The sequence below is a fragment of the Ambystoma mexicanum genome, chromosome 11 (genome assembly GCF_040938575.1).
Source record: "Ambystoma mexicanum isolate Mex_15411 chromosome 11, UKY_AmexF1_1, whole genome shotgun sequence".
In the NCBI taxonomy this organism is placed as follows: domain Eukaryota; kingdom Metazoa; phylum Chordata; class Amphibia; order Caudata; family Ambystomatidae; genus Ambystoma; species Ambystoma mexicanum.
The window spans coordinates 477,482,522-477,554,610 of NC_090934.1; positions in this window are offsets into that span (position 1 = coordinate 477,482,522).

Sequence of the window (72,089 nt, forward strand, 5' to 3'; positions counted from 1 at the left end):
CCCAGTAGGCCGACGCGGTCAACGAGCCATTCAAGATGACGTGCAGTCTCCTCATGAAAAGGCTGCAGGTCACCTCGCATGGCCCGTTGACCCAACGCCACACCAGTCAGGACAGGCTCAACCCGGACCCGGATAGCTACGTCCGCAGGCAGAGGAAGGCCAGTTGTCGTGAGCTCATCCCCTGCCTGAAAACGGGTCTGGACGTAGGCATCCCTCCTGGTGCAAGATGATGCAGTGACAGGATCAGGGACAGGATTGCACACAGGCACCTCTGTGGCGGCCTGTGCTGCCTCCTGTCCCTGGTCCTGCACTGCACCACTAGCACCAGTGGAATCCCCACCTCCAGACCCCGTCTCTGTTGCTTGCACGGCCTCCTCCTCCACCAAACCCCCCCACCAACCTGGATGACTCCGTGCCATCTTCCCCCGTTGGGTCCTGTGGGGTCCCAGCTGCCCCTTGTGCTGCCGAGGAGTCCAACTCCAACCTCCGTCTCTTGGACCTCCCCAGGCAGCTGTGGCCTGGGACGCGGCACCGGACTCCTCACTCCCCGACAAGATCACAACCTGGGAGGGGAGCCGGGCCTTGCGTCTCCGGCTGGCGGTGCGATCCCCGCCGCTGTGCTCCACAGCACCTTCTCCGCCCTCTTCATCAGTTGACGCTGCAGACAGGGAGAAATAAAACACAGGCATCAGGGCACTGTACAATGGACACATACACACATGACAGTTGTACATGAGTGGCATTGGCAAACCTCAGACATGCCATCACAATCCCCAACACAAATGTCATTTCAACTTGCACACATGAGCCATACCACAGCCATATTGCAACTGCCAGCACCATCCATACACATACAACAGCATGAACAGGGAAAGGTGAGCCAGACATCACATGCAACACAGGGAGTGCACTACACATGTACACACACCACCACACTTGCATGCATGTGGACACCTCTGCCAACTGTCGCAGTGTTCAGATGGGCATCCATGTCACATCTGCCAATCAGGCTTCCACATCCCGCTGTCACATGCATCCATGTTGCATCACTGTTGCACCCTTGTCAAATACACACACATGCACATGTACACAGTGCTGATACATGCAGCTGAAAACAACATACATTCGTGACATCACGAACATGCCTACTTACATACACATTCATCCAAACATGTGTGCCCACACAACTGCATTTGGCATGCAAGCCTACACACACAAGCACCATCCATGTCTCACACATGACAGCCCTCGCATGTGTTAGCCTCACGGCCCTGTACACCCCCACCCATACTCGGCCCCATACAAACAGATGTGCAACCTGCACACTACTGAAACATCACCACACGCACAGCTTACAATCAGGATGCATGTACACTTACCGCTCGACTCCAGACGGGTCTGCCTCTCAAGGACCTGGACGTGGAGCGCTGGGGATATGCGTTCCAGGACCCTCATCTGATCTTCCGACAAGTGGCCCCCGGCGCCCCATACCATCCGCTGCCTTCAAGAGGTGCCGGGCCTTGTTGAGGGTCCTGGACCTGAAGTCCTCCCAGCGCTTCTTGACAATTTGGAAGTCGCGGACTGCCACCCCCTCCGCGTTGAAGGCAGTCACGATGTCCGTCCAGATCCGAGTCCGTCCTTCCTTGTCGGTGCGGGAACTTCCGAAGAGGGCATCATACTGCCCCAGGACTTGCTCCACCAGGACACCAACTTCCCTGGCACTGAAGCTGGTGCCCCAGTGCCTCTCTGGCCGGGGGTTGTCAGTGGTGCCAGATGTTGCAGTGCCTGACATGACAACCCCAGAGACAGGAGTGGGTGGGCACTGGGTCCTGGGGCTGGGCTGTGGAGCGATGGAATCCCAGTCGGGAGTCTTCGGTTCCAGCAGGGGTGGTCACAGCAACAGCACCCCTGGCTGATGTGCAGGCAGCAAATGGCAGGGCACGTGGGCAGCAGGCAGTCAGGCAGCAGCAGGTGGCAGGTGGGAGTGTGCTCGGAGCTCTGGGGGGCAGTAATTCGGTCTTCTGGGCAGGAGCGTGGTCTTCTGTGTGCTTACGCGTGGCCAGCTTGATACAGAGTGATTTGGCACGTGAAAATTCTGCACGTCAGCGTGTAACTCGAGGAAAGGCCCTTAGCGCGTAAGCGCGTTTGCACGCATACGCAATTTCATTGGACAGAAGGCCCTTCAAGCGCAAGCGCCTCTGTGAGGTGACGCGCGCAGGCGTGCATGGGCGTTTCAGCACGTGTGAAAAACTGCACATCAGCGTGTAATCAGAGGAAAGGGCCCATGCGCGTAAGTGACGTGACGCGCGCGGGCGTTTCCCTCAGCACGGGTTAAAGGTGAGCGGGGCCAGCAGTTCGCTGTACGTGCCTTTCGTGGAGACCGACGTGTGTTGCTGCTTCCTGTTGTTTCGCGCGCCATCACAACTTCACAGCTATCAAGGACGTATCTCTTCTTTTGGCGGGGGTATTGGCTACGCGTGTTTTTCTGCATCGCGCTAGTCAAACGGTGAGTCGCACACGCTATTTTTCCCACTGCGGGTGCCCCTGTGTATCGCACCCATTTCCGATGTCATAGAAGCCTGCGTGTCCCACGCGTATGCGTTATTTGTGTTACTGGGTGCCACCGTGTACTGCGGGAGGTTGAATCCACGCACGTAGGCTGCAGGGTTGCGTGCACAGTTTTACTGCAGTTTTGGGGTGCCTGAGCGTTGCGTGACCCGTCACTACATCACCGGGGTCACATACAGCCTTGCAGGTGCAGGGGGGCTATTAACATCTTGCTTCCCACCCCCTTCACCCCAATTGCCCAGGTCAATTGTGGTGTACACCTCCCATTGGCACTACTCCATCTGTGCCGGCACTACTACATCTGTGCCATGGTTGGGAGCCACCAAAGGTGAGGGGCGCCTCAGCTGGGCGTACTCTTCATGGCGGGCGTGGTCGGGGACGTGGCCATGGTGACCAGGGAGTAGGGGGACTCCAGGGTGTCCATGGCGGCCACAGAGGGGGAGGAGGTAGGGGTGCGCCACTTGAGCACAATGTTGTGCCATGTGTTGGTGCAGTCATGCCACCACCCCCTGTGGTTCCGGGGGATGCAGCTTCTGCATCTGGCATTGGTGCCCGTGTGACCCGGCAGTCCGTTCCATCAACTGCCACGGGCCCAAGGGTAGTGGTAGCTGCAGGTGCAGCTGTGGACACCGCCACCCAGGCTTAGGGTCTGCCAGCGCAGGCTGTGTTGGCACTTGAGGAGCCCTTGGTAGATTTCCAACAGGCCAGGAGGGAAACCATAGGGGCAGGCCGGGCTGCTCAGACCAAGACACGTGTCCCTGGGGCAGTTATGTCATCTTCTGCCCCGAAAAGCCGGGTGTTGGCAAGTGCAGGGGCAGATGCACCCAACAACACTCCGGTTGTGAGTCTGCGAACCAGGACCGTTGCGGTCAATGACCCTGCCACAGCTGATGTTGCTGCGCAGGGTCCATTAGAGGGCACCCAGCTGCCACTGACACAAGTCAGGCCCTTGGTCGTCCCTCCACCTGCCACTCCCTTGGTTCAATCCACCGAACCCACTGGCCATACTGGTCAGGGCGGCATTAGCCAGCCAGGGTCTGCGCCACAGTCCAAGAGGAGGAAGGTTGCACCTGCAGCACAGGCTGGGACCCCACACACAGCCACGACCTCCTGCACGTCGAGGAAGAAGCCTTTCGGCAAGCAGGAACTGGACTTCCTCGTGGGCTACGTGCGGGGCCACAGCCGTGACATGCTAGTGGGTGCCAATAGTCAGACTACGGCAGCCCAACGTGACACCCACTGGAAGCATGTTGCGGAACATGTCAGTTCATTCGGCCATGAGGTGCGCACGGGGCAAGAGTGCAAAAAGCGTTGGAATGACATCAAACGCAGCACTAAGGCTAAGCGTGCCTCTAATTACAACTTGACTCTGGTGACTGGCGGTGGGCCTGCATCAGAGGAGGAAGAGCTCACTCCGCATGAGGCACTCGTTGCGGAGTTCATACCACCTGAATTGGTCGAAGGAGTGGGAGAGATGCTGGACTTTGATGCCCAGTCCAGTGAGTGTTGATGCGTGTTTGTTGAGGACGTGTGTGTTTCACTTGTGGAATGTGTTGTGCATGATTGCCACTACATGTGACGTGTACATGGTTCTGATGTGTCAGTAATGCAATGCTTCCATGATGCATGTCTCCTCTGCCTGCATGCGGGGACTCCATGTAGGCATGCTCTCTTGCCCCTCCTCCGCCACTCTGCACCCCAGTTCCACCTTTGCACTGGTCTGCTTCAATCTTGCCAATGTGTACTTTCCTGTTCATGCGTCCTGTGTAGATGCTAACTTCCAGCGTAGAATCTGCCAGACATATGCCGTGTGGTACAGCCTTAGTACTTGATGCAGGGTATCTCACTTGTACTGTGCATAGGTCAGATGTCCCGCAGGGACATGAGTGCCCATTCATGCTCCATGTGCATTGCACGCATGCCCCTATGTGTCCTTGACTGGATGATCACTGTAATACAAGTCCTGGGTGACATACATTGCATGACATCTCATCAGCCCTCCCATGTCAACTGTGGCTCAGTACTGCGTTGCACACATGTTTAGGGTCTGACAATCTGTGTGGCTCACAGGCCTCAGCCTGTTCAATGGCCAATGACTCTGTCCAACTGTTGTTGTGTCTTCTTCACACGTGGGCGGCCTCCAGAGTTTTCATCATGTGTCCTGCTTACTGTCCCATCATCATTTGCAATGTTGTCACTTGAATCACATTAAGCTGTTGATGCCAGTCAACACTGCCTGTCAATACACAGTTGTATGGTCAGCCTTTTGATACCATGCTAGGCATCCCTGCTTTTGTACTGGGGTGGAGGGGTGCTTGGCTTCTAGATATAGTACACATTGAATGCACAATGCACGTGATGCCTGAATTTGACCTTGCACTGCCTTCACATTTCCTGGCACACACCATGGAGTCCTTGTACATGTAGGTAGTGAGTGGTGTACACATTTTCTGCACTGCATAGACCCACTTCCATGGAAACTGCCACCTTTCAACAGGTCTGATCACAGAAGCAATTCAAAGTTGACCCAGCATGCATGCCAGGTTATATGTTGTGTGTCACATGTCTGCCTGATGTGTTTGTTGTCGGTGTGTGTGTGTGTTGTGTGCTTCTGACATGTGTAGTGACCTTTTTTCTCTCTATTTTTCAGGTGATGACGCAATGGAGGCGGAGGATGGTGTTGTCATGCCAGACACAGGGTTGTTACCACTACATCAACCCCGCACAAGTGGGGGTCGTGGGGTGGTAGGCCACGAAAACCACCAAGTGCTACAGTCCATCTTGTCTCTGGCTGCCTATGAGTCCAGCCTTGATGACGACTCTGACGTCTATGTTGAGTTGGATGAGCATCAAGTCCATGTGTCAGGGGTGAGTGATTCTGATGTGGACACTCCTCTGTCTGCGACACCTGCACTGAGGGATCAGACAGTCTTCGTTCCTCCGCCTGTGGTGGATCGGGACGCAGGGTCACCCTCCACACCAGTCACTGATGTGCCTGGGACATCACGTCGACGGGGGCATGTAGTCGTGCAGCCGCGGGCGGTGCCAACACAGCGAGGACCCCCGGTCCTTGGGTCCCGCAGGGGTCAAGCCCGGCAACGCGGTCGCCGCGCGCAACCGCAGTATACTGAGTGGGAGCAAGACATGACTGCCCATTCAGAACGGCAAGGGGCAGCAATGGAGAACATCGCTGAGAGCATGGAGCGTGTGGCCCGATCTGTGCGCGCCCCTGCTAGGCAGGTGCTTCTCCAGCAGCAGGCGGCACGGTCCACGGCCCGCTCGCTCAGGCTGGGCATGGCGGCCTCAGACAGGGCACGCCAGGCTGAAATGTCGTCTCTGCGTCAAGCAATTGCTGCTCACCCAGAGGCGCACATGGATGCCCTGAGGGAGGAGTATGCTTCCCTCAAAACCACTCTGGATGTCCTTATGATGTCCCAGAGGCAGCGGGCAGAGGAGAGGTTTGCACAGTTTGAGCGTACCATCTCGGCTGAGCTACAGGCTTGCCGGGAGGTGCAGCGGTTGTCCAGCCAGGCTTTGCAGGAGGAACTCCGTGTTACACGTGCTACCTTGCAAGAGGAAGCTCGTGTATCACGTGAGGTTCTGCATGCAGACCTATGTCACATCGCCACACAGAACCAGGCTCACCCGTCGGGCAGACTTGCTGCCGACGAGGGGCAAGCTGCAGCTATGCGTGGCCAGGCTACTGTGCCACGTCCTCCTTTCCAGGATGAGCCAGACTCGGACGACCATCTATCTCCCACATAGGTCGGGCTGTGCAGGCGTTGAGCCCATGGAGTTTTTTTTTTGGCTCAGCATCATCGCATGTGGGTGTTGAGCAGCACCCTGTACCTCCCCCCTCCTGGGGTCCTCCCCTCCCCCTGGGTCGTATGTGGCCATTTTTTATTTTTCTTTTAGTTTAGTTAGTTAAGTTTCTGTTTGATAATTAGTTTAATTAGGTAATGTAGGTTTTTCATAGTTAGTGTAATTAGTTAATATAGTTTAAAATTGCTTGTCTATTGTGCTTTCATGTGACGGTGCGGTGCTTTGTGGCTTTTGAAGGCATCCACTGTCTGTTCCAGCTGGGCCCTTCAGGCTTGTCTTGTGTATGTGTTTGCTGCTTGGGGTCCTTGACTCACATATGCCACTCCTGCCTCCCTTATCCATGGGCTCACAAGGATGGTTCGGTGTGAAAACCTATTACACAAGGGATTTGGACTGTCATATCTGTGGCATGTCTGGTGCTGTGTGACTTGTGTTGACACCCCTAGTGGGGATGATTGCGGTGTTATTGTTCACTGTTCAGCTTTTGCTAGATGGGGTGTTTCATGATTAATGTGTACATTCATTGCTATGCATTGTGTAGTATGTTTCTTATCTTTACTGTACACGTGCTTGTTGCAATTCATGCCGTAGATAGTGTGTTCCACACTTTTGATGTGAAAGACGGACTGATGGTGTGATTTCTGATGTAAGTCTCTGACATGGTCCAGTAATGAGATGCCTGAAGAGACACACACAGATGACTTTCAAGCATTAATCATGTGTTTCATGCCCTTTCTGCAGGGGGATGAGCCTCCAGAGCATTTTTGCAAGCAGACTTGGCCCATTGGACGTCTGAATTCTGGACACGTTTGTTGGTTCCCAGATGCACATGTGTGCACAAGCAGAGGCACAGGGATTGCAGACCTACATCCTAGAACTGCTGACGTGTTACAAGGAACTCCAGGCAAGGTGAGCAGCACAGGGGGGCCACAACACAGCAAAGCTTGCACCAGGCGAGTTGCACATTCAGGCTTAGTCACAGCACTGAGGGTGAGCTTGGACGAATATTGGTGTTGAAGCACACAATGCAGCTCAGATGTGTTGGTGGACTGATGGCTGTTGATTGTAAGGTTGTCTGGGACACATGCAGGGGCAGTGGCACATACCCTCCGGTACACCAAGGTCCATTGAGGCACTTGTATCAACCATGTAGCCTTCCAAGACATGGAAAGGGGCAGCTCACAGGGACATACAGCAAGGGACATACTCGGGTGCAGTGCATTTCATTTCCATGTACATTTTGATACATGCACTGCCAACTTTGTTTCGGTCATGGTGGAACACGACTTGTTCTGAAGTCATGCCTTGCTATATGGGTCTGTCTGCTTACCCAGGGAACATTGCATGTTGTGTGAATTGTGACACATTGGTGTTCCATTTGCCACGCACCCACCGGCGGCTGACTTACTGCATTGACTGTGTATGACCCATCACAGGGGTAATGTTATATAGGGGTATGAAGCATCTACACCAGATTGTCTGTTTGCAGAGTAGTTTGTTGCTATGGGGCATGTTTGGTGGTGTGTTTTTGTGTAATGGGCACGTACAGATTATTGACTGTGGCTCTCTTTGCAGCATTGTAGTGCTCCTGTAACCGGACCTGAGAGTGCGCAGGCAGGAGGCCAGCACTCAAAACCAGAGCTAAGTGTCTTGTTGTTTTTCTTTCAAACTGCTCTGCATAGGCTTGCAGGGGGGTGCACTAATGCATGGATGAATGTGTAATTCAATTTGGTATTTTTTTTTATTCCCCTAATCACCCGGAGTCCTATCCAATTTTAAACCCTGTACCCTCTACCCAGTGTTCCTGCTTCCCGTACCTATCCAAGCAACGTTCCCTAACCCTCTTTCCCCGCTGGGGTTGCGGATGCCTGTGTAAGCCCCAAACTTGCAGGCGCCAAAACCCTAGAGGGGGTGGTTGGTTAGTGCCACTCCTAAGCCTGGACTACAGAAGGCCATGACAATGATGTCCAAGTTTGTTCGGATTGTGTATGTGTTCATGCAGGTAGTACATTTTCGTGCATTCCCTACTTTCATGTGTGATTCCTCCTCCCCTCTCCTGCCACTCATTCCAGTTATCCAGTGTGCCAACACCTGTCCCAACTGCATATCCATGACCCTCCTTCCCCACCAGGGTCTCAGAGGCCTGTGTGAGTTTGACCTTGCAGGCACCCGGGACACGGTGGGGGTGGTTGTTTCGTGACACTCCCGCGCCTGTACACGGGACCTGTGACAGTACACATCCGTTCATGGTGCATCATTCTATGTTATGTACCACACATGGTTCACATCCTGTTGTGACATTGTTTTACTGTGCTACCTTGGTTGTTACATCATTGTGGTAGTACTTGGCCTTTGTGAGGTACTGCTACGTCAAGTCATCTACTGGAGGGTGTTCTGGTTCGTTTTTCTTGCTTGTATTTTGTGATTGTGCAAATGAGAGTGGACTCTGAGGGTGCAGGCACCTTTTCTACACACAAGGTGGGAGATGGTGACGAACGGGAAGGGTGATCCTGTGGCCAGGTGAAATTGAAGGTTGAAGGCTCCATGACCCAGGTGCAGTTGTTCAGTGGGTCATGGTCATTTGTGAGGGAGGGGGGGTTGTTGTTGATAGTTGCCTTGCCCTGTAGTGTGATAGGAACCCTGACATTGTAATGGTGGTATCCTATGTACATGTTGTGTTCTGCTGATCAATGCCTGTTCATGTGTTGTGTTTACCTTACAGGTGTGAGGGGATAGTTGTGGTTTGACATGCTGGGGTGTACACATGGTGAATGTTCACATGTGATGTGTTGAGGACACTGATCGTCACTTGATTGCACATGCATATGTTGAGTGCATGCCCTTACTGACCCACACACTTGCACTATGATGCACTACATGTACAACCACCCTTGCATATCCACGTGTACACTGTTTGCCTTCTGCTGCCCAATGTGTCTCTGCAACACATGTTCTGTGACCAATTATGGATCCTGTACATGCCTAATTTGCTTTTTGATGTGGTCTGTCGCTTAGATGTGATGCTCAGGGTGTGCATCACACACAATGGCTGTTCACTGTGCTGTTCGCTGAGCAGTGTGTTGCAGGAGTTGGACACAGCACACAGAAGCTGCAGTGTTGATTTTACAATGCACAATGTGCATGTAGACAGGCATTCATGTTATGTTACGTCTACAACTCTTGTAATGCATTTGGAAATGACTTATTTTGGGTGGGAGGTTGTTGGTCAGTCATTTCATCTGATTCCATGTCAGGCATCATTGTCTGATGCCACTGTACATTTTTGACATGGCAATGTGTACCTTATTGGTACTGTGTTGGTGTATGGGTATTGCTTGCCATGTCATGTTGTGGTTTGGGAGGGTTTGAGTGACATAACAGTGATGGTCATGGCCTGTTTTGCAGGTGTGTGTGATTCACACCTTGCATGTCAGGGTCATCCGCTTCTCAAGGCAACTAGCTGGGGGTAGATCTCTCTCCGCGGCAGGGGCCTCCCTCTGGAACAGCCTTCCTGCCTCACTGGAACTTGAGGAGAACCATCTCCGGTTACGGAAGCACCTCAAGACCTTCCTCTTTGCTTCTGCTTTCTCTCTGCCTCTCCCTTGCAAAATTCTTCACTGGAACTGCACTGGATCTGCAACTGGGCCACTCTCACTGACCTCGGTCCCTGGCCCAGACACTCTCCACTTGCACTGCCTCCCTGGCAACCCCTGCACTGCGGGACTGTCTCTCTATCCCTACAGCCCCCCCTTCCCAGCACTTGTCTGCACTTACCTTTGCAGTTGCCACCAGCTGGCATACTTATTTGTTTTTTAGTCTACTTACCCTGTACTGCACTCCCCCCCTCCCCTTCCCCTTGCACTTTTCCCTTCCCCCGACCCCTGCACTTGCACAATCTAAATGACACCTGGCCTAGTAGTATCGTTGTCTGTCTTCCCTTGTTCCCCCCTCCCTGCCTCATCGCACCTTGAAATACTTGTGTATAGGCACGTTACAAATGACATATCATGTCATGTCATATGTGTGCCTTTTGGTCACACAGGATAGCTTGTATTTAAGTAGCTAGGGATGCAGACAATGTGGCACTTCCATGGCAACTATCTCAGGGTGGTAGGGTTGTGACAGTTGACTGTCTCTTTGTCATCATCGATTGTCACCTGGTATCTGCCAGGCCTGTGTGCACTCCACAGGGGTGGGAGTTTAGGTGAAAAATGTGGCCACAAGCTGGGTCCGGGCTTCCTCGCCACGTGCCCTGTCCCCTCCCATGGGCAGCGCCTGTGCCTGTGGTTGGGGATGTGGGGGCACCACCATGTCCACCGGTACACCCTGCCGTGTTGCAACATTGTGCAGGACACATGCTGCCACAATGATCCTTCACACTACTGGGGGTGCATAGAGTAGCTGCCCGCCAGAGCCGTCAAGGGAGCGGAAACGTGACTTGAGCACTCCGAATGTGCGCTCCACTATGGCCCTGGTTGCAATATGGGCGGCGTTGTATCTTACCTGGGGTGGTGTGCAACGTTCCCCGTAAGGTGCGCGCCTGTGCGGCCGCGCACCTTTGATTTGGGAGCCGCGCATATTGCATATTTTACCGCGCACGTGCTCATTTAGCTGCAAATCATTTTCTTTTTTTCAATTTTTTTTTTTTTGTTTTATAAAACAAATTTCTTTTTTGGGGACCCTGGGCTGGTAATGTGCCAAACTAGGAGGATGGCCCTTGCCGAACTAGGAGGATGGCCCTGTCAGCACAGCAGCACTCAGCACTCGGCATGAGTCTGCTTCGGTATGTAGGGCTTCAGGAAGGGGCCTGCTGGGTGGAGGAGGTGGAGTTTGCCAGGGCCTAGGAGGTGGAGTTTGCCTGGGCCCCGCATGGACTGGGCTGCTTCACCATGCTTGGAGGAGGTGGGGTTTGCAGCATGAGGAGGTGGAGTTTGCCCGGGCTCACTGGAACATTCCAGAATTGACTGTTCGCGAAGGCACGTGAAACCACCTCACTGTCAGAGACAGTTGAGCAGCACTCCATTCGGGACGGGCACCATTAAAAATCCTGTTGCCTCTGCTGTGCCAAGTATTTTAAAAGGTGAGTGTGCCACAGACAGTGTTGATGAAGGACGCCTGTGGAGGGAGGCTGCCTTCACAGCGCGCGGTGCGCACTGTGTGAGGCTTTTAAGCACTCTAATAATGCCCACACAAAACCGGCACCCTACATCTGTGTGCCACACAGTGTTGGTGAAGGACGCCTGTGGAGGGAGGGAGGCTGCCTTCACTAGAAGCGCGCGGTGCGCACGGTGAGGCTTTTAAGCACTCTAATGCCCATTGTCCACTACAATTATCTTATCTCCAGGGGTCAGCTTGCCCGGCTTGGAGCGCAGAGCTGTGCACGCTGCCCGCCCAGTCTGTCAGTATTGCTGGACTCAATATTAGTCGCGGCCGGCCCCGCGGCCTACGAGCTACGACAAACTAAAACCGGCGTCCTTCATCAACACTGTGTGCCATTTTGCTGCCGAATTCAAAGGTGAGCGAGAGCTACCTTGGGTTCTTAAATTTTAATAGCCACGTTTGTTTTCTTTGACTGTTTGTATGCGCTCGGTGCGCAATGGTTTCTCCCCATGATTCCTGCTCCAGCATACTCCTGCCTCCCTCCCAGCTCCTGACCCGATTGGCTCATGCATCTAGTGCTGCTTTCCCAGCGAGGCACTAGGCCTGCTGGTGGAAGAATTTCTCCATTTGCTGGCAAATTCAAAGATGAGCGAGAGCTACCTTGGGCTCTTAAATTGTAATAGCCATGTTTGTTGGCTTTGATTGTTTGTATGCACTCGGTGCGCAACGGTTTTCTCCCCATGATTCCTGCTCCAGCATACTCCCGCCTCCCTACCAGCCCCTGACCCGTTTGGCTCATGCATCTAGTGCTGCTTTCCCAGCGAGGCACTAGGCCTGCTGGTGGAAGAATTTCTCCATTTGCTGGCAAATTCAAAGGTGAGCGATAGCTACCTTGGGCTCTTAAATTGTAATAGCCATGTTTGTTGGCTTTGATTGTTTGTATGCGCTCGGTGCGCAACGGTTTTCTCCCCATGATTCCTGCTCCAGCATACTCCCGCCCCCCTACCAGCCCCTGACCCGATTGGCTCATGCGTCTAGTGCTGCTTTCCCAGCGAGGCACTAGGCCTGCTCGTGGAAGAATTTCTCCATTTACTGGCAAATTCAAAGGTGAGCGAGAGCTACCTTGGCCTCTTACATTGTAATAGCCACGTTTGTTGCCTTTCATTGTTGGTATGCGCTCGGTGTGCAATGGTTTCTCCCCATGCTTCCTGCTCCAGTATATCCCGTCTCCCTCCCAGCCCCTGACCCGATTGGCTCATGCATCTAGTGCTGCTTTCCCAGCGAGGCACTAGGCCTGCTGGTGGAAGAATTTCTCCATTTACTGGCGAATTCAAAGGTGAGCGAGAGCTACCTTGGCCTCTTACATTGTAATAGCCACGTTTGTTGGCTTTGGTTGTTTGTATGTGCTCGGTGCGCAATGGTTTCTCCCCATGATTCCTGCTCCAGCATACTCCCGCCTCCCTACCAGCCCCTGACCCGATTGGCTCATGCATCTAGTGCTGCTTTCCCAGCGAGGCACTAGGCCTGCTGGTGGAAGAATTTCTCCATTTACTGGCGAATTCAAAGGTGAGCGAGAGCTACCTTGGCATTGTAATAGCCATGTTTGTTGGCTTTGATTTAACTTTAACGAACAGCAATTGTATGTATGCCATTCACATATCCCTTCATTTAAATGAAAATGTTTAGATTTGTATTTTTTCTTGTATTAACATGTCATCAGCTTACAATATATGGCAAAACTGGTGGTGCTCTCTGTCCTGTTGTGTGATGACATTTGTTTTCTGTGTTATTTATATAATAGTTTAATTTATTTTCTTTATTAATTGTAAAACAATTTATTTTGTTATGTGCTACCTGGCTGCTAGTGCACTGTACCAGTCCCAGAGTCCCCCATTAATCCGATCCCCCAGTTCCTTCATCTTTATATGTATTGATCATGTTGAATAAAATAGTAAACATAATATAAACCCTTCCTCGTTAGAGTGTTGCCTCTTGCTGGACCTCTGATTTGGTTGCAGACAGTCCTCTTATGATGCTGTACTGGTAGTCTTAGGCACCCTTTTCTTTGAAGACTTTCTGAGACTTTCGGGTTAACTATTTCCAGGACAATCATCTGAGATTACATTATTCAGTGCTTTTTATTTAACTGTCAGAGTCCAATGTCCATTCATACCCCCCTTCTATTAAGTCGTCTTTGTCATTAATCATGTTCATGTACTGTTTATTTCATTAAACCAATAGAAAGCATTTCTTTATATATATTCCATACATTTAGTACATTTGTGAGGCAGAATCTGTGTTCCACTACAAGAACCCCTCTGTTCTTGTACCAACCCATCATAAAACGAAATATCTTGCTAATCTTAAGAGATGTAAAAGGACACAATTTCAGATGAGCTGAAGTCTTGGGAGGAGAATAGAGCACCCAAATGTCCCTTGAAGTAGAGCTTTTTGTGCCATAAATTCGCATTCCTCGCTTGCACACTGTGGAATCTGATCACTAAGCCTTGCTCACTGGTGGGGCGCTGCGCCGCCGCGGCCGCCGCGCTGCCGCTGACCACCCCTGCTCTGGCAGCGCATCACTCAGTTGCGCACATGACTGAAAAACAGCCCGCACACAACTATTCTTTGGCGCACACAGCCCAAAAAAATTAGAGGGAACATTGGTGGTGTGGTGGGGTTCCGGATTGGCGTCATCATGTGGTTGCTCAGAGGGCAGGCACTGTCCCCTGGGGAGGTGTAAATGGTTGTGATTATTGGGGTTTGTGTATTTGTGTGTGTGTGTGACATGCATGCATGTGCAAGGGCATTTGTACTCACCTAGGAGCCATGTGTCGCCATGCTGGCCAGCTTCCAGGGCCCGGCTCAGGGCGGACATTCTGTATATGAAACTGTCATGGGTGGAGCCAGGGTAGTGTGCATGGACAGAGGTGATGATTCCCTTTGCATCGCATACCACCTGTACATTGATGGAATGCCAGTGCTTGCGGTTTCGGTAGATGTGCTCAGTGGCCCTAGGTGGACGTAGGGCCACGTGGGTGCAATCTATGGCACCGAGCACTTTGGGGAAGTGTGCTACCCTGAAAAAATCCAGGACAACGGCCTGCCTTTCTGCGGGTGTTCTGGGCATGTATATGTGCCTGCGGACTGAGGGGCGCGCTGTCATGATTGCCAGTACCTGGTGTAGGCAGCGTGACTGCGTGGCCTGTGAGACCCCCCCACTATGGCAGTAGTCCGCTGAAATGACCCAGTGGTCAAAAAATGCAGGACGTTGAGCACCTTCTCCAAGGGGCTCAATGCTTGGGAGCAAAGGGTGGGGGATGGTAGGTCATCTTCCCACTCCCTGACCAGGTCTAGGATGATATGGGGTGGAAATCTATACCTGCCGTAGACCTGGTCGTCAGGCATCCCAAAAAGGCTTGTCCGTGGTGCGAAAATGCATGCCCAGGCTATTCTCCTCCTCCTGCGGTGTCCCACGATCAGTGCTGCGACAAATGGGGCATTCATCGTAGCTGTATATACGTGTTTGTTGTTCGCGCGCCCTTTTATACTGTGCGCGGGGACGCTTACGCCTGCCTTCGTGTGGCGGACGCGTTGACGCCTTGGTGGGGTCTTTTGCCGTGCGCGGGTTTCCCGTATTCTAATCCATGAATACGGGTTGTTTGCGTGCGTGTGGGCGTTCCGTGCAGTTCCCTGCAGTACTTCCCCAGTTACACCTTCTTTTTCACGCGTTATTCCCCATTCCGCGTGTTACGCCCACTGTTCTGCACACTTTGGTTGTGTGCGCCGCGCTATGTGCGCTTTTGTTGTGCGCGTAGCGCACGCCGTGTGTGCCCGCGTGCGCCATGGCAGGATTTGGCGCACGGACAGCAGGAAACACGTGCAGCGTCTTTCTTGAATCGCACGCGTGCGCGTGCGCTGGGTTTCTCACGCTTGTGCCACCTTGCGCCTGCTTGCGCTGGGATTTTCGCCGCACGTTTGCTCCATGAATCGACCCCCATGTGTCAGTATGAAGATAAAGAAGACTTAACTATACTACAATCAAAACTAAACAATGAGCAACGTAGCATTTTTCAAGAAGTAACAAAGCAAATTGCACATGGTGTAAAACATGAAAATAAAGAATGTTCCTGCCATAATTATAAACCTATACTACTGTACGTCAGTGGTGAAGCTGGTTCTGGCAAAACATTCCTAATCAAAATCATTAGTATAGTAAGTTCCTTTAACAATTGACAAACAACAAACTGTCAGCTGTTGTCACTGCCCCCACAAGTTTAGCTGCCTACAACATAGGTGGTGTTACATTACACCGATTACTACTATTACCAGTAGAACACCAGAACAAATTAGACTATTACAAACTTTCTGCAGAAGCTGCAATGGAACTACGCAGAGTATTGAAACAAATGAAAATGCTACTAATAGATGAAGTGAGCATGGTCTCCAACCTGATGTTAGCTTTGATTCACCTCAGGTTACAAGACGTACTCAAAACAGACTATGAAGAGCTCTTTGTAGGAAAACACATTATTGTTTTTGGAGATCTGCTTCAATTAACACCAGTAAAAGGTGAGCCTATTTTTAAAACATTAGGACACAAACTCTGCCGTAAAACTGTTGGCAGCATTGGAAATGTCAACCTTTGGCAACATTTCCAATACAGAGAATTAACAGAAAACATGCGGCAATCTGCAGATCTCACTTATGCCAACATTTTAAAAAGTATCAGAGTTGGTATACTTTCTAAAGAAGCAGAAGCAATATTGAAAACCCGGCACATTAATGCACTTTATGGCGATAATGCATGTGCTACAGATGTTATGGAACAATTAGCCCACAAAAATGTCAATTGTATGGCCTTAATGCCAACTCTTGCAAGCTGTTTCAAATTCAATGAAATCATGCTAAGTAAAGAAATGCAACCAATCATGTAAATTAGCTCCACAGACAAACTAGATGTACATGGTATGACACTACCCATGTGTGACCAAGCCACAACAAGACTAAATAGTTCAGAAAAATCAATCTCAAACACAGCAGGCTTAGAAAAGATATTAAAATTATCCTTAAATTGCAGAGTAATGCTTAAATGTAACCTTGACGTGGACCAAGGACTAGTTAATGGAGCACTGGGTACAGTTGTTGGCTTTCAAACATACCCACGCGACTACAAAATTCAGTTTGTCAATATACTCTTTGACAAACTTTCAGAAGTAAAAAGGATATGACGCTCAACAGCTAGATTCCTTCTCTTCAAAGATATGTATGTACGCAGAGAACAATTTTCTCTAACTCTTGCATACGCAGTCACGATTCATAAATCACAAGGTCTTACCCTAGACAAAGCAATGATAGATATTGGTAACACAGTCTTTAAAGAAGGCATGAGCTACGTAGCACTATCACGCTTACGTACACTTGACAGTCCATTTCTAATCAACTTTGATGCAAGTCAAATAAACGCTGATATTCCTTGCATTTTAGAATACAATAGACTTCGCTCACTATACACCCCCCACCTAAACACTTATTCTGTTCCACAAAAAGTAAAACGTTATAAAAGAAAAATAAATCAAACAGAAATGCAACAGGATGTCACTGCAAATCCTCCAAAGAGAGTAAAAGAAACTAATACTTCATCAAGTACCACAAGCAAAAAAGAATCAATTAGGGAAAGTAAACCAGGTACTTCTTTAAAGAAAGAAGACACATTCCAAAAAAACAGTTAGATACAGAACTACCTGGACCATTTAAATTCTCAAATATAGTTGGTGTAAATTGCTACGCAAATGTAGCAATGAATATTCTATTTCAATTGCCACCAATTGTTGACAACATTTACTTACACAGTACAGACCCATTGTGTTTGCAAATGTTAGAACTTCACAGAAATGCAGTAAACAATCCTGACAACACGTATAGTGTTTATGGAATAAGACAACAATTGGACTACTGTGCTGGAATGGTGAAATTCAATATAAACTCACAGGAAGATCCACAAGAATTTCTAATGTACTTACTACAAGTACTGGAAAACAAAAACATACCTATAAATGAAATCTTTCAGATTTCATACACATGGAAACATACATACACTCTCTGCAACAATGTGACACAAGAAGAAATCCCCAATGAACGGTTCATATATATATATATATCAATACCCAATTGTGAATCCATTCCATTTCAGCGATTTGTACAAAATGCAAACCACGGTAGATTATGCTCTACCTGCAATTCAGATAATCGCTCCACGTTAGTAATACAAACACATAGTAAATACATAATACTAATGCTTCTACGTTACAATGCAGATGGTACCAAAAACAACTGCAAGCTGACTGGATTCACACGTGGTCAAATATCACTTGGTAAGAAAACCTTCACAACAATAGGTATAATCTACCACGCAGGAGCCACAACCAATTCAGGGCACTACACTGCATATATAAAAAAGAAATGTGGATGGTTTGAATGTAATGATTGTACCATTACTCTAAAGCAGAGATTACCAGCAAATCTTACAAACGCTTATTTGATGTTCTTAAAACCAAAACTTGATAACTAAACTGTATTTAAACCCTAAGTAAACTTGTGTTAAAAAATATAAACTGTTAGAATACTCCAAAAGCTATCTAACTGCTCAAAGATTGTACAACAACTAATCAGATACATGATTACCACTAAATTAGACCAAAAAATACACAGTTAGAATACACCAATTGGTATCTAACTGTCCCAAAATTTAACAATATCCAAATAGATAAATGAATACCACTAAAATATATCAAAAAATAGACAGTTAGAATACACCAATTGGTATCTAACTGCTCCAAAATGTTATAATATCCAAACAAATAAATAATATGAAACTGCTCCAAAAATATGCAACAAGCCAAAGTATAAAGCATTAGCCAGAAACAACAAGTGAACACTGAAAACAAACAAACAAATAAAATGTAGCATAACAGAAAAAGGTCTTTTTTTTAATCCAACATGGATTTTTTTTCTCCCACAGACCAATGATTTTAGCAAAAAATACAGAAACTGAGCAAATTGCATAGTACTCTGATTTGTAATCTACTAAATATGAGGGTCCAAAAAAAAAAATATGTTGATTATACAATGTAATAAGTCATTACAAAATAATAATACTAACATGCTATTTTCTTTTATCACAGAAATTAACAAGAAATACATGTACTCCGGTTACTAGACCAAACAGTAAGTATACAATAATAAGGAGAACCATTCGCAGCATATCACATCTATAGTATCTAATACCTTTGTTCCTTATACATTTGTTTTTCACCCAAAGTTATAAGCAAATATGAATGTGATATGCTGCGGTGGTTGTGGCCAAGGCATAGAGTCCGCAGCATATCACATCCATAGAGTGAAACATTTCAACTATGGGCTATGGAAACTTTTAATGTCCGCGTACATTATGAGTGTTCTTAGAACACTTTCAACTTGCCAGCGAACAATACGGACAGCGTTTTCAGGACACCCCCTACGAACATTTCAGAACAACGCGATAGTTCTTAGAACACTTTCAACTTGACCACGAACAATACGGACAGTGTCCTCAGAATACCCCCATTTCGTTTATTTGCAAACATTTCAGGACACAGCGAGTGTTCTAAGAACACATTCAACTTGCCATCGAACAATACGAACAGCATCTTCAGGACACCCCCTACGAACATTTCAGAACAACGCGAGAGTTCTTAGAACACATTCAACTTGACAGAGAACAATACGCACAGCGTCCTCAGGACACCCCCATTTTGTTTATTTGTGAACATTTCAGGACACCGCGAGTGTTCTTAGAACGCATTCAACTTGCCAGCTAACATTACGGACTACGCCTTCAGGACACCCCCTACGAACATTCCAGGACACCGCAAGTGTTCTTAGAAGCGTCTTCAGAACACCACCATCTTGTTTATTTGCGAACATTTCAGGACACCGCGAGTGTTCTTAGAACACATTCAACTTGACAAAGAACAATACGGACAGCGTCCTCAGGACACCCCCATTTTATTTATTTGCGAAAATTTCAAGACACCGCAAGTGTTCTTAGAAGCGTCTTCAGAACACCACCACCTTGTTTATTTGCGAACATTTCAGGACACCGCGAGTGTTCTTAGAACACATTCAACTTGCCAGCCACAACCCCCCATTCATATTTGCGAACATTTCAGGACACAGAGAGTGTTCGACAATGTCTTCAGAACACCCCCTTTTTGTGTATTTGCGAACATTTTAGGACACCGCGAGTGTTCTTAGAACACATTCAACTTGACAACGAACAATACGGACAGCGTCCTCAGGACACCCCCATTTTGTTTATTTGCGAACATTTCAGGACACCGGGAGTGTTCTTAGAACAGTTTCAGCTTGCTTGCAAACAAAACGGACACATATTGAGTCCTCAGACACCCCCCATTCAGTTTATTTAGAACATTTCAGAACACCCATGATGTCCGCAGACAAATCCAACACAAAAAGAACGTCGAACACATAAAAAAACACAACTTTCATCCTATCTCATACACTCCCACCCTCCCCAAACACTCCTACACACCAACACACTCTACTAAATACAAATTTTGAACAAAGTTTCACCACGCTGTCCGCAAATCCAAGATGGTGGGCGCTACCGAAAATCTGACGCGCTTCACGCTCCACGCCGTCCAATCAGTGAACACGTCGCATGTCCGCGGACATCACGCAAACCGATTGGCCAATCAGGACACTGTCCGCGGAGCGAACAGGGAAGTGTGTCCGCGAAGCGAACACAGATATCACTAATTTTTTTTGCCAACTTTTTGGTCATTTTTAAAAAAACTACTGGACGGATTTTCACCAAATTTGCAAAAGCACGCTTTTGGGACCAAGCCGCTGCTCCTGGTTAAAATTTGGTGAAAATCCGTCCAGCGGTTTGGGCTGTAGACGCGAGCAAAAAACTTTTCCCATTCAGTCTATGGGAAAAAAAAGTTTTGGGACCCCCCCTATAACTTTGCCCCCATGGAGGAATCCTCACCAAACTTTGCAAACAAATTCAGAGTGACCCAAACACTTATTTTGCAAAGTTTGGTGAAGGTTCGTCCAGGGAGAGCGAAGTTATAAGCCGCCCAAAAAGTGCTCTTCCTATGGAAACAGCAACTTAACCATAACTACATGGCCACTACCGTTGTAGTGCTTCTTCTTTGGTTATTGGTCATACGACAATAACTTCTTCACCTGTTTGAAAATATTTAAAATATTTTGGAACAATTGAAGATATAATACACTTTAAAAATAATTTTGTTGGTTGTATAAACAATTTATAGTAGATAGACAATCTATATGTGTTTGGTGACTAATATGTCTTCCTTAAAATATTATTGTTATAGTCTCATTTTACATATACACAAAGAATGGACTTACAAAATGCTGCATGTGGTGTATTTGTTGTTTATTTTTTTTCTTCAACAACTTCTCTTGTTTTTATTTCTTCTGTAGAATGATTGTGCTCCATCCATTGCATGTAGTTTTCTGCTTTAGTGTGGTAGATAGAAATACAGCTTGTCACTTCAAATATTGGAATTAGGAATAGATAAACAGTACATTAGAAATAGCAACCATTCAAAGATTGAACACACTTTCTATCTCATTCCATGGCAGAAATCTTTCTCACTTGCAAAATTCCAGTCCGTATTCTGAGCAAATAAACACACTATTACTACTCCACTCTAATGGAACACAATCCTAACAACAATAAACCCACAGCCAGGGGGGGCATTCCTGCGTCACATAGTGCCCCAGATTGTCACTTCAAAAGTGGAATTAGAAATAGAAAAACAGTACATGAAAACAGATAATAAAAATATTTATATTAACTTTCTGATTCATTGTTCATTGTCTGTCGTGGGTAGCTACCAATACCATGTCAAGTACGTCAGATGCTGTTCATTCTGAGAATGTATTTTTTTGAGTAATGTTTATATAGGCCAATAAAACTGTAGATTATATTATATCATTCGGTTTATAGTCATAATGTCGAAAAAAAATGTCGACAAACAAAAATGTCGAAATTTTTTTTTCGAAAACAATAATGTCGACATCCTATACCTGTAATGGAAAAAGTCATTTTTTAGAAAAAAAAATGTCAACAAAAAAATGTCACTTAGAACTATCAACACCTCACCCAACACCCCCCTGCCACCCCCCCCCCACACCCCCCACCACCACCCTCCCACCTCTCATACTCAACACATTCTAATTATATATTTATTTATTTATTTATTTTTTCAATAAATAAATAACCAAAAAGAGTATCATTTACTATTGGGGGGGTCCCCCCAACTCACCCTCACCCAACACCCCCCTGCCACCCCCCCCACACCCCCCCCAACCACCCTCTCACCCCTCATACTCAACACATTCTAATTATATATTTATTTATTTATTTATTTTTTCAATAAATAAATAACCAAAAAGAGTATCATTTACTATTGGGGGGGGTCCCCCCCAACCCCCCCTCACCCAACACCCCCCTGCCACCTCCCACACCCCTCCCAACCACCCTCTCACCCCTCATACTCAACACATTCTAATTATATATTTATTTATTTATTTATTTTTTCAATAAATAAATAACCAAAAAGAGTATCATTTACTATTGGGGGGTCCCCCCCAACCCCCTCTCACCAAAGACCCCCTGCCACCCCCCCACACCCCCCACCCCTCATACCCAACACATCTTAGTTATATATATTCATTTATTTATTCATACAATAAATACAAAATTTCGAAAAAATATCGAAAAAATGTCGACATTTTTGTTTGTCGACATTATTTTTTTCGACATTTATTTTTCGAAATTTTGACTGTCGACATTATGACTGCCCACCATATCATTCTATTAAGTCTTTTTCTAAATAGTACATATTTATTACATAAGAGTGATGTGTAGTTTTAGGAGATTGTGCTATTTTTAGGGTACATTTATTCTTGGATTAAATATGTCAAACATGCAGCCCATTTTGGAAAGAGAGGATTTTTATTGTTCACAACACTTAGACATTGGCACACGGAAAAACGTGAACATCTGCAGTTGACACTATTGTCAAAGTTTACGGTTCATTAACTATTGTTGACATCGCACTGGGGGAATCACCTACTCGACGTGCAGCCAATTTCCATACACATTACACATAAGATCCAAGCATTTTATTGTTTGTAGTGCTCATGCAATTTCCAATACTCATCATCCACATCATCTCAGGAAACTTGCACCAGATAATTTATCATAATTAATGTTCCCAAGCTTTAAAGCAGAACATTAGAAGGGCCACTCTACACATGTATGAAAAAACTACAAAGCTCCTTTAAGAAACATATTTTTTGCAACACATACTTATGTCTGTTGTTATCAGCAGTGCATGCTGGGGATGGAAATCATCATTCAATTACCTACGGCATAAAGATCCACCATGACCCCAGCCAAACCAAACAACCAATATTAATCACTGAACCTACTCTGCATCCAAGTTCAGTGTCCACTATACCATAATACTGTAACCAATGGCCAGTGCTCATGGCTTGCAGCCATGGCAAGTCTCAAAATCCATGGAGCTTAGGCATCAGCTGTGCCGCATTCCCCAATAAGCAAATCAGAGTACACATTTGTGTTTGCCGAAGGCCAGGCCCACTACCCAGACACCAAATGTATATCAATAGTTTTTTTACTTACCTTCGCACACTTTAGAATAATAAAACACACATGGCCACTTTAACCCCATTGGTCGACCCTCATGATCATGGCCATTATCCAGATTGTCCGGGTCAGGTCCTATGCCATGAACCGGACAATCCGGCCACTGCTCATGTCCACAGGCTATACCTCAGTCACCACAGATACATCACTATTATTTGTACCTACATTATGACACAAAATAATCATGCTTTCAGGTCCTTGCCAATGCTCCTTACACGACTTTGCTGGAAATCCGCCCATGTTTTATTTTTTCAAAACTATCAAAATGTACTTACATACATCATATGACCTAGCCCCCACTTCACATAATCCATTCAGACTTTGCACACACATTCAAGGTCGGGTCTATAATTTTTCTGAAAACATTTGTCCACATTTGTCAAACAACACAAAGTTATAGGGCATCTAAAAGTGTTAACACCCCCCTCTCATTTTTCCTGCTCTTCACAAAATCCCACCAAACTTTGCAATCATATATATATATATTTAGATATAAAATCTTTTTGCAAACTTTAGTGCAGATTCGTCAAATGGCACCACATTTATAAGCCTTTACAATATTTTGGGACCCCCCTCAAATGTTGTTCCCTCTTGACAGAACAGCACCACACTTTGCTAAACTATTCAACATCAGGTCTAGAATGGAATTCCTGAATTCCATGCAGTTTGATTGTGTGGTGCCAAAATTGTAAGCCATCCAAAAACTGCTTTTCACCAACCCTGTAATACACAAATAAGCATAGATGCCCCCGAACATCTAAGATGTTTGTGGACATCACAGAACTGTCTGGGACTGTGTGCCCAGTAAACTGCCATTGACAGCTGCCAGTATTTCTGTAGCAAATAACAGTACAGCAACAAGAACATTAAATCAAAAACAGTGTTTCCTATTTAAAACTGTTGCACATGTAAACTTCAAATAAACCATCCCAACATTTTACAACATCTAATTTTTGTACTAAAATACCATTTCCTAACACATACTGTGTTTTACATAATAGGAGTTTGCATAGCAATAAGCCCAAAGCCAAGTTGGTATTCCTGTGTCTGATACTGATCCAAAGTCTGTATTAAAGCCCTCATAGTAGTCAGTGCCTTTAACTATGGGCACACTAAATATCACACCACACCAGCAAAATAAAAATCTTTTTAAAACAAACACATTTTTATATCACCCCAGAAATTACCTTAAGACACACCACAGGTGATTGAAAGCATTGTAGATAAAATCACATTTCTAGTGCTCTCTGATAAATCTTTTATTTTGAAAACAGCAAGCATACTTCATGATTTTATATCATGTGCCTCACTAAAATTCAATTTCTTTGCTAATAAACAATTTTCCATAGTTATTCCCACCCATTTTCTAAATATACAGCAGCAGCAGTTCATTGTTTACAAATACAGTAAAAAACGAAGAAAACCACAGAGCCCCATTATGAACATATCATCAAATCATACTTTCAACACAACAATCACCAACAACTGATTAATGCCAATCATAGTTTATCACAGGTAACATGAACTGCACAGTGTGAGTTCTACAGTGAAAATGAGAAAAGTAGACAAAATGGGGAGTTTCATGCTCAAATTCACAACCACAAAAACAGGACTATATTATGAGAAAACTAATAAAATGCCAGACATGTTCACTGCAACCTATCACAATGAAGTACACATTAACAACTTTAACACTAGCCAATTAGAAACAGCAAAACGCATACAAACCCTGCTCAGCATCAAACGTAGCCATTTTTCTGCAAGACCCAAATCAAACTCGTTTGGCCTTAAAACATTCAAATCAAATAAGTGAACAATCAAGTACATGAAACAACACACACAAATAAACATCTGTACTGTATCATCCACATAAAAGTATGATTATTGCACAGAAAATGTATATTTATAGACGCAGCTTTAAATATACCTGTGGCTCCAGCTGCAACAAATGAAATGCAAAATAGTATCAACGCGCCTATGCACCTGCTTTTCATAGACGCGGCTATACAAGAGCCCCTTTTAGACGTCTGCTTAAGCCGTAGCTATCCGCAAAAACTTTGAATTCAAAATTGCATTTTCATTGCACCAAAATCCCAAAACTGTCCCCAACATGCCTACCAGCCCCCCCCCCCCGGCCCCCCTTCGGCTCCTCATAGTCCTCATCCTCTCCCCTTGTCTCTTATAATCCCCCAGAACACTCAATCCATATAAGATGCCACCCCACCCAAAATTTCAGATAGCCGTGGCTACCACACGTCCACAAACACACAACGTGTCACCTGCTCAAATATAGCCACGGCTGCAATGGGGGAGTTGTCTACCCGCGACTAGAAATGCTGCTCGCTGGGAGGCTGTTAGAGAGCCGCGACTACTCACAATAGCACCATCCACCAATTAGAAAGTACAGCACAAACACTTCATACATACCCTGCTTATACACACTACTAGAAATTCAAACTAGGAATACTTTTCCTGCAAACAGAGAAATACTGTAGATATCATCTGGTTTGAAAACCGTGTGGCTGATTGGAGACAGTTGGCTGTTGGTTCCAGGTTTTTCCAAAATTGTTAAGTCTGAGAAGTACAGAGCACCCAGACGTCATACTAATGAAGATTGCCCATGCTAGCTGCACTGGTCAGTTTTGATTCTATTAAAGACAAGGAGGCGAGCATAATGCTTTACTCTTTAATTTGCCACCAACATAGCAATTCAAACTTTTAATAAACTTTTCCCAAAACACATTTTTCTTTGCTTTCAATAAAGAAATGTTTAGTTTTTAAAAGTTTGCCTTTCTATCTAGAGGCTCTCCCCAGATCTCCTACCAGTCCCATGAGCCTCTTGGTAAACAGTAGGCCTTCCTCCACCAATCCGGTGACTGCCCCTCCTATAAGGACTCCAGAGCACGAGGTTCCTTCCTCTTTCTTTTTCTGCAGAAAGCCTCAAGTCAGTATAACCTTTCAACATTTAATTCCTCCTCGAGTGGTCGCGGCTTGCTATCCATAAGGTCCAACTGGACAGCTGGTTTCACTTTTGCTTTAGCTCGCGGTGTCTTCATACGGGTTTCTGTTCATCTCCTACGAGAAACACAAAATAATGTGAGGGAGGGAATGCGATGCACTGGCAATTTGAACAGCTTCAAATACTTTCCACAATGCAAGTCATTTATCTTTCGCATTCATCTGGGTGGGATATAATGCTTGCCTCCTTGTCTTTAATAGAATCAAGACTGACCAGTGCAGCTAGCATGGGCAATCTTCATTCTATGACAAGACGGAGATGAGCATTATGCTTGTTCAAAGCTCTGCACCGCCCTACTCGCCATCTCTGAAACTGGCTTAAAATAGAAGGTTTTAAAAGTAGATTCTGAGGACCAATCTGCTGTTTTCATGATGTCTTGTAAGGACACACCTACAGAGAAAGCTCTAGACGCCATAACGCCCCTGACAGAATGTGCTCCAAAAAGGGTTAAATCTATGCCTGCCCATTGCATAACTTCTCTCACCCATCTAGCAATCGTTGCAGTAGCTATAGCATGATTGGGCTTCCTACGCGCAACTAGCAATTGAGTGACACCTTACGGCCTGACAAGCGCTGTTGCAATCTCGTAGTCTTTAATGTATTGCGCCACGTGTAGTTTTTTGTTTTCGGGGAAATAGGGATAGGAAATCACCCTGTAATCGGATTTGGTTCTTTGCACAATAATAAACGCAATTCCTTCCAGATAAAAGATGTTTCTGTCTATCTCTAATGCTTTTACATCTGAAACTCTCCGGCATGCTGTCAGACAGAGCAGCATCACCAATTTTCCTGAAAGCTGAGATCTGGATAGCTGACCATTTTTCGGGCCATCTCGTAAATAATTGTAGAACGTCCCGGACGTCCCATAGGGAAGAGTATTTGGGTTCTGGCGGCCTCTTTAGCCTAATCCCTCTCAGTAGCCTGTGTACTGCTGGGTGCTCTCCTACTGGAGCCCCTTCCACCTTGTCATGTCCCGCCGATAGTGCGGATCTATAAACTCCTAAGGTCCTGTAAGCACAGCCTTCAAGGAATTTGTTTGCTAGGAAGTTAAGGACGTGTACTACAGGTGCTGAAATGGGATCCAACTGCAAGTTTGAGCACCATCTCGCCCAGGCATCCCATGCTGAACTATAGCTCCTGAAGGTGGAAGGTGCCCAGGAATCCCTGATACAGTCTGCAGCGATCTGTGAAATTCCTGGCAGTTCCCATCTCTTCCTGAAATTCTGCAGGCTATGAGATGCAGCGAGCCCGTCTCCATCAGAGGGTGACACTGGCCGGATGGGCTGAGGAGGAGGTCTGGGCGATGAGGGATCTTCCTCGGAAAATCCAAGGAAAGTTCCATCACTACTGGAAACCAGGGCTGAGACCTCCAAATGGGGACCACTAGTACTAGCTCTGCTTGGTCCCTGCGAACCTTCGCTAGAAGTCTCGTGATCATTATGAAAGGTGGAAAAACGTAGTGAACTGCTCCTGTCCACGACTGTAGGAATGCATATGTTCCCGCTGCACCCGGGTCTATCCTCCAGCTGAAGTACTTGGCTGTCTGTGCATTCAGTCTGGATGCAAATAGATCTGTGTGTAGGGGACCCCATACTTGGTCTAACCTGCGATAAATTTGGGGAAGCAGTTTCCAATCACTGGAATCTGTTAGGTATCGCGAGTTCCAGTCTGCTACGTTGTTCTGAGCTCCTGGAAGATGTTCCGCCGCTACTGCTATCTGATGCTGAAGGCAATAGTGCCAGAAATCTTTTGCTAGCTCTGCAAGCATTTTCGATCTGATGCCAGCCAGTTTGTTTATGTATCGTACTGCGGAGATGTTGTCCATCTTCAGCAGCATGGAGCACTTTACTTTGTCCTTGGTGAAAGTTTGAATCGCAAACAAACCTGCTAGCAGTTCGAGGCAGTTTATGTGCAGCTGTAACTCGGTCTCTGACCATTTCCCTCCGGTCTCTATTTGACCGCACCTCGCTCCCCATCCTGCTCTGCTTGCACTCTATTATGAGCTCTGGTACGTCGCCGAAGATGGCTCGACCGTTCCAGGCTTCCATGTTTCGAAGCCACCAGTGGAGCCCTGAGATTGCTTCGCTGTCTAAGGTTATCAGTTGATGGTAGCCCAGCCTTCCTTGCAAGTGTCTGGTCTTGAGCCTCTGAAGGGCTCTGTAATGTAGGGGCCTGGGAAAATGGCCTGAATGGAGGCTGCAAGAAGTCCTACTATTCTGGCTAGGTAGTGAAGTGAGATGGTCTTCTTCGCTAGGGCTGTCTTGATTTCCTTCTTTATTGCTCTCCCTTTCTGGTTTGGGAGTTCCAGAGTTGCTTTTACCGTGTCTATGTGAACCCCAGGAACTCTACCCTTTGAACTGGCTGTAATTGAGATTTGTCGAGGTTCACCAGAAAACCCAGAGAAGATAGCAAGGTGAAAACCCAACGAACATCGTTGACTAGGGAGAATTTGTCCTGGTTTAGGATCAGAATATTGTCTAGATAAATTATGATCCGAATACCTCTTTCTCTTATGGCAGCTTCCACTGGCCTCATCAGTTTGGTGAAGGCCCACGGGGCTGAGGCGAGACCGAAAGGCAGGCATTTGAAGCGCCACACCTCTCTGTTCCAGCGGAAACGTAGGTACTTGCGGTGGGATTCTGCTTTAGGCACTGTAAAATATGCATCTTTCAGATCTAGACGTGCTAGCCAATCTCTTTCGCGCAACAGGTCTCTGAGAAGATGGATTCCCTCCATCTTGAAGTGATTGTATTTTAGCCATTTGTTTAAGTTCTTTAGGTTGATAACTGGACGGACTTTTTCTTTTCTGTGTACGAGGAACATATTGCTTATAAACCCCGGGGAAGACTGCTTCTCGCACTCTATCGCATTTTTCTGAAGAAGCGCTGCTTCTTGCACTGATAGATGTATCGCTTGCGGTTCTTGGCATTGAAAGGGGTCGCCTAAAAAATCTATGCGCAAGCCTGCTACAGCGTTTAAAACCCAAGCATCGCTGGATAATGCGTGCCAAGCGTTCAGAAACTGTAGGGTCCTGCACCCCACTTGCACGTTCGAAGTACTCACCGCCAGTGGCCCTTGCGTGTCTGTAGGCTCCCCTTTGCCTGCGACCTCTCGGAAACCTCGTCCTGGAGGGGAAGAAGGAGTCCTGTTGTCTTCCTTCCCAATATTGCGCTATGTGTCCTTGGGGCCTTTGGCGTCCGGTCCCAGCAAAAACTTACCCGGGAAAGATTCTCTTAATGGAGCTCTGAGCCTTCTTGAGGGCTGAGTAAGTCCCCACGAATTCCCCACGAATTCCCCCACGAATTGGGCCATTTCCTTCGCAAAGGCTTCACCAAAAAGCAGACCTTTTGCTCCCTGTCCCGCTTCATACAACGCTAAGTCGCTTAGTTTAGAATCAATTTTCAGGAGCACTCCCCTTCTCCTCTCGGAAGGAAGGGCGCAATTGGCGTTACCCAGGAAACACATAGCTCTTTGCGCCCAGTTTGCTAGGACCAGAGTATCGATGGGCGTTCCAGTGTCCTTGGCCTTCTCAGCCAGATCCATAATTTTTGCTAATGGACCTGCTAAATCCAGGACCTTGTCCTGACATCCTCTCCACGCTCTATCCACACCCTTTCTGATATCTTTAGAAACTTTCGTTACAAAGGTAACCATCTTCGGGTCTAGATCGGGGGGGGGGACTGATAACTTGTCAGGGAGGTCTGGGTGGGGACATTGTGATCTCATGCAAGATCTTGCTTCTTTATCGAGTGGTTGCGTATATGCTGCGCCATGTAGAGCGCTACTTTCGGGGAGGGTATCCACTCAGTGGATTTAGGGTGTCTAATAGCCTCTGGGTCGAACATATCGTTCGTGTCCTCATCTCGATCAAGGATTACCTCTTCTGCTGCGGAGTGCCCTGGAGGGTCATCTTCCTCCTCTCCCTCATCGTCGGGCGAGTAGCCCTCGTCTATGTCCCCTAAATTATTCACCCCTCGAGCAGGGGGTCTGGGCTGGCATTCTGAGGATTTTGCCAGGAAGGCCTTTTTTAACCTTGCGACGGGGTCATCTGTCTTGTGGGGGTCCTGGTCGACCCTCCTTTCTTTGCTCGGGGGGGTCAAAGAGTCTTTGCTCTTCCGAGCCTTACACCCCTGTTCAACCCCACTATCAGGCTGTCCAGTCGACGTGCCTTCGCCTGGGCTAAGTGCCCTCTTTTTTCTAGGGGATTTCTGCTCTTTTTGTAATATCCATGCCTCCAGCATGTCCAATCTCTGAGCAATCGTTTGCACTCCTTCTGAAACTGCTAGTGATAGGTATTCTCCCAATACTTTTTTAAAGCTGAGTGACAGCTCTGTTTCTTGGTGAGAGGGTTCCTCCTCCCATTCTTCTTCGGTGTATTCAGGAGTAGTAGATTCATCCCCTTCATGATGGGCCATAATGTCGGTATGTCAGCAAAGCTAACGTTCTTCGTAGTCGACTGAAAGATTTGGCCCACTGAATGAGGCAGCTGAGGAGCTGCAGGCCTTCCGGAGACACGTAACTGAAGTTTTTTTAAATTTTTTTTTTACTTGCAGCAGTATTTACACGTGCTCCGTGACAGGAATTCCAAAGTTATACATTCCTTTTTTTTTTTGGTGAATGTCTAAGCCTTTTCACGCAGGGCACTAGTAAGCAGCTCTCTCCACACTCGCGTTCCGAAAACCAATGCCAGAAGGGCCTGGGGAGAGACGGGAAGGCTCGAGACCTCCCGCTCCCCCAGGGTCCTAACACACGCCTTCCATGCGACGACCTGAGGAGCGGGCCGGATGCCTTTCACAGGCGAGAGCGCCTGCGGCTCTGGCTCCGCCTCCTCAGCTTCCCGAGCTTTGGGAAAGCTTATCTGTTGCCCGGCTCTTCCGAGCCGCTTTAGTACTAGTTGGAGCGGGCGCGGGGGTGCCGCTCGACCAATATGTTCACAAGTTGTAAAAATATAGAAAAGGAGTATACATATTATTATTATTATTATTATTATTTTGGCTTATAAATATATATGCTGCACAGCTAATGTTTAATTAGATAATATCTCTTACACATCTAAGGGAAAACGAACTCTAAAGAGACACGTTATATCTGAGAATATAAATCAATTATCTCGAATGCTGGCAGCAAAAAGAAAGAGGAAAGAACCTTGTGCTGGGAGTCCTTATAGGAGGGGTAGTCACTGGATTGGTGGAGGAAGGACTACTGTTTACCAAGAGGCTCATGGGACTGGTATGAGATCTGTGGAGAGCCTCTAGATAGAAAGACTAACTTTTAAAAACTAAACATTTCTTTATTGAAAGCAAAGAAACATGTGTTTTGGGAAAGGTTTATTAAAATTTTTAATTGCTATGTTGGTGGCAAATTAAAGAGTAAAGCATAATGCTCGCCTCTGTCTTGTCATAGAATTCATTGTGGAGTCGATGATCTGAGAAATGTACGAGGGGTGACCCTTACTTTGATGAAACAAGACATGGGAAAACTAATGGAACCATTTCCTCACACCATCTATATCTTTTCCAATCTCAATCAGAGGCAAAAATGGAGACTGACCACCAGATTTAATGGTAAAATTAAGAAATCCCAGAGAAATGTTAATAAATCAGTTTAAGCATTCATGAGATACCACAAACAATTATGGATTGTGAACAACAACGTACAGTTCTACATGGCCAATTTCTATAAGCATGTTGGAGTACACCTAACTGATGAAGGAAATGCAGTGTTCCTTCATAACATCAAAACAGTACTCCTGATGTGCTAAAGTTCTGCACTCAGTGTACCCCAAAACAGTCTTTTTAAGGACTACTCATCATACATAATTACACAAATACAATAAATAATAACAAAACATATTTTTACTATACCCTGTTAAAAGGGAGACTGACTTCAAGTTGTATACTACAATTCAGCTTAAATGATGAATACAGAACAACACTACTCATGTACTAATGTAAAGTAAATGAAAAATAAGAATCATGAAAAAATACATAGCAGTAAACTAGATAGGCAAACATTGAACACCCACACAACATAATACCATAAGTTAGAATACACAGTCTAAAATAAATTGTGTGTCCCATCTAAACTAGACTACAATTGCTCATTTTCATATTAATGTTGTTAAACTATTTTCTTCTATTTTTCTCCAAAGCCTCACATGTTGAAAAGTCTGAAAACACACCTCCAAAATAAAAAAGACTCTTTAATACCAGGTCACTTTGGCCATGGCCAGTGATTTTTCACCCCCAACACCATTATACCTAGACAAACTACTTTAAAAAAATATATAAAACACTGACACCCCAAACTATATTGCCGCGGATACCGAACTATGCATACCCTCTGCTATCTGTATTCCTTTGTAGCCCCGGATACAGCCATGAATATCGGCAAAACGGCCGAAAAAAGATCTTTCCTGCCCCCACCCCCTGCACTTTACCATGTGCCCCCCTCATCTGTGCCAGCTCCCCCCACTGCCCAGATGGCCTCCTCACCTCCCCTGCCCTCTCCCTTTCACCCCAGAGCACACGCTGCTTCTGTGACGTTTTCAGATGTCAACTACTCAAGGCTATAGCCGAGGCTACAGAAAGCTTTGTTTTGCAAACCCGGTCCCTGGAACCCCTCCAACTGCCAAATTTCACTGACTGTTTCCTCGCCATCCCCCAACTCTTCCCTGATGGCATTTGTATTTTTTTACCCACAAATAGCTTTTTACTCTGTTTCATTTTCCCATAACCTCGGCTACAGCCGCAAATATCTCTCGCATTGTGAAAAAAACAAGATGGCGATCATTTAATTTCTGAAAAAAATTATTCTGCAATGCACCATGGGAGATGTAACTATAGTTTTTGGTGAAGGGGGCACCCACTTTTCCCACAAATTTTAAGATAACCTCAGCACGGAATAACCCCAAACCCTGCAGGGCGTGCGTGTCAACGCTTCATGCGCAAGTTGTTTTGGACCTGGTCCAAATCTGTCCAGCGGTTTGGGCTGTGCACTTTCACAAAAAATTACCTTTTTTGTTTATGGGGAAATGAATAGGAAGTAGGCTGTGCTTTGGAAGAAAATTCAGTTTGACGCTTAATAACATTTTGGTTTAACGAATCTTCACAAAACGTTGCAGGCTGGGGGGGACAGTTAATCACTTCAGAATTTTCAGCTAAATCCGTTCCTCAAATCAAAAGTTATTAACAATAGAATTTTGAGGAGTTCCTATGTGTCTCACCTTAACTATAGGGCGGCTATAATGCTGGCCACATTTTATATTTTTTTCCTAGAACCAGAAGTGAAACCAGTGAAACCAGGGCATTGTCAAGAGGCCAATTCCTAGTTTACAATCCATCAGCACCTCCCACCAATAGTTGTACAGTCATCTAAATCACAGACCGAGAGTGAAACAGCGAACGGGAACCCAGAACGCTTAAACAGCTGCTGGAGATGCCGCACACCACTCCCCAGTGCTAGTTCACACAGTAATCAAACCGCTGCACCAAACCCACTTCAACAAGTACGTATCACGGAATACAAGTTATCTGAAGAAACTTCAGATACCTTGAGGGGAACAGCACCAGAAGGCCCTAAAACAAACTTGGACACTGCAACACAGCCGCCATTGTTGCCGGACGGCGGGCAGCCCTGCGTGGAGAAAAGAGCAGGCTTAACTTGCCATTTGTAAGTTCCTTTCTTTGTAATATCTCCCGGACGCGGACGACAGGGCCAGATTGGACAGGGCCAGTAATCCTATGGGAGAATGATGGAGGAGATAAGATGGGCAACAAGAAGTAGGAATGTGTTGGTTGTTCGGGTGAGGTCAGGGTTGGCGGTGGCGGTAGACCAAGAGACCAGCGGGAGGAAGGAAGGTAAAGCGGAGCATGGAGGGGATTTCTGGAGCAGGTGAGGTATTGGTTAGTAAAAGTGGTACTCTGTTGTGATTGTGTGTAAGAAGGTACAAAGTGTTTAGGAGAAAAAGCATAGGGAGTGTATGTGAAGTGTTTTTGTGAATGAAAGTTGGGTTTTGGAGTAGAAAGATGGCCGGATTATTAGTTATAGTGCAGAGGAAGTAGTTGCAGCGGGGAGGAGGGAGGTTAGTGCAGAGGAGGGATTAATAGTGCAGAGGAGAGATTTATATTGCAGAGGAGGGATTTACATTGCAGAGGAGGGACTTAAAGTGCAGAGGAGGGAGTTGTAGTGTAGAGGAGGGAGTAGGAGTACCAGAAAGGCAGTACTGGCATCAAAAAGTGGAGGCGAGGCTTATGAAAAAATTAGAGTCATCAGACGGATAGAGGAGGAAGACACAGAGAATAGAGGGAGAGAAGGAGGGTGGAGTTGGAAGGAGGAAAGTTGTGAGAGGAAAATACTAGTACGTGAGAGGGAGAGGAGTACAAGAGCATGACGGAAAGGAGTCAGGCCAAGTGTCTGTAAGGCACCAGCCCATTTTCCTTTTAGACTACTGACCTCTGGATAGAATAGGGACAGTTAGGACAACCTCGAGGTAGAGAAGGAAGTGTATAGATGAATATGTGGGGAAAGCTAGAGGGAGTAGTAAGGCGGGGACAAAGGAGAGACGATGAAATTGAGTCCAATAATAATACATTCTTGAGCTGTGATTTGGGTATAGTGCACAATAACGTTAGGGTAACTGGTCTTTATAGAGAAGGATTGTTATTTCCTGATAATGTGCAAATGCTTTAAAGTCTCAGAATTTATTTGGTTCCTGAGTGTCATACAGTCATAGCCCTGTGAGTTCAGATTTTCCCCAGGTCATTTCCTGTGTTTGGCAAGTCTAATCTTTAAGAAAAGTTGACATATTTGTAAATCTCCACCACAGTCTATGACATGATAATGATATTCCATATGCCATATGTGTGCATAAAACAATGCGTACTTAGTCTAACATACCCAGATGAGGTATGCAACAAACTTATCCTTTTAAGTAACTCATGCAGTTTTCAAGTCCAACTTACCTGTCCTTCTTGTAAATAACAGAAACAACCATGTAAAATGCATGGAGATGTGAATGCCCAAAATACAGGTTTTAGGGTATCCATTCCTCAGAACTGCTGATATGAATTGTAAGGAGTGAATAGAGTATTAGTCCACCGACAGAGGTTGGGCTACTCCCCAGCACGCCGCAGGATTAGTGCCTTGCAATCATGCTGTTAGACAGTGTATATACTTGGGAGCTGCAAACAATGTCTGTTACAGCCAAAATTTTCATATGTTCAGGTAAACCAGTATAATTAACGAAAACAGGAGCAGGAAAGGGTTCGTCGGTACTACCGTCCAGATCCCTGCGATAGTAGTTAAAAATACAAATAATGTATTGCCGTGCATACTCTGTGTCAGTTATGGTGTTGCAGGGTGGGATCTTGCAAAACTGAACACCAGGCCAGGATCTTGTTACTTCGAGATGCGAATAGTGCTGGTGAGGTAGGGGTTCACAGGGATTGAAATGTTGCAATGAAGAAAACAGAAGGGATGGAGAAATAGACCAGGGATAGGCCTGTGCCATCCAAAAGGCCCATACATGAGGTTCCAATATGGCCACCGGGCATATAGCAAGGTGAAGAGTGTGCTCCTCCTGCATGCCTCCGAGTAGAAGGAAAATGAGAGCCCCCTGTTTGTAGACAAAGTGTGCCATATCATCTCTTGAGATCCAGGCAGCTGAGGAGTAAGGGGAGCAACTTCAAAAATGCTTTGAACAAAGGAAAATGCTACTGGCAGAACGCGACCACGGCTAGGAGTCTGAAGGGCGTGGCTACTCGAGAGCGGAGTACCGCTAGGCGGTGAAAGGTGGATCAGTGATTGAAGCCAGTATTGGTGTTGGGAGTCCTCCACCCAGTTTATATTTTGGGTATTGACGACGGCCGAGAGTGAGTGACTGTTTGCCACATAAGGAGTCTCTGGAAGCAGGGACCACATTTTTGCGGGATCCACGAACCGTGTTCGGCGGTCAAACCCTGTTCACAATGTTTTATCTCAAGTTGGTTTACTCCATTCCCATCTTCTGAATCTTCCTTTTTCCAAGGCTTCACGAACCGTGTTCGGCGGTCAAACCCTGTTCACAATGTTTTATCTCAAGTTGGTTTACTCCATTCCCATCTTCTGAATCTTCCTTTTTCCAAGGCTTCACAAGTGTCTTTTTGCAGATTTCCTTCGTCGTTGTCTGACAACTTCAAGATCTGCAATCCTTCTTCACAGGATGTTACGCAATGTTTCTGTCCATCCCATGTAAACAAGAGTCCAAAGGGGAATGTCCACCTATAACAAACCTGATTTTTTATTAGGGATTGTACCACTGGACCCATCAACCTTTGCTTCAAAAAAGTTGCCTGCGCTAAATCCTGGAATAAATTAATTTCTGATCCGTTAACTTTGATGGGGGCTGCTTTCCTTACAGTCAACAAAATAGACTCTTTCTGATCGTATTTTTGGATTGCAACAACCACAACCCTAGGTCTTGCTCCAGGCTCTTTGCATTTTGGACCAACCCGATGTATACGATCAATCAAGACATCTTCTCCGTTTTCCAAATCTATTAGATCGGCAAACACCTGTTGCATCGTTGATCTCAATTCCCTGTCCTCAATCATCTCTGGAAGTAATTTAATCCTGATGTTGGATCTTCTCGATCTATTTTCTAGATCTTCCAATTGTAGTTCAATGGTTTGAGTCGCCATTGCCAGCTATCCCTGAATAGATCTATTTTACGAGTGTCTTCCGCTATTTCTTGGATTGCTGACTCCTTTCAACAGAGCTGAGGACATAGGAATTACTCCCTCGCAGGTAGGCTGTTATGCATCTGGAAAAATACCCAGTTGGCATATTTAAGGCACACCACAAGGGCTGAGGACTTCACAAGAATCCATAAGTACAAGTGGAGAGCTGTTATCACCAACTTATGCAATTGCACTGCAAGATACATGTAGGTGCTGTCATTCAAAGAGGAATTCTTCGTGCAGGTACTTGTGACGGTTGACAGTGTATATATAACAAACAAGATATAACGGACCCCAGGAGAATTACGGGGGAGGAGATTAAACAAAAAGAGAAATGTTTTTTTTACAAGTGGGTCAAAACGTAAGGACAAGGGGTAGTCAAGCTATAGTCGGAAATTGGGACTTATTAGAATATGTCAAGACATTGGAGATGAACATTTATATAGAGAATGCAGTGATACAACAGTGAATGATCTGGTGAAAGATCCCATACTGATTGCTGGAAGTAAGCACATGGGCATGACGGTGGCATGATAGAAGAACAACGGGGCATTTCATGGTAAGCAGGGGTGGACTGGGAAAAAAAAGAGGCCCTGGAAATAATTACTGGGGACCAAAGGAGGCCCTGGAAATAATGTTAATAGTGACCCCATATGACACATTTTCAGCAAGCCCAATGCTTTTGCTATGAGAACATTTGCAAATACCACACAAAAGAAGCCCAGGGTGCAGAGGCCCACCGGGAAATCTCCACAGTTCCCCTATAGGCCAGTCCACCCCTGATGGTAAAGGACACCAAAAGATAACAAATCAATCTACGACAAGGAGCACCCATATGCTCAACTAGAGAATAAAAAGAAAAGTACGAGTGCACAAATTGTGAGTGGAGTTTGGAATGCACACCTCAACAATTCTCGTAATATTTTGTGAGAAACTTCATAATTATACACGCTTTAAGGGTACAGCGAGTAACTCAAGATTATAGATCCCCCACATAATGTCCGAGAACAAAACTGAAGAACCAGTAGAGGGGGCACCTACCCCCAAGATGTAGAAGAAAAAACAACAGGAGGGGGCTATATCAAAATGATGGTGCAAAGAAGGGGAAGAAGGGGGCTACTGAGGGAGGCCTGACTACCCACCAAGAAACTACTCCACTATCAAAGATGCAGTTGAAATGAGATGTGATAACTGAGATAATCAAGCAATGCTTCAATCACTTTAAGCACCAGATGACTGAAACGCTTCAATCTCAACTTACTCTCATGAGAACTGAACTTGCACAATCCTTACAGGAGGTAAAAAGTGATATCAATAATTTGGCGCACAAAGGAGTCAGCAATCCAAGAAATAGCGGAAGACACTCGTAAAATAGATCTATTCAGGGATAGCTGGCAATGGCGACTCAAACCATTGAACTACAATTGGAAGATCTAGAAAATAGATCGAGAAGATCCAACATCAGGATTAAATTACTTCCAGAGATGATTGAGGACAGGGAATTGAGATCAACGATGCAACAGGTGTTTGCCGATCTAATAGATTTGGAAAACGGAGAAGATGTCTTGATTGATCGTATACATCGGGTTGGTCCAAAATGCAAAGAGCCTGGAGCAAGACCTAGGGTTGTGGTTGTTGCAATCCAAAAATACGATCAGAAAGAGTCTATTTTGTTGACTGTAAGGAAAGCAGCCCCCATCAAAGTTAACGGATCAGAAATTAATTTATTCCAGGATTTAGCGCAGGCAACTTTTTTGAAGCAAAGGTTGATGGGTCCAGTGGTACAATCCCTAATAAAAAATCAGGTTTGTTATAGGTGGACATTCCCCTTTGGACTCTTGTTTACATGGGATGGACAGAAACATTGCGTAACATCCTGTGAAGAAGGATTGCAGATCTTGAAGTTGTCAGACAACGACGAAGGAAATCTGCAAAAAGACACTTGTGAAGCCTTGGAATAAGGAAGATTCAGAAGATGGGAATGGAGTAAACCAACTTGAGATAAAACATTGTGAACAGGGTTTGAAGAAATCAATGACGTGGCAGCAGTGAGGGGTGATACGTATATGTAATTATATATGCAATTTTGTCAGAAATCAAAATATGTCTAACAACTATAAAGATTGAATTACGCAAGGAACAGGGGGTGGGTTGTAAAGTTGAAAGGGCCATGAGGTTTTGAGGTGTTAATTGGAGGCGGCAGGAGATGGAGGGTTTATTCTTGGTGCTTTGAATCTGGGAGTGCAGGGTGGGAGTAGACCTGCACAACTAATCTCTGGGTGTGAAGCAGGGATTGACCTCCATGCTACGATATGCAAATGGATGGGAAATGGGTTGGGCTCAACCGAGGGAGAATTGAAGGAACAGGGGGGGTAAATTAGAGAGGGTTTCGGCTTATTATGGTGGTGGGGTAAAGTTTCAGAGGGCTAGAGGGGTTAGTGGTGGGGGGAATGGTGGGAGTGGGTAGGCAGCTACCAGAAGTAAGAAGGGTGTTATTGTTTTAAGATGGGAGGAATGAGAACTCTACAAGTCCTGTCCTTGAATATTAGGGGCCTGAATTCCCCAGTTAAAACACGCAAAGTGGTGTCGTTTTTGAATCGGGAGGAACCTGATATAGTTGCGTTTCAGGAGACACGCATGTCAAGGGAAGATGCAAATAAACTTAAATTATATAGTTATTCACATATTGTTCAATCCAATGACAAGCAAAGGAAAGGAGGCATTTTAACCGCCTTCAAAAGTTGGGTAGGCCAGACCATATTGGCACAAGAGAAAGATAAAGAAGGTAGATGCCTATTTGTTGGAATACAATTGAGAAGAATGCATTACACAATTGCAACGATTTATGCTCCAAACATGTGGCAGGATGTGTTTTTACAACGAACAATGGATAAATTGAACGGTTTGGAGAGGGACAAATCATACCTATGGGGGACTTTAATATGGCTTGGGATCCCCAGATGGATAGGAGTAAAGTAACCCAGACAATGCAACGACCCCGAACACAAAATCTAAAAAAGGCTATGCCTGACCTATCGTTGATAGATGCTTGGAGAGAAATTCATAGAGGGGATAAGGAGTATGCATTCTCCTCATCGGTGTATCGGACGTTCTCTAGGATAGACTAGGTGTGGGTGTCATTGTTGGGGCAAATACAACTGATGGAAATGGGCCCGATAGCTCTATCTGACCATGTACCACTAAAATTGAAAATTACATGTGGAAAGGAAGGGACCGGGATATGGCGATGGAAGTTCCCAGAGCACATAATCAAAGACCTGGTGATGGGTGAGGAGATTCAGGATAAGATTAAAGAATACTTTATACTAAATCGAGCCCAGGGTACCGCTGATAAAAGGGTTTGGGACGCATTTAAACCATACATAAGGGGAGAAAATATTGTAAGAAAGGCTCAAAGGGAGAAACCAATATCGGCAGCCCAACGAGAGTTGGAAACCCAATTAATATTAACTATGAAGGAAGTGGAAACAAATCAAGGGGTACAAATTCAGAAAAAACACAGGTACCTCTGAGGACAATTAGACGTACTGCAAACAAGCACACAGAGAGGGCTTTATTATATTTAAGACAGCACTATTATATTAAAGCTAACAATGCTGATTCCCTGTTGGCACGTCAGATAAGATTGAAGGATGAAGTTAGAACTATCTGTACTATTGAATCAGGGCAAGGGCAAGTTGGCTCGTCCTCTAAGCATATAATAAATGGTTTTACTGAATACTTTTCTGTGTTATATACTTCGGATTGTCCGGATCTCGAAATGCAAAAGGCGTATTTGGAACGATGCCGGTTTAACAAACTAGAATTAGCTGACAGTGAAAAGCTGGAGGGTCCAATAACATTAGAAGAAGTCAGAGAAGCAATAAAGTAATTTCCCCTCCGTAAGGCACCGGGACCGGATGGCTTTATGGCAATTTTTTTAGAAAAGCTATATTGAACCTATATTAATCCCAGTGTTGACCTTACTATTGAATTCTTTTAGGGGAGAAGGTATCATTATGCTCCCAATGGAAGAAGCAAAGCTGGTGCTCTTCCCAAAGCTGGGGAAAGATAAGACCCAATGTGGTTCATAGCAACCCATAGCGCTCATTAACATCAACGCTAAATTATATACAAAAATACTGGCAACCAGATTAGGAAGATTAGTACCCGTATTGATAGACCCAGATCAATCTGGATTTGTGATGAATAGACAAAGGTTCGACAATACTCAACGGGTGGCTCCCCTAATAGAAAAAATAAATAAGGCGAAATTAACAGCAGGGGTACTTACACTTGACACCGAGAGGGCGTTCAACCGGGTTGAACGGTCCTTTTTATTTTTAACGATGCAATATCTGGGATTTGGTCCAGAGTTCTTGCAAAGGGTAAAAGCAAACTATAAAACCCTAAAATTGCAAGTTGCTATCAACGAGACTCTCTCTAATAAGATAAGGGTTACGAGAGGGACTAAATAGGGGTGCCCGTTATCTCTGTTATTATATGCAATACATCTTGAGCCATTATTGTCTAAAATTAGAGAAGACCAGAAAATCAAAGGGATTCAAGTTGGGGGAGAAGATCATAAAGTTATGGCTTTTGCAGATGACCTACTGCTAACAATAGAAGATACATATTTTTCTCTATTAGCTTTAACAGCAGAGTTGACACAATTTGGTGAAGTAGCGGGCCTACAAATTAATGTGCAAAAATCAATACTCATGAAGTTTCATGAGGGGGAAATTATTGTACAGAAGGAAAGCCATGATATTAGGGTTAATGCAACAAAGCAAGGCATGCAATAACTGGGTATACAGTTGTCAGACTCATTGGAGTCAATGTATAGATCAAACTATATCCCTCTCTTCGTATCAATTAAACATTGGCTTCAAGAACCCAATTTTTTGACAACATTATGGATGCAAAGAATGAATGTAATTAAAATGATGATTCTTCCATGGTTGTATTATTTCCAAGCATTACCGATTAGAGTCCCGTTGAAGTTTTTTTAAGGAACTCAATAAGATCTTGAGGGAATACATTTGACAAGGCAAGAAACCTGGAGTGGCCTGGAAGGTATTAAAAAAGGAGGAATGGGGTAACCAAATTCCAGACTTACTATCAGGCTCCCCAACCGCAAATTATTAGAGAATGGTTCAAAGGTGGCTCCGAGAAAGTTTGGGTACAAATGGACAGAGCAGTAGTTGGCAAGTCCCTCAAAGAAGTATTATGGTGTCCAAAACTGGATCGTCCTGCGAATATGTACAAAAGTAAAATAACAGCATTGATAGCTCAGATATGGGATTTTGCAGTGCATAGAGCAGCTATTACCACGTGTCCCTCTCATTTCACATCACTTTTTTGTAATCCCCAGTTTACCTCGGGATTAGAACAGCATGGATTCAAGCAATGGGAGGAAGCAGGGTGCTTGAAGATGGGTGATATGATTGAAGAACAGGAGATCAGAACTTTCCTCCAATGCAAACAGATATTTTCATTGAATGAAAATGAAAGATTAAGATATGCTCAACTACATCATTGGCTAATGGACAATAAACAGCACATAATAAGGGATCCATCAACTTTTGAAAAGTACATTATTACTAACACGGGAGATATACACATGGTGGGGGCACTTTATAAGATATTAGGAGAGAACTTGAGTCAAATATAAGGGAACTATGAGAAGTTGTGGGAAAAGGACATAGGTGTGGTGATTTCAAAGACTCAGTGGTTGGAGGTATGGAAGGGAATCCCGAAACTGATGCAGGCAATTCAAATACAAGAAATGTGGGTGAAAGGGATGGTTCAATGGCACCTAATGGCCAAGAAGTTGCACAAGTTCTATAAAAATGTCTCAGATGAATGTTGGAGGGGATGCAAAGAAAAAGGAACTTGGGTACATATTTGGTGGGTTTGTCAGACAATCAAACTTTCTTGGGGAAACGTTAATAAAGCTATATATGAGATATTTGGTCTCCAGATACAAAGATGCATAGGTGAATCGATGTTGGGTTTGGGTGATGTTTTGGAGATTTTAACTGCAAAGAGACAAAGGAAAGCCTATATGATATTGTCGGTGGCCGCAGTATCACAAACATTGAAGCAAAGTGAGGCTCCAACAGAACAATAGTGGGTAACAAAAATCTGGCACTATGTCTCCCTGGAATGGGTCACCTATGTGGTACAGGGTGAACAGAAGAACTTCAACAAGGATTGGGAGTTTGTTTTGGACTTTTTGCACAAAGACTTTCGAGAGAATTGGTGCCCGCAAAGGTTACAGATTTTGGACTTATTTAATTAAATCATCTGGATTATTTTAACTGTGATTGTTGCTGCCTGAGCGTGAGGGGGTGGGAGGTTAGAGGTTTGGGGTTCTGGGGGAGTGGGAGAGGGTGATTATGTTTTATTTTTTGGCTGTTATATTTTGAGGTTCTGTAAAAATGAAAATATTAATAAAAATACAATAAAAAAAGACCCATACATGAGTACCCAGCTGGTACTTATGTTATGTTATCCTATATATGTAAAGCACCTCCTGGCATTCCTGAAGGAAAGAAATGATACAGCTGCACCGATGCCTTTACATTGATGGTAAGACATACTGATGCCTTGGCACAGAGGTAAAGACATGTCACTCCATCGGACTTGAGCTTCCAGGGGCGGTCTCAGGAAGCAGAAAGTGGAAGGCATAAGCCTTTAGCATCACTGTAATCTGTTTATGCCTGACTTAGCCAGGCCATTGTCAGCCATGGCCTAACTGAATGAATACTGAAATGGAAGGACGCAGAAGCCCAAGTGGTGTGGCCTTACAGAAGGAATACACAAACCTCACCTGGAGTAATATTTTGGCCACCACAAATAATGAAAACAGGTAAGAAAATGGGTAATGCAAGTAGAAAGAGAAGCAGAGGGCAAAACAGGGGCTCTCTTCATGTTTAAAAATATTTTTTTATACCCCAATTGACTGGATTAGTCTTTTTCTGTGCACCCCAATGATTTCTTATCTATTTTACCATTTTACCAAATCTTTGAAATTAAGAGGGCACCTTTGACATTCAAAAGCAACAACTGCACACTTTTCATGTGTTTTAGATTTTCATCATTGTGTGCCCTTGGTATGATCAATGATTCCTTTAAATTGTGAACGTGGTTTCCAGGTAACACGTTCCATTTTTACTTTTGTTAGTCTTTTCTGTGATTACAAATCAGTAATTTACTAACAAGATCCTTACTTTGAGAGCTATATGTGTGTCCTATGTTGTGATTCCTTGAATGTATCACAGTATTAGGCTTTAGCTTTCATGTGTTCCAAATGCAAAGGGCAACTTAAACGGGAGCATCACTTTTCAAAGGAGCTTCCACCGTCGTCGATTTGTTCTCTGCGCGCCAAACAGTACGGCTTTTAGGCACTAAGTGGATTGAAAGAATTTCAGCATTAGCCTTTTACAAAAATAAAGTGAATGCTTAGCTAATAGTAAGAAATCATTTGTGTGGGTGATACAAACATCACCGCTGCGAACATCTCCTGAATTTGACTCCATCTGACGGAGGATCTTCATGGGAGAGTCGGTAAACTTGTATTACATGTTGTATTTAGAGTTGAGCTGGAAGTAACTATTGGTACTCAAGTGTAGCAGTAACCGCAGCCTATGGCATTATTGGACAAGTGCAATAGGCCTAATCATGCTACTTGGACATGTATGGGGTGTATGCTCACAGGCAGCTGTAAAATGTACTGATGATCGAAATGTGGAACTTGCCCGTTTGTGATGACTGCAGCAACACTTAAACTTCAAGCCCAAGTCCTGCCCCATCCAGTGACTATGGGGAGAGTTGCAGCCTAGGCTGGAGGCACCACTAAGTTGCCAAGCCTGTGGCATCTCACGGTCTCTAAAGCAACCACAAAGAGGCGAGAAAGTGGCCACACAATCCACTGTGAGTGTGATGCAATGTATCACGTATACAGCGCCCCTCTGCCATTTAGCTGGCCTCGTTGTGAATGGGCCTGTAAGAAAAGAGGCAGTGGGTTGCAGTAAGTGGGATAGAGTCACATGCGAAACTTGGTGTTGATGTCTGCATTCAGTGTTGGAATGGGGTATAAAATCGGTCCAGGCAGGCACCAATGAAAAAGTGACCACAATCACAGGTTACACTTCATTAAATTGCTGAACAGACTGTTTGAGTACTACCAAAGAGCTTGTTCTGGTCAAATATGTTCCACATAATGCATTGAAACCTTATCGACTAAGTGAGATTGGCGAAAACTATTGTAGTAATTTATGAAGCTGGCCCAGACTAGGCAAAACATGTGGACCGTTCTAGCCAAACCACTTGGCCCGTACTCGAATCATGGGCTGGCCCTTGTTGAATTGCCCTATTGACATACAGGCCAGTACGAGCCTGTCTGCATGTAAGAAGTAACCAGTTCCTGAGAGCTTCTCTGACTCAACATGTTTAACCGTGACACTTGGGAATATGGTTATCCATAGGGAAAAGCACAAGAGCTGATCAAATTTATAGCACTCTCAATCTAGGTTAGCCGCTGATGTGCATGACGTGCAAGAGCTGAAGAAGGAGCTTTGTGAAAGGTCAATTCATGTTGATATGGTAACGATAGGCCTTAAGTGGCCAATGAGTGGAATCGATTTGTGTAGAGTAAGGTATTAGGAAGGGAAGGGAGAGGAAAAAATTAGCAAGAAAGAGGAGTGGGTAGAGAAATAGAGGATACATATAGAGAGAACTGAAAAGCGAACAGCACCATCTGGAAGAGGTGTAGTTGGCTCCATTGGGGAAACTGATGTATCTGTTTCCAGCTTTGCACTACCCGACACATCAAACCCTACCTGAGCATCATACACAATACCAAGACAATTATTGCATTTGTATTCCCTATCCAACAATACCTTTAGCCATGCAACAACAGATCGAACTATGCAACAATAGTTTTGCTATGCAATAATTAATCTGAGAGAGACACAATTAATCTGGGAGTGACACAATTAATCTGGTTAATCAAAGAGTAAAATGTCACTGTGTATTGATTGATCTAGCTGTGTACCAGTTAATTTGCTTATGCAATAATTGCTCTCTCTATGGAACGATACAGCACTGACACACTCTGTCAGTGAAACAAGGCTATCAGACAATTACAAAACAACCGCCCACAAAGCCATACGAGACAACTTCAAACTAATACACACCAACAGAGAAAACCAAAGAGGAGGTGAATCGCAATGGCGCTCAAAGACCACATTTGCACCACACCCCCCACTGACATAGAAGACTTCAAATCTCTCCTAATCAACATCAAGCTCAATGACCAAGCCAATGTACTGTTCCTTCTGATATACCGACTGCCATCCTACAACCCGAATTTTGCAACAAAGCTCACCGACTCCATCGCCAACCTTTCCACTTATCATGATATCATAATCATCCTGGGGGATTTCAACATCTGGTTCACAAGAGAAAACAAAACCACTACAAACTCCCTCCTCTCCCTACTGGAAACTTTCCACTTCAAGCAAATAGTGAACAGACCCACCCACGGTGCTCTACACACGTTGGACGCAATCCTCTGCCGAGAAGGACTCTCGATGACTGCCTCACCGGTAATGATCATATGGAGTGACCACCACTAGATCCTATTCACTCTCAAACTCCCAAACTGCATATTATCCCGCATGGGATATTTCATGGATTCACATGCTCATGAATATTCCTTGTTGCCAGGATGGGAATCCTCAGTAATATTAAAGCAGTTTAGCATTAAAGATTAAACTGCTTGTCACTTATATAGCCTATTGCTGTCACTTTGGGTCGTACTGCCCCAGCCAATGGCACTAGTCCTCCATAGCTCCACCACTGGTGGCCATCTTCAAATTTAGCGCATGTTTACATGTTGGGAGTCCTCGTTGTTTCGCTCCTCGAAATAGCAATGTTTTGCACTATTTTTGAAAACATTTTTTCCATTGTTTTTTCATCATCCTTCACCTTTGCGAGCACCGGTAGCGCTGTGTGAGGCGTACTTTTTGGGGCCTACTACATGCGCCCATGGCGAAGGCCAGCAAGAAAAGCCAAGTGTCGCCTAAAGAACATTTTTGTGGCCAACCAACATAATAAATGCCTATATTGCCTGAACCCTGACCACAATGTGGACAACTGCTGCATTTTCCAGTCATTTTCGTCAAACATGTGAAAAGATCACCATCGAAGGTTGGTCACTTGGCTGGAATAAGGTGACAGGGCCTCTGACTCTGCCTCGGTCCGAAGTCATACCTCTGCCAGGATCAGCAAATCTGTGGAAAGGACTCCCTCTGTGAAGAGGTGGAGACCACAAGAGGAAGAAACCTAAAAGGGGACATATGTCACACACCTCGATCACCCCCTCATCCACAACAGCAGTGGCTGCCAGAGCGCTGCCTATTTCATCCATTTTGTCACCGGCCCTGTCCCATCCACGACTGCTTCTCCAACAGCTAAAACTATGTCCACGAGAACCATGACCACGGCTAAATCGTCTTTGCATTCTACAGAAAAAAGACATTAAGAAAAACATCAATGATGTCATCAAGCCGCCAACACAAATCATCATCAACAACATCTTCTTAGGACTGATAATTCCATCTGCTCGTCGACGACCCTATTGATGATCTGTAGGCTCAGAAATGGCATCTCCTCATCAGCAACTGCATCATCCATGATTGACTTGTCAACAACCTTGTCGATGATTACTACCATCATTTCCAGGGTTGCTTTGCCTCCCAGGCTACCATCTGCAACATCGTTGACAACTTTGCAAGCTCCTGTAATTTTTCATGTCCTAGAGGTGCAAGTGTGGAAAAAGAGATGCCTCCAGCACTCTCCTTTTTACCACAAACCAACAAAGGCAAAACTATTTTTTAAATTGGTACCTTTGGCCTCTGAGACCCCACCGTCCAGATCCTGCAGGAGGTAGCATATTAGAAGAAGAACCTCTGGAGTTCTTCTTTTCAGATCAAGAGGATGTGGAAGGGGAATCTGACCCACTTCCACCAGCACCTTGTCAGCCGGGGCAACCGCCAGTTCCACCCATTGCTGCATTTCTGCTTGTTCCACCCATTGCTATGCTTACGGTTCCCTTGGGAACACCATCAGCAGCCAGAGATTTGTCACTTGATATCTTATCCACTTTGCAGACTTTAGTCACAGAACTGCAGGAGCATCTACTTCCTTTGGACCCTCAAGGTGCCCCTAGTAGGAGCCCTCCAGCATTGACCTCACGTGAGGATTTAGTCCGGCAGCCTCGACCTCCTCGACCAACACCCCAGTTGTGCTCAGTCCCAGTGGCTGACCTCACGGACATGGATACCGGTCCAGACACAGACACATCCCTGGATACACATACTACAGATGAGTATGAGGACCTTGTGCCAGCGGATGGAGAGAAACCTGATTTGCCTTCCCTAGATTCTCCATCAGACCAAATAGGCTCTTTTCACACATGTTAATAAGTGCAGTGAAGCTCTTCAAACTAGTCCCGGCGGAACAGAATAAAGAGGGTTTCCTGTTTCAAAGGTGTGAAGCCTGTAGAAAATCAGTCGTGGCCACCTCAATACTTGATGACATCTGGGAGGATAGTTTGTTGGTCATGAAAAATGCATCCTTAGCTCCTCCAAAAAGGGATCACCTAGAAAAGAAATGTAAAGTCCCGGATACCACACACAAGTGTCTTCGCACTGACCCATCCCCTGACTCTGTGTTGTCAGCTACAGCAAGGAAGAGATCAGCTAACCCTTCTTCTCCATGCTTGGATCCCCTGTACAAGGAGGGAAAGCAACTGGATGCTTTTGGAAAACGTGTGATTACCACGGTTGCCACCACTATCAAAGCCATCAATTGCTTAGCCAGTCTTTCCCGATACGACTGGAAATTGTGCTATAAAATGGACCCCATCTTAGATTATCTGCCGGATGATAAAAAGGATGAGGCCCTTGCCTTACTATGCGATGGGGAGGCTGTGTCTGATCACGCCATTACTGTAGCCATAGATATAGCGGACACAGGCTTCCTCCAGATGGGAAATGGGGCCATGCTGAAGTGCCAAGGTTGGTTAAAGGTCACCAATTTCCACCCTGAGGTGCAGTCTAAGGTCACAGGCATGCCCTTTGAGTAGACCTATTTGGTAAAAAGGTTGACAAGACTCTTCAGGCAATCAAGACAGACCCTGGAACTGGCCACTCCCTGGGCACCCTGCAGCAGCATAGGCAGCCCTTTCGATCAGGGAAGGGTAGATTCTCCAGAACATTCAGGATTATCAGCCTTCATATTGCCAACCGTCTCACATCACTTGCAGCAGGCGTACTGAGGGAGGTTGCAGGCGTACAGAGGTATGCAACGACGATGCAGATCCTTTTTCTGCATGCAAACTCACAAGCAAGCCTGACCAGCATCATGTCCCGAGCCCCCACTTCAGCACCCCAGTGGGAGGCTTGTTGTTACAGTTTGTCGATCAGTTATGCAACATCTCCACCGACAAGTGGGTGCTCGGTATCGTTCAACACGAGCACACCCTAGAATTTCTGAATGAATGCTCCTCCATTCTTCCAATATCATGAAAGGAACAATATCTGCCCCTCCTTTTACAGGAAGTTTGATCGATGTGTACTCTAGATACTTCCTGGAGAGAAAGAAGTCCAGTGGGTGGAGACTCATGCTCTACCTCAGGCAGCTCAACAAGTTCCTAAAATCCCAATAGGTCTACATGGTCATGCTACAACATGTTCTTGACCATCTGGAACAGTGAGACTTCCTCTCCTCTCTGAGCTACGAGGATGCCTACTTCCACATCCCCATACATCGCAAGCATTACCAGTTCAATGCTCTAACATTCGGATTTTAAAAAAATGCCTAGCTCTCGTGGCTGCCCATCTCCGCCATGCAGGCATTTATGTCTACCCCTACCTAGATGACTGGGTAATGTGCGCCCCCTCACAGCCGCTAGCCCTGGAGCACAATGAGGAGACAATCTGATGCATGACATCTCTGGGATTTTCCATCAATTTTCCGGAGTCATGCATTTTGCCGCCTCAGAATGCTCTGTTCCTTGGCTCACAACTGGACACACTGCAATGTCTGGCGACTCCCTCAGAGTAAAGAGCCCAGGCCATACTCCACAAGGTTCAGCAGCTATCCTCTCTCCAGCTTACAACAGTTTGCTCCATCAACTCGCTACTGGGGATGATCTCTTCCTGAATTTCCCTGGTGCCTCACTGCAGGTTGCATATGAGACCTCTTCAGGAGTTCCTAGATGCCACGTGGAAACAAGTGTTAGGCTCCTGGAACGACAAAAATAAGCTCAGCCTTGCATTCTGCCGAGCCCTTCATTGGTGGAGTCATCAACAACACCTTACTCAAGGCACTCCCTTCCGCCCAATGGTGCATCAGGCCACAGTGACAACTGATATCTCCCTGGAAGGTTGGGTAACGCACCTAGGAAAATTCTATGCCAGGGGCCTCTGGCAAATGGAGGATAAATTGCTTCACATCAATGTGTTGGAGCTGTGAACTGTGTTCTGTGCCCTCAAGCCATTCAGACCCCAGCTACAGGGCAAGGTGGTTTACATCTTCACAGACAACATGGTCACCATGTTCTACACCAGGAAGCAAGGAGAGACCCGCACTCCCATTCTCTCCAAGGAATCGTAAATTTTGTGGATCTGGGCGATCTCGCACAATATGTTCCTCATTCTGTTTTATATGGCCGGGAAGCACAACACCATCGGGGATTCCCTCAGAAGGGAACTGCGATCCTGCCACGAATGGGACCATGTACTTTGTCTTTTCACAACATTGTGCTGCCTGCAGATAGAACTATTCACCACAACGGCCAACTCAAAATGCGCCCAGTTTTCCAGCAGGTATCCTCAGATGAGGAGTCTGGTGGACGCCTTCACCATTCCATGGGAGGGCCTGTATGTCTATGCATGCCCTCCAATCCCCCTCCTTCAACGAGTACTCAAGGCACTCAAACAAAGCTGGTGCAAGATGATTCTCATTGCTTCGGTGTGGCCATGCCAAATTTGGTACTCCAACCTTCTTTATATTTTAGTAGTGCCTTGCATTAAACTGCCTCCTCTTCTAGACCTCCTATGGAGACAGATAACCTACCGGAGGCATTTGAAAGGATAGACCGGTGTATGCAAGATATCAAAAAATGGATGGCTTGCAACCAGTTACAGCTTAATGCAGCCAAAACAGAAGTAATCCTATTTAGATCAGAGAATAAAAATAGAGAGGATGGAACTCTCATAACTCCACAGATTTTAGGTGAAAACATCCCGTTCTCAAGGAGAGTAAAAAATCTTTGTTGCATCTGGCAAGAGAATTTGGCCAGTGAAGCTCAAGTAGGGGCAAAAGTAAAAGCAGTGTACTATTCCCTGTGCCTGTTCAGGAACATACTCCCTTTTTTAACTGCCCAAGATCAACCAGTGGTGGTGGGAGCTTTGGTAAACGCCCATCTCGACTACTGTAACAGTCTTATGACAGGGATCCCTAGGAAACAAATGTCAAGACTACAAAAGGCCCAGAATGTGGCAGTGAGGTTAACTGCCCACTTGGGCAAAAGAGACCACGTTTCCACATTCCAGAAAGCATTCCACTGGCTGATGGTGGAGGACCGTATTAAATTCAAGGTGGCGTGTCTGGTATATAAATGTTATCACAAACTCGCACCCAGCTACTTGAATACGAGAATCCACAAGTATTACCCTACCAGAGACCTCCGTTCAGGAGATAAACTCTTGGTATGCGTCCCCCGGACAAAACACACCTCTAAAGTTGACAGGAGGTTCTCTGTGTTCAGCCCCAAGTTGTGGAATCAGCTGCCTATTGGCATACGTTCATGCACCACACTGGCAATGTTCAGAAAAGAATTTAAAACATCCCTATTCAAATGAACTTATGTAACTAGGGTGACCACAGGCCTCCACAGCTAAATATATAACATTTAGTGAACATCTGTGCCCGAATGCAATTTTTTGCTTGGTGCGCGTAAGAAATGACTCAAAATCAAAATCAAAAATAATTGAACAGACCATTGATGCAAGGCATTCAACAATAAGCACGAATACGAATCCACCAATAACCAACACCACCAACCGCAGCAAAACTCGACCGATTCAAACCCATAGATGAAGATGCATTCAACACACTAATTAAAGACAAATTAAACCTCGCCGGATGCCCCAATGACCCATGCCCACCGGGCATCTTCAAAGAAATCCTCAACCGCAGAACCCCAGCATCATACTTCCAGCTACTGATGAACCTATCCCGAAACACAGGAATAGTACCTAAAACCTTCAAATCAGCATACATCAAGCCCCTCCTAAAAAACAAAATGGGAAGTGCAGAAGATCCAACCAACTGCAGACCTATATCAAATCTACCCCAACCAGTTAAAACATTGTAGAACCACAACTACAAAACCCTACTCAACCACGTAGAAATCAAAGGAGCAATCTACCACTTCCAAGTTGGCTTGAGACCCATGAGAGCAACAACATCTGCACTTCTGTCCATATGGGACGACCTAAAAATAAATACAGACAACAGCACCCAATCGGCCTCCATACTACTGGACATATCAGCTGCCTTCGACACAATCAGATACGCAACACTAATCCAGAGACTGGAGGAATGAGGTGTAAAAGACTGGGCTATACAATGGCTAAAAAGGTTCCTCACTAATCAAACTGAAAGAACTTACCGTCTGCCATTTACATCGGTCACCAAAAACATCTCCTGCGGTGTACCACACGTGTCTAGTCTCTCCCCTACCTCTCCTTTCCACACAGAACCCTTCAAATCATTTCCATAGTATTATCGATAATTGATCACGCGAACAGCCTCTATCTTGGAATGCCAGAACGCTGCACTAAAAAACTCCAACACATCCAAAATACTGCAGCAAGGATACTATCGAGACAATACAGAGGAGACCACAACACACCAGCCTGAGAAGCCTATTCTGGTTCCCAGTAAAAAAAAACACATTAACTTCAAAGCCCTCTTCATCGCTCACAAATTACAGCACGGACAAGGAGCAGAATTTCTCCAAGCCAAAATCAACCGCTACCACCCAATAAGAAACCTAAGATCAAGCAATGACCTGCAAATCGAAAGGAAACACTACGAAAAAAGGAAATTCCGAGGAACCGCATTTTCATGTCTAATAGCCAATCTATGGAACTCAATCCCAATGGAAATAAGAACAACAGAAGATCACCTTTCCTTCAGAAATGACTGGAAGCCTAGCTATTCAAGTCACCGTGACTAGCATAAAACGGGTACGTCCCACAGCTATCACCGCTGACCCAAGACAATTAATGGACAGTATAGATCCTGGAACCAACAATAAAACAACCACACAGTACTAACCACAAACCACTAACCACCCTGCTCCTCGCTCCTTTGCAGCATAGCCCACGCATACTTCACATGACCCAATGGGACAGCCCTACCACACACAAAACACACAACCCACACATCCATCAAAAGAAGAAACTGCCACAAACAAACAACCCAGACACGGGACGTTGTCCATCTGAACACAATAACCCGAGGGTGCACAATCCAAACACACTCAGACAGCCGACATGCACAGACACCAGTTTCACATGGTTCTGCAAGCACTAACAAAAGAGCGCAACCTCTATCCTATCCCTCTTCCCTCAATAACCAACCACACCCACTTTCTTACAGAGCCACGTGAGCGCCTGGGGATCATGCAAATGGTGGCAGTGCGCTGTATAAATAAACTTAACATAACATAAGTATAACTATGCAACAATTAGTCTACCAAAGCAACTAGCAAACACGATGTGTGATAATGAATCTGGGAATACAAAATGTAATCTATGCAGTTATTGATCTAGATACGCACCAATCAATCTAAAGGTGACATTGGGCAGCAGTTAGTGCAGCTATGTAACAACGATGTAGGGGTCTAGTGAGATGTAGGTGAATGGTGCCAGCATGCCAAAGCAGCAGACTGTGATTGTCTGGGTGTACCAGCAGCAGCCCAGTGCTGTGGAAACACAGAATAAAAACAATACATAAGCATATAAGCAAACAGTACGCCAATTTTGATCCATGGACCCACTTCATGGAAACTTGGATAGGAAGCACAATGAGCCTGGGGCATATATGCAATTTGAAAGAGGCAAACTGTGCCAAATTGAGAACTATTGAACACTTCAAAGAAATATTATGTAACTATGCAAAAATTACATTGCAAAGTGGGCTAACTCAACTACAAGGGGTGTACGTGTATAAAGTGTACTAAGGGGAAGCACAGGGGAAATAGAAAATGTGCTAAGCGGTTTAATTTGGAAAACTGGAAGGTGTTCTGGGCAACCGGAAAGTGTACATTGCACAGGGCCGGCCCTATGATTTGTGGGGCCAAGTGCTTCAAATTAAGTGCAGCCCCCTTAATTTGCATTTGATGACATCACAGGAACTGACATCACGGGAAGTGGCATCACAAGATAATGAACACTACATGTATGTCGGCAGCAGCGACCTTTTGGAATTTTTTCTATATATACATATAAAAACATCACTTATAGTCAATAATGGAAATGGTGCTCCTAGTAACTTCTATTGGTTTTCTCCGGGTCAGGGATTACAGGATTGGTAGATGAATACGTGTCGTCCTGAAGGGTTGGATGGGAGAGAGGCCTGCACTGTTGATTGGAGGGTTTTGTGGAAGAGGAAGGCACAGATTTTAGGCAGCTAGCTGATGCTTTGCATGTGCTTTCAAAATAAAAAAGCCACTTTACAGTTCTTAACACGTTAAGAACGCCTTGTCCAAAACAATGGTCTCTTAAATAGGCTATCACTAGTAAATCGCCCCCACTTTCAAAGCTCTGCTTTGGGAAAGCCATCAGCAGTCCCTAAGAGGCCTGCAGCGCCTATTGGGCCGCTGGGAGGGGGGCATTTGTCTCGCCAGCGTGCAGCAGGAGGTTAACAGGTGACAAGTTGCCTCAACAGAAGAAACGCATGGGATCCAAACCTCGAGGTAAAACAGCTTCCCTGTCATCATACATGCTGCAGCGTGGGCCGCCCCTGTGCTCAGAGTGCACCGTGGCAAGCTTGGGTATTCTGAGCACGCGGCCCACGCTGCCGCCTGCAAGAAGAGGGAGTCAATGGCACCCTCTGTGCGGGGCCCTATCAGCGCAGGGCCAGGTGTAGTCGCACATGATGCTGCACACCCCTAGCCCTGGCACTGACAGTGCATACATCCTCAGTCAAGTGGCACTCAGTTGTAGGGCTCCAGATGATGTCTAATGCTCATTCTTTTAATTGAAAGAAACTTTAACTGGCGTGATTCTTTAAAATGCTCCTCCACTCCAATGAGACAAGAGGCCCCTCTAAACAGAGCTAGAGTTCCCCCAATAGCAGTGGGCCAGTAAATGCATTTAGTAGTTATGCAGTGTTTTAAATGTGTGCATGCAATTTTTTTTTTTGCGGAATTGCACAGTTTCATCGAAAACATTTCCCTGACCGGCCGCTTTCGGGGAACAATGTGTGTGTTTACTACACACACAGGAAGCGTGTGCCGCTACCGTTGGCTGACAATGAGGTAAGGAGGACGTTTTGGGAGGTGTAATTGTGTTCATACGTGTGTATGAATTTCTTTAAATTCGGGAACGGAAGGGCGGGCGGGAGTCCGGGGTTTCCCCCACAGAACACATGACAGAGCGTGAGGGATTAGGGGGAGTGCATGGCAGAGAAAGAGGGTTGCCGGTGTCCCCTGTTGTGTGTTGGTCTAGTGGTTGCTCCTAGGTGAGCGTCATGACTATGTCATGACGCTCCCTTAATAAAAGGGGCTCTGCTGGCACGCTGATCCCTATCCGCTATCTGCTGCATGACCGCAGCGGCCTGGTGCTGGGTCGGGTGCCCCGACACTCCTTGTGGCTCGCCCGCGGGGATCGTAGGCGGGCCACCAACATCCCCCACGCATTTGGACAGACCAGGGAAGGGGTCACACGGTGGGAATGATGTTTCCAGACAGTGGCAAAACCGGTCTTTGGTGAAATCGGCCTGCAGGGAAACAGCATAGATCCGTTTTAGCGACAGCAAATGTTGTTTCTTAAACTTGACTTGAAATTGCTCTTCATTGCACACTTTCCTGTCTCTCTGTTACTAAAAAACATACATTTTCCCACTCTGACCAGCCTAAGCATGTATCTTTTCCACTGCGGTTTACTGAAAAATTCCAGTTGCACCATCAATTCAATGCTCGTGGTCCATCAGGCTCCCCTCTGCCTCCTCTTTAACGTGTCTGCTCCCGTACCGTCTGTCTGCTATCCAAGAGTGGTGTGCCGCCAATGATCTCTGCCTGAATGCCAGCAAGACGGAGATCCTCCTCATCGGCACACCTGCACCCGTTTTTCCCATCACATTCTGGCCGGCCTCCCTTAGCCCTCCTCCTGCTCCCACTTGTGAGGTGGGAACCTCAGGGTTATCTTAAACTCCACACTCCTTCTCTCCTCACATCTCCATCTCTAAGAAGTCTAACCACCAACTGCACCTCCTCAAAGGTATTGTTCCTTTCCTCTGCTTCCCGCAGGAGCTCACTGTTTCTAGAGCTCTGGTTCTCTCTAGACTTGACTACTGTTAGAGCCTCTTTTTAAATCTGCCCGCCTCTACTCTCCGTCCTCTGCAACTCATCCAGAACAGGACTGCAGGACTTGTCCTTGGCCTCAAGCCCAGGGATCGTATCTCTCTAGCACTGAAATCTCTCCATGGGCTCCCATTGCCTGCAAGGATGAAGTTCAAGACCCTTTTCATTGTCCACAAGGCCTTCCGGAGCCTGGGACTGAAATATCTCCAGCTTTCTCTTCTGAGGTATCTTCCTACTCGAGCTCTTCGCTCCTCCACCTCCAACTCCTTGAGGGTCATTTGTTTTTCCAAGTAGCAAGCTCGGGGCAGCTCTCTCTCTTCGGCTGGCGCCTCCCTCTGGAACAGCTTCGCTGTCTCTCTGAAACTTGAGCAGAACCATCTCCGGTTCCGGAAGCAGCTCAAGACTTTCCTATTTGCTTCTGCAATCTCTCTTCCTCTTCCCTGCTGATCTCACGTCTGATTCTGCACTGGTTACGTGGCCACCCTCTGAACCACAGGCCCAGGTCCCTGCCCTCACAGTTGCACACCTGCACTGCCTCCTGGCAACCTTGCACTTGGGGCTGTATCTGTAACCTTACAGTCCCCCTACCTGCACTAGCAATCACCTGCTGTTCTGCACTTTACCTTGCACTGCCACCAGATGGCCACACTTCTTGTTTTTTGTTGCTTAAATACTATGTCCTGCACTTGCTCCTCCTCCCTTTCTCCCAGCACTTTTCCCCTTCCCTCTCCCCTGCACTTGCACAATCTCAATGTCACAGGGCCTAGTAAGATGGTTATCTTGTCCCCCCTTGTTCCCCACCCTTGCCTTGTCGTGCCTTGAAACACTTGTGTACAGGCACGCTATAAATAAAATATCATATTTTATCATAAAAACTATACGAGAGTTCAGAGCTTTGAGAGTACTAACTGCAGCATCATGGGATTTCACAAGTGTACACATTGGGTCCATTTCCCTGACTACAACAATTAGGGGTTCCATGTAGATGCCGATCGACGTCCACTAGATGATGGATCGTTGGGGGTGCAGAGCTGCATTGATACAGACTGGCCGATGATTAGTCTTAGTTTCGCTAAATGGTTATGACTTTGATGAAAGGAAGTGAAACCCTCAGAGAAAATGCCCTTCCATCCTGTCGAGAAGCGACCCATTATCTACAGTTTTAACTGCAGTGGATACGTCTAGGAGGATGAGGTGGCAGATTTCCCCTGTTTAGTTCTAGCTACTAGGTGGCACTTGAGCACCACCTATAAGTGAAAACTATTGCATTGAAGTACAGATAGGAGGAAGATCGGATGCGCGGAGGGACACATAACTTGTGAGCGTTGTTCAGTTATTTTCATACTCACTGAGCTACGGCTGTGACCATTCCCATTCAATACCTGCCCCACCCCACTTAAAACATCTCCCCATCCCCTTCTGGGAGCTCGTTCAGCTACCTCTATCATGCAGGACCATCAAAAGGTGTGCTGCATAAGGCCTCCCAGTATTATTTCTAAGCAGTCTTCTAGGAGTTAATGGTTACATTTCCACTGTAAATTAGCTCCTTGTGTAATAAAAACATAATTGAAGTGTGCCTTCAACCAGTTGATTTATAAGCAGAATGTGTTTCCACACATCTGTTCCTCGCACTGAAGCCCTGTTGAAAATAAGCATTGGCAAAGCCAACAGTTTTGGCTTGTGTATTGGTATTAGATAGGTGTTTGTCAGGCTCTGAAATATGTCCAGGTACTCACTACTTTTTCCAACTCTTTTCATTTTAGGGCCATGTAGTTTGTTCATGGTATTACCTGGCAAATTCTTATCCCATGCCTACACAAAAGCCAATACTAATGGCATTGATTATTCTTGTTTTCAGATATGTGGAGCACCAGAAAATAGGCAAAATCACAAAGTGAAACCTTTTTCTATGTTAATATTCCAAAGCTGCCTAGTCTATGTCTAATAGGAAGGCTGTGTGTTTGAGATGCAAAGATCTGTTAACTTTTTAACAGACTTTCACATTTTATGTGCACATTTTATAAGAACATGTTCCAAACAAGAACTGAAAGCAAGGGCATACATCACAGAGACTTTTCTTGAGTGTTTAAGTTCTAAAAGTACAACCTAGAAAAGTATCCACACACTCTTTTGTTTATAACTTTGGCTACTTTGCGTCACAGAGTGGGGCAAAAATATTGGTATTGCATGTATAGAGAGTGGGATGGCAGGGGTCCTTAACTATATAGTTTTGGCGTATAGTTGTCACTTTAGTAGCTAGTGAGGCAACATACATTTGGCTAATAAGTGATGCTTTAGCACCACTGTTGTTTTTACTCCAGAGTGGAGCCTTATTTGTCAAAAAAAGCGGGAGGCACGGATTTTGAATGGGGCAAGGATCATTCATCGCAAACTGAAAAGCTTGCAAACTGGTGAGGTGAGAGGGTCAGGGGATGCAAGGATGGTACACTTCTCTCCTCTGACAGTGCTCCCTCATTCTTTCAGACTCCCCCAGTGTCTTTTAATAGGGCTTGGTTGGTGACATATTTACACGCTCCCCAAAGTATATACACATTTATAAAGCCTACCATGCCACCCCATTGCATCTCAGGGTCAGGGAATATTTTGACTCATATCCACTTTCATCAACACTTTTATTTAAGAAGAATTGGAGAAAATACATGATTGGCATTCAAACATTATAATGGCCACAATTCACAAGGTAGGACTTACATCAACACACCACATGAAGATGGCACTTAAGCAGTTTGTGATGCTTTACTACAGAACCCAATATCTGGAGTCCACCATGAATATCTGATCACTTTGTTGAGTTTAAAAGATAATTATTTCAGATTTGATAATACTTTTTTGGAACTAGTAAAATAGACTTCCATGGGATCTGGATTTGCTCCTCAATATTCCAATGTAGTCATGGAATGGACTGAACAGAAACGCATACTACGTTCTGACCAATGTAAAATGGAGATTTTTATTTGGACAAAATACATTGATGACATTTGTATAGCCTGAAAATCATTCCTCGCTCAAATTTACCTTTTTTTAAATATGTTAATTCTGCACATCCAACAATCTAGTTCCCTTTCCATATTTCGCCCAAGAAAGTGAACTTTTTAGACACATTATTTGATATCAATTGTAATAACATCTAATTTTCCCTATGAAAAAAAACTATGGTTCCAAATTAATGTTTTCATCCGTGTAATACCATTCCAGATTTACCGTATTCACAATTCATTTTATTACATGAATGAGTAGTGAAACAACTCAGTATAAAATGGCAGCTGTCAACGTCTGGCTTACATCGACACTGATAATCAGGACACGTCCACACTGGTTGAGTGTTACATGCAATCTGTCTTTATTTCCCAACCCATTCCCCACACGTAACGACCGGCCGTTCCATAACGACCCTTCCAACATAACGGCACCGAGTGACTGTAAGCAAGACACTACAATCTCCTCCCAAAATATCTGTGTTCTAGGTCATTTCCTCAAAGCATTATACAGGTCGTTTAATTGTTCTGTGGGGTCTGACTTCTTGTGCGTTGGGATGCCCTTTACGTTGTTCGACGTATTCACTTCTGGAGTGACTGTAAGCAAGACACTACACTCTCCTCCCAAAATAACAGTGTTCTAGGTAATTTCCTCAATGCATTATCCAGTTTGTTTAATTGTTCTGTGGGGTCTGACTTCTTGTGCGATGGGTTGTCCTTCACCTTGTTAACCTTGTTCGCTGGATACATGACCTCTCAACCTGTGATTCTTCCTCATCACCAGACTCTTCCTGTTCATCGGTGGACGACGCTTCTGATCTGCTACTCTAGTGAGATGTAGGTGAATGGTGCCAGCATGCCAAAGCACCATATTGTGATTGTCTGGCGCTACCAGCAGCAGCCCAGTGCTGTGGAAACACAGACTAAAAACAATACATAAGCATATAAGCAAACAGTATGCCAGTTTTGATCCATGGATCCACTTCATGGAAACTTGGAAAGGAATCAGAATGAGCCTGGGGCATATATGTAATTAGAAACAGGCAAACTGTGCCAAATTGTATTGAACACTTCAAATAAATATTATGTAACTATGCAAAAATTACATTGCAAAGTGGGCTAACTAAACTGCAAGAGGTTTACATGTGTAAAGTGTACTAAGGGGGAGCACGTGCAACATACAATTTGTGCTAAGTGCTGTATTTTGGAAAATTGCAAGGTGTTCTGGGCAACCGGAAATTGTACAGTGCATAGGGTTGGCCATAAGATTTGTGGGGCCAAGTGCAGCAAATTAAGTGCGGGCCCCTTGATTTTCATTTGATGACATCACAGGTAGTGACATCACGGGAAGTGGCATTTGTGATGTCATCTTTGATGTCCTGGGTGTTAGTCTTAGCAGTGCACGGTGGTGGCGCGAGTTATGGTTGCTTAGCTTACCATAACTGGCGAATTTCAGCGTTTTTTCGGTTTTACTTGAAACCATAACGCCCCTTTAACGAAGTTTTTTTACTGAATGTATATATATATATATATATATTTTCAAACGAAAATTAAGCCCAAAAGAGGGCGAAACCTGCGGAATGCACTCCCAAGAGCAGCCAAGTCCAGAGAATCCAGTCCTTAGCAAATGAAGGGCTTCACGGCAAAAGTCAGGCAGCACCAAATGTTCTTTATTAGTAAAAAGTGCATTTCAAAGGATAACCTGAAAGTTACAACGACGCGTTTCGCGATCAACTGACCGCTTGTTCACGACAGTAGGATAGGGTATATATATATATATATATATATATATATATATATATATATATATATATATTCAGTGAAAAAACTTTGTTAAAGGGACGTTATGGTTCCAAGTAAAACCGCAAAACCCTTGAAATTGGCCAGTTATGGTAAGCTAAGCAACCATAACTCGCGCCACCACCGTGCACTGCTAAGCCTAACACCCAGGACATCAAAGATGACATCACAAATGTCATTGATGACATCACTGATGACATCACATGTGCATTTACCTTTCATGAAAAGTCTGTACAAGGGATTCTTAGTGTAATGTTAATAAAAAAAAGTGTCAAAGATTATTGGAATACATATCAAGTGCTAATCAGTGCATTAAGCTATGCATTGATATAAATAGCATTCTATTATTAACTTCAATCCAGTATACTAAGGTACTCATGTTGAAACATAGGCATTGTGTGCAGCATGCATGATGGAGGTGCAATATTCATAAGCTTGCCATGTTGAATAGTGACATGATAACTGTTTTCATATTAGAGTTTTGCGTACAGTGAAACTTGTGATAAGTAGGTAATAAAACCCACTTACTACATAATTGCATTATTATAGACAAATCACAAAGAGACAACACCACACACAAATATGAATATATATACAAGGGAATTGAAGTAAGAAAAAAAAACAGCAATAGTAGCAGAAAGTGTTCATAACCTAACTGATTACCTTTATGCAGAGAAATGATTGCTCTGTTTCAAAGCTGTTACTTACCCTATCTATATATATCACATCATGTGTCTGGACCCTAAGGAAAATAGGGTGAGTACAACATATAAAAATATGAGCATATACAGGGAAAGTACAGCAATAAAAAAACATCAAAAGTATCAGAAAGTGCTGATAAATCTACTGATAATTTTAATGCACAAAAAGGATTGCTGTCTTTCAAGGTTCTGTCTTCCCCTATGTATATGTTTCATATGATATGACTGGACCCTAAGGGAATTATTGTAAGAACATACTTGAAGGATAAGTCTACGAATATAGTACATTTACAATGTTTAGTTCCTGACTGTTACTGAAGAAAATCATGTGGCCTAGATATGTCAGGAAAGGAAAAAAGGGGGAGTCAGACATGTGATGTCATCAGTGATGTCATCAATGACATTTGTCATGTCATCTTTGATGTCCTGGGTGTTAGGCTTAGCAGTGCACGGTGGTGGTGCGAGTTATGGTTCCTTAGCTTACCATAACTGGCGAATTTCAGGGGTTTTTCGGTTTTACTTGGAACCATAACGTCCCTTTAACAAAGTTTTTTCACTGAATTTCATAGGTTTTTAGTAGCGCAACTTAACCATAACGTCCCTTTAACAAAGTTTTTTTACTGAATTTCATAGGTTTTTAGTAGCGCAACTTAACCATAACGTCCCTTTAACAAAGTTTTTTTACTCGATTTCATAGGTTTTTAGTAGCGCAACTTAACCATATCGTCCCTTTAACAAAGTTTTTTCACTGAATTTCATAGGTTTTTAGTAGCGCAACTTAACCATAACGTCCCTTTAGCAACATTTTTTCACTGAATTTCATAGGTTTTTATTAGCGCAACTTAACCATAACGTCCCTTTAACAAAGTTTTTTTACTGAATTTCATAGGTTTTTAGTAGCGCAACTTAGCCATAACGTCCCTTTGACAACGTTTTTTCACTGAATTTCATAGTTTTTTATTAGTGCAACGTAACCATAACGTCCTTTTCAATGGAGGAAGACCACTAGCATCCTAGGTTCTCAAAGTGGGAACCTGGGGTGGTAAAAAAAAGATTTTTCTTCCCAAACCGGGACGCCACAGGCAGGCGTCCCGGTGTAGGAAGGAAAATCTTTAACCAAGATGGACACCAGGGAAAGGGAAGGCGGGGTGTATAAAGAGAACACAACAGGGCATCGGCGGGGGGTCGGGAAGACCAGGAGAGAGACACAGGGCATGAGTGGGGGGTAACACGAGGGAGACACGGGGCATGAGCGGGGGTGGGGGGGTAACACAAGGGAGACACAAGGCATGAGCGGGGGGGAGAAGGAAGACATGGGGCATGAGCGGGGGGGAGGGAGACACGGGGTATGAGCAGGGGTGAGAAGGGAGACATGGGGCATGAGCGGGGGGTGGGGGGGAAGAAGGGAGACACGGGGCATGAGCGGGGGGTGGGGGGTACAGGAGGGAGACACAGGGCATGAGCGGGGGGTGGGGGGTACAGGAGGGAGACACGGGGCATGAGCGGGGGTGGGGGGAACAGGGCAGACACGGGGCATGAGCGGGGGGTGGGGGAGGAAGAAGGGAGACACGGGGCATGAGTGGGGGTGGGGGGAACAAGGGAGACACGGGGCATGAGCGAGGGGTGGGAGGGAAAGAAGGGAGACACTGGGCATGAGCGGGGGCTGGGGGGTACAGGAGGGAGACACGGGGCATGAGCGGGGTTTTGGGGGGAGAAGGGAGACACGGGGCATGAGCGGGGTTTGGGGGGAAAGAAGGGAGACATGGGGCATGAGCGGGGGGTGGGGGGAAGAAGGGAGACACGGGGCATGAGTGGGGGGTGGGGGGAAGAAGGGAGACACGGGGCATGAGCGGGGGTGGGGGGGAAAGAAGGAAGACACGGGGCATGAACGGGGGTGGGGAAACAGAAGACACGGGGCATGAGCGGGGGGTGGAAAGAAGGGAGACACAGGGCATGAGTGGGGGGTGTAAAGAAGGGAGACACGGGGCATGAGCGAGGGGTGGGAGGGAAAGAAGGGAGACACTGGGCATGAGCGGGGGTGGGGGGAAAGAAGGGAGACACGGGGCATGAGCGGGTGTGGGGGGGAAGAAGGGTGACACGGGGCATGAGCGGGGGGTGGGGGGTACAGGAGGGAGACACGGGCATGAGCGGGGGGTGGGGGGTACAGGAGGGAGACACAGGGCATGAGCGGGAGGTGGGGGGTACAGGAGTGAGACACGGGGCATGAGCGGGGGTGGGGGGAACAGGGCAGACACGGGACATGAGCGGGGGGTGGGGGAGGAAGAAGGGAGACACGGGGCATGAGCGGGGGTGGGGGGAACAAGGGAGACAAGGGGCATGAGCGAGGGGTGGGAGGGAAAGAAGGGAGACACTGGGCATGAGTGGGGGGTGGGGGGAAAGAAGGGAGACACGGGGCATGAGCGGGGGTGGGGGGTACAGGAGGGAGACACGGGGCATGAGCGGGGGGTGGGGACGAGAAGGGAGACACGGGGCATGAGCGGGGGTTTGTGGGGAAAGAAGGGAGACACAGGGCATGAGCGGGGGGTGGGGGGAAGAAGGGAGACACGGGCATGAGCGGGGGGTGGGGGGAAGAAGGGAGACACGGGGCATGAGCGGGGGTGGGGGGTACAGGAGGGAGACAAGGGGCATGAGCGGGGGGTGGGGGGGAGAAGGGAGACACGGGGCATGAGCTGGGGTTTGGGGGGAAAGAAGGGAGACACAGGGCATGAGCGGGGGGTGGGGGGAAGAAGGGAGACACGGGGCATGAGCGGGGGGTGGGGGGGAAGAAGGGAGACACGGGGCATGAGCGGGGTTGGGGAGGAAGAAGGGAGACACGGGGCATGAGCGGGGGGTGGGGGGAAAGAAGGGAGACACGGGGCATGAGTGGGGGGTGCAAAGAAGGGAGACACGGGGCATGAGCGAGGGGTGGGAGGGAAAGAAGGGAGACACTGGGCATGAGCGGGGGGTGGGGGGAAAGAAGGGAGACACGGGGCATGAGCGGGGGTGGGGGGTACAGGAGGGAGACACGGGGCATGAGTGGGGGGTGGGGGGAAGAAGGGAGACACGGGGCATGAGCGGGTGGTGGGGGGAAGAAGGGAGACACGGGGCATGAGTGTGGGGGAACAAGGGAGACACGGGGCATGAGCGAGAGGTGGGAGGGAAAGAAGGGAGACACGGGGCATGAGCGGCGGGTGGGGGAGAAGGGAGACACGGGGCATGAGCTGGGGTTGGGGGGAAAGAAGGGAGACACGGGGCATGAGCGTGGGGTGGGGGGAAGAAGGGAGACACGGGGCATGAGCGGGGGGTGGGGGGAAGAAGGGAGACACGGGGCATGAGCGGGGGTGGGAGGGAAAAAGGAAGACACAGGGCATGAACGGGGTGGGGAAACGGAAAACACGGGGAATGAGCGGGGGGTGGGGGGGAAGAAGGGAGACATGGGGCATGAGCAGGGGGTGGAAAAAAGGGAGACATGGGGCATGAGCGGGGGGTGAGGGGGAAGAAGGGAGACACGGGGCATCAGCAGGGGGTGTGGGGAAGAAGGGAGACACGGGGCATGAGCGGGGGGTGGGGGGAAAGAAGGGAGACACGGGGCATGAGTGGGGGGTGGAAAGAAGGGAGACACGGGGCATGAGCAGGGGGTGGGGGGAAAGAAGGGAGACACGGGGCATGAGCGGGGGGTGGAAAGAAGGGAGACACGGGGCATGAGCAGGAAAGAAGGGAGACACGGGGCATGAGCGGAGGGTGGGGGGAAGGGAGACACGGGGCATGAGCGGGGGGTGGGGGTGAACAGGGGAGACACGGGGCATGAGCGGGGGTAGGGGGAACAGGGCAGACACGGGGCATGAGCGGGGGTGGGGGAGGAAGAAGGGAGACACGGGGCATGAGCGGGGTGGGGGAACAAGGGAGACACGGGGCATGAGCGAGGGGTGGGGGGAAAGAAGGGAGACACTGGGCATGAGCAGGGGGTGGGGGGGAAGAAGGGAGACACGGGGCATGAGCGGGGGGTGGGGGGTACAGGAGGAAGACAGGGGGCATGAGCGGGGGGTGGGGGGGAAAGAAGGGAGACAGAGGGCATGAGCGGGGGGTGGGGGAAGAAGGGAGATACGGGGCATGAGCGGGGGGTGGGGGGAAGAAGGGAGACACGGGGCATGAGCGGGGGGTGGGAGGGAAAGAAGGGAGACACGGGGCATGAGTGGGGGTTGGGGGGAAAGAAGGGAGACAGGGGGCATCAGCGGGGGGTGGGGGGGAAGAAGGGAGACACAGGGCATGAGCGGGGGGTGGGGGAAAGAAGGGAGACACGGGGCATGAGCTGGGGGGTGGAAAGAAGGGAGACACGGGGCATGAGCAGGGGGTGGGGGAAAGAAGGGAGACATGGGGCATGAGCGGGGGGTGGAAATAAGGGAGACATGGGGCATGAGCAGGGGGGGAAAGAAGGAAGACACGGGGCATGAGCGGGGGGTGGGGGGAAAGAAGGGAGACACGGGGCATGATCGGGAAAGAAGGGAGACACGGCGCATGAGCGGGGGGTGGGGGGGAAAGAAGGGAGACACGGGCATGAGCGGGGGTGGGGGAGAAAGAAGACACGGGGCATGAGCGGGGGGTGGGGAAAAATAAGGGAGGCATGAGCAAGGGGTGGGGGGAAAGAAGGGAGACACGGGGCATGAGCGGGGGGGTGGGGGGGAAAGAAGGGAGACACGGGGCATGAGCGGGGGTGGGGGGAAAGAAGGGAGACACGGGGCATGAGCGGGGGGAAAGAAGGGAGACACGGGGCATGAGCGGGGGTGGGGTGGGAAGAAGGGAGACACGGGGCATGAGCGGGGAGTGGGGTGGGAAGAAGGGAGACACGGGGCATGAGCGGGGGTGGGGGGAAAGAAGGGAGAAACGGGGCATGAGCAGGGGTGGGGGGAAGAAGGGAGACACGGGCATGAGCGGGGGGTGGGGGAAAGAAGGAAGACACGGGGCATGAGCAGGGGTGGGGGGAAGAAGGGAGACACGGGGCATGAGCGAGGGGTGGGGGGGAAGAAGGGAGACACGGGGCATAAGCAGGGGGGTGGGGGGAAGAAGGGAGACACGGGCATGAGCGGGGGGTGGGGGAAAGAAGGAAGACACGGGGCATGAGCGGGGGTGGGGGGAAGAAGGGAGACACGGGGCATGAGCGAGGGGTGGGGGGGAAGAAGGGAGACACGGGGCATGAGCGGGGGTGGGGGGGAAGAAGGAAGACACAGGGCATGAGCAGGGGGTGGGGTGGAAAGAAGGGAGACACGGAGCAGGGGGTGGGGGGGGTAAGAAGGGAGACACGGGGCATGAGCGGGGGGTGGGGGAGAAGAAGGGAGTCATGGGGCATGAGCGGGGGTGGGCGGGGGAAAGAAGGAAGACACGGGGCATGAGCTGGGGGAAGAAGGGAGACACGGGGCATGAGCGGGGGAAGAAGGGAGACACAGGGCATGAGCGGGGGGTGGGGAGTACAGGAGGGAGACACGAGGCATGAGTGGGAGGTGGCGGGGTACAGGAGGGAGACACAGGGCATGAGCGGGGGATGGGGGAGGAAGAAGGGAGACACAGGGCATGAGCGGGGGGTGGGGGAGGATGAAGGGAGACACGGGGCATGAGCTGGGGTGGGGGGAAGAAGGGAGACACGGGGCATGAGGGCGGGTGGGGGGGAAGAAGGGAGACACGGGGCATGAGCGGGCGGTTGGGGAAGAAGGAAGACACGGGGCATGAGTGGGGGTGGAAAGAAGGGAGACACGGGGCATGAGCGGGGGTGGGGGGAGAAGGGAGACACGGGGCATGAGTGGGGGGTGGGGGTAGAAGGGAGACACGGGGCATGAGCGGGGGGTGGGGGGAGAAGGAAGACACAGGGCATGAGCGGAGGGTGGGAGGTGGAAAGAAGGGGGACACGGGGCATGAGCGGGGGTGGGGGGGAGAAGGGAGACACGGGCCATGAGCGGGGGGTGGGGGGGAAATATGGGAGACACGGGGCATGAGCGGGGGGTGGGGGGGAAAGAAGGGAGACACGCTGCATGACCGGGGTTGGGTTGGGGAAGAAGGGAGACACGGGGCATGAGCAAGGGGTGGAGGGGAGAGGGGAGACACAGGGCATGAGCGGGGGTGGGGGGAAAGCAGGGAGACACGGGGCATGAGCGGGGGGTGGTAGGGAAAGAAGGGAGACACAGGTCATGGGCGGGAGGTGGGGCCCATGGGGTATGAGCGGGGAGTGGGGGGGGAGAAGGAAGACACAGTGGCATGAGCGGGGGGTGGGGGTGGAAAGAAGGGAGACACGGAGCATGAGCGGGGGCGGGGGTTGGGGGGAGAAGGGAGACACGGGGCATGAGCGGGGGGTGGGGGGAAGAAAGGAGACACGGTGCATGAGCGGGGGTAGGGGGGAAGAAGGGAGACACGGGGCATGAGCGGGGGGTGGGGAGTACAGGAGGGAGACACCGGGCAAGAGCGGGGGGTGGGGGGGTACAGGAGGGAGACATGGGGCATTTGTGGGGGGTGGGGGGAACAGGGCAGACACAGGGCAGGAGCGGGGGGTGGGGGAGGAAGAAGGAAGACACGGGGCATGAGTGGGGGGTGGGGGAGAAGAAGGGAGACACGGGGCATGAGCGGGGGGTGGGGGGAAGAAGGGAGACACGGGGCATGAGCGGGGGGTGGGGGGTCCAGGAGGGAGAAATGGGCATGAGCGGGGGGTGGGGGTGGAAAGAAGGGAGACACGGGGCATAAGCGGGGGGTGGGGGGAAAAGAAGGGAGACACGAGGCATGAGCGGGGGTGGGGGGAAAGATGGGAGACACGGGGCATGAGCGGGTTGGTGGGGGGAAAGAAGGGAGACACGACATGAACGAGGGGGTGGGGGAACAAGGGAGACACGCGGCATGAGCGGGGGGTGGGGGGAAAGAAGGGAGACGCAGGGCATGAACGAGGGGGTGGGGGGAAGAAGGGAGACACGCGGCATGAGCGGGGGGTGAGGGGGAAGAAGGGAGACACGGGGCATGAGCGGGGGGTGGGGGGAAAGAAGGGAGACGCAGGGCATGAACGAGGGGGTGGGGGGAAGAAGGGAGACACGCGGCATGAGCGGGGGTGAGGGGGAAGAAGGGAGACACGGTGCATGAGCGGGGGGAAGAAGGGAGACACGGGGCATGAACGGGGGTGGGGGGGAGGGAGAAGGGAGACACGGGGCATGAGTGGGGGTGGGGGGAAGAAGGGAGACATGGGGCATGAATGGGGGGTAGGGGGAAGAAGGGAGACACGGGGCATGAGCGGGGGGTGGAGGGGAGAAGGAAGACATGGGGCATGAGCGGAGGGTGGGGGGGAAGAAGGGAGACACGGAGCATGAGCGGGGGGTTGGGGGGAAAGAAGGGAGGCACGGGGCATGAGCGGGGGGTGGTGGGGGAAGGGGAAGACACGGGGCATGAGCGGGGGTGGGGGGGAAGAAGGGAGACACGGGGCATGAGCAGGGGTGAGGGGGGAAGAAGGAAGACAGGGGGCATGAGCGGGGGTGGGGGGGAGAAGGGAGACACAGGGCATGAGCAGGGGGGAAGAAGGAAGACACGGGCATGAGCGGGGGTGAGGGGTACAGGAGGGAGACACGGGGCATGAGTGGGGGGTGGGGGTGGAAAGAAGGGAGACATGGGGCATGAGCGGGGGGGAAAGACGGGAAACTCGGGGCATGAGCGGGGGGCAGGGGGGAAGAAGGGAGACACGGGGCATGAGCGGGGCGGAAGAAGGGAGACACGGGGCATGAGCGGGTGGTGTGGGGGAAGAAGGGAGACACAGGGCATGAGCGGGGGGTGGGGAGTACAGGAGGGAGACACGAGGCATGAGCGGGGGGTGGCGGGGTACAGGAGGGAGACACGGGGCATGAGCGGGGGGTGGGGGGAACAGGGCAGACACAGGGCATGAGCGGGGGATGGGGAAGGAAGAAGGGAGACACAGGGCATGAGCGGGGGGTGGGGGAGGAAGAAGGGAGACACGGGGCATGAGCTGGGGTGGGGGGAAGAATGGAGACACGGGGCATGAGTGCGGGTGGGGGGAAGAAGGGAGACACGGGGCATGAGCGGGGGGTTGAGGGGAGAAGGAAGACACGGGGCATGAGTGGGGGTGGAAAGATGGGAGACACGGGGCATGAGCGGGGGTGGGGGAGAAGGGAGACACGGGGCATGAGCGGGGGGTGGGGGTAGAAGGGAGACACGGGGCATGAGCGGGGGTGGGGGGAGAAGGAAGACACAGGGCATGAGCGGAGGGTGGGGGGTGGAAAGAAGGGGGACACGGGGCATGAGCGGGGGTGGGGAGGAGAAGGGAGACATGGGCCATGAGCGAGGGGTGGGGGGGAAAGAAGGGAGACATGCTGCATGACCGGGGTTGGGGGGGGAGAAGGGAGACACGGGGCATGAGCAAGGGGTGGAGGGGAGAGGGGAGACACAGGGCATGAGCGGGGGTGGGGGGAAAGCAGGGAGACACGGGGCATGAGCGGGGGGTGGTAGGGAAAGAAGGGAGACACAGGGCATGGGCGGGGGGTGGGGCCCACGGGGTATGAGCGGGGAGTGGGGGGGGAGAAGGAAGACACAGTGCCATGAGCGGGGGGTGGGGGTGGAAAGAAGGGAGACACGGGGCATGAGCGGGGGGTTGGGGGGAGAAGGGAGACACGGGGCATGAGCGGCGGGTGGGGGGAAGAAGGGAGACACGGTGCATGAGCGGGGTCGGGGGGAAGAAGGGAGACACGGGGCATGAGCGGGGGGTGGGGAGTACAGGAGGGAGACACCGGGCAAGAGCGGGGGATGGGGGGTACAGGAGGGAGACATGGGGCATGAGTGGGGGGTGGGGGGAACAGGGCAGACACAGGGCAGGAGCGGGGGGTGGGGGAGGAAGAAGGGAGACACGGGGCATGAGTGGGGGGTGGGGGAGAAGAAGGGAGACACGGGGCATGAGCGGGGGGTGGGGGGAAGAAGGGAGACATGGGGCATGAGCGGGGGGTGGGGGGTCCAGGAGGGAGAAACGGCATGAGCGGGGGGTGGGGGTGGAAAGAAGGGAGACACGGGGCATGAGCGGGGGGTGGGGGGAAAAGAAGGGAGACACGGGGCATGAGCGGGGGTGGGGGGAAAGATGGGAGACACGGGGCATGAGCGGGTTGGTGGGGGGAAAGAAGGGAGACACGGCATGAACGAGGGGGTGGGGGGAAGAAGGGAAACACGCGGCATGAGCGGGGGGTGTGGGGGAAGAAGGGAGACACAGGGCATGAGCGGGGGGTGGGGAGTACAGGAGGGAGACACGAGGCATGAGCGGGGGGTGGCGGGGTACAGGAGGGAGACACGGGGCATGAGCGGGGGGTGGGGGGTACAGGGCAGACACGGGGCATGAGCGGGGGATGGGGAAGGAAGAAGGGAGACACAGGGCATGAGCGGGGGTGGGGGAGGAAGAAGGGAGACACGGGGCATGAGCTGGGGTGGGGGGAAGAAGGGAGACACGCAGCATGAGCGCGGGCGGGGGGAAGAAGGGAGACACGGGGCATGAGCGGGGGGTTGGGGGGAGAAGGAAGACACGGGGCATGAGTGGGGGTGGAAAGATGGGAGACACGGGGCATGAGCATGGGTGGGGGGAGAAGGGAGACACGGGGCATGAGCGGGGGGTGGGGGTAGAAGGGAGACACGGGGCATGAGCGGGGGGTGGGAGGAGAAGGAAGACACAGGGCATGTGCGGAGGGTGGGGGGAGGAAGAAGGGAGACACGGGGCATGAGTGGGGGGTGGGGGAGAAGAAGGGAGACACGGGGCATGAGCGGGGGGTGGGGGGAAGAAGGGAGACATGGGGCATGAGCGGGGGGTGGGGGGTCCAGGAGGGAGAAACGGCATGAGCGGGGGGTGGGGGTGGAAAGAAGGGAGACACGGGGCATGAGCGGGGGGTGGGGGGAAAAGAAGGGAGACACGGGGC